This window comes from Cannabis sativa, chromosome 2, assembly GCF_029168945.1.
Source record: "Cannabis sativa cultivar Pink pepper isolate KNU-18-1 chromosome 2, ASM2916894v1, whole genome shotgun sequence".
Taxonomy (NCBI): Eukaryota; Viridiplantae; Streptophyta; class Magnoliopsida; order Rosales; family Cannabaceae; genus Cannabis; species Cannabis sativa.
In genome coordinates, this window is record NC_083602.1 from 52,300,612 (window position 1) to 52,358,777 (window position 58,166).

General features: G+C 32.8%; 4 protein-coding genes and 1 long non-coding RNA gene across 9 annotated transcripts; 3 read left to right on the plus strand and 2 right to left on the minus strand.

Moving 5' to 3' along the window:
* The first annotated feature begins 1,277 nt into the window (after positions 1-1,277).
* On the plus strand, positions 1,278-5,341 carry LOC115721412 (uncharacterized). 2 transcript variants are annotated; one of them, XM_030650701.2, is made up of 5 exons: positions 1,290-1,796; positions 1,880-2,170; positions 3,262-3,343; positions 4,506-4,664; positions 4,982-5,341. In XM_030650701.2, exons 1-5 carry the CDS (start codon positions 1,551-1,553, stop codon positions 5,047-5,049), a joined length of 846 nt encoding a protein of 281 aa, XP_030506561.2. In that variant the 5' UTR covers positions 1,290-1,550; the 3' UTR covers positions 5,050-5,341. The 2 variants fall into 2 exon arrangements, with proteins under 2 accessions (XP_030506562.2, XP_030506561.2); XM_030650702.2 differs by lacking the exons at positions 4,506-4,664; positions 4,982-5,341 and adding an exon at positions 3,508-3,595 and having other exon boundaries at positions 1,278-1,796.
* Positions 5,342-6,609: 1,268 nt separating this feature from the next.
* On the minus strand, positions 6,610-9,332 carry LOC115720480 (uncharacterized). 2 transcript variants are annotated; one of them, XR_009685907.1, is made up of 3 exons: positions 9,190-9,332; positions 9,001-9,076; positions 6,610-7,178 (listed from the first exon to the last, which is right to left on the minus strand). It is a non-coding gene; the product is annotated as an uncharacterized LOC115720480 (long non-coding RNA). The 2 variants fall into 2 exon arrangements; XR_009685906.1 differs by having other exon boundaries at positions 6,610-7,160; positions 9,190-9,328.
* A 12,971-nt stretch (positions 9,333-22,303) lies between these two features.
* On the minus strand, positions 22,304-23,576 carry LOC115718564 (NAD(P)H-quinone oxidoreductase subunit N, chloroplastic). Its single transcript, XM_030647366.2, has 4 exons — positions 22,956-23,576; positions 22,755-22,871; positions 22,582-22,667; positions 22,304-22,473 (listed from the first exon to the last, which is right to left on the minus strand). Exons 1-4 carry the CDS (start codon positions 23,565-23,567, stop codon positions 22,413-22,415), a joined length of 876 nt encoding a protein of 291 aa, XP_030503226.2. The 5' UTR covers positions 23,568-23,576; the 3' UTR covers positions 22,304-22,412.
* A 558-nt stretch (positions 23,577-24,134) lies between these two features.
* On the plus strand, positions 24,135-32,860 carry LOC115720123 (ABC transporter B family member 25, mitochondrial). Of its 3 annotated transcripts, none has more exons than XM_061110600.1 (21): positions 24,135-24,990; positions 25,080-25,331; positions 25,436-25,622; positions 25,798-25,859; positions 26,090-26,133; positions 26,395-26,497; positions 26,709-26,816; positions 27,045-27,128; positions 27,249-27,309; positions 27,931-28,076; positions 28,201-28,317; positions 28,625-28,710; positions 29,333-29,421; positions 29,527-29,582; positions 29,750-29,830; positions 29,945-30,010; positions 30,107-30,199; positions 30,545-30,609; positions 30,888-31,023; positions 31,218-31,378; positions 31,795-32,860. In XM_061110600.1, exons 1-20 carry the CDS (start codon positions 24,637-24,639, stop codon positions 31,359-31,361), a joined length of 2,334 nt encoding a protein of 777 aa, XP_060966583.1. In that variant the 5' UTR covers positions 24,135-24,636; the 3' UTR covers positions 31,362-31,378; positions 31,795-32,860. The 3 variants fall into 3 exon arrangements, with proteins under 3 accessions (XP_060966583.1, XP_060966584.1, XP_030505145.1); XM_061110601.1 differs by having other exon boundaries at positions 32,066-32,860; XM_030649285.2 differs by lacking the exon at positions 31,795-32,860 and having other exon boundaries at positions 31,218-31,698.
* LOC115720122 (uncharacterized) lies at positions 32,114-39,492 on the plus strand. The gene is made up of 10 exons (XM_030649283.2): positions 32,114-32,244; positions 32,958-33,258; positions 33,589-33,628; positions 33,728-33,809; positions 33,936-33,981; positions 34,085-34,183; positions 34,394-34,462; positions 34,569-34,761; positions 34,906-35,027; positions 35,290-39,492. Exons 2-10 carry the CDS (start codon positions 32,962-32,964, stop codon positions 39,319-39,321), a joined length of 4,980 nt encoding a protein of 1,659 aa, XP_030505143.1. The 5' UTR covers positions 32,114-32,244; positions 32,958-32,961; the 3' UTR covers positions 39,322-39,492.
* The last annotated feature ends 18,674 nt before the right edge of the window (positions 39,493-58,166 follow it).

The following is a 58,166-nucleotide window of genomic DNA, read 5'->3' on the forward strand; positions in this document are numbered from 1 at the left end:
AGTATCAATCGTAGACTCCTGAACAATGTTGGTCTTCAAAATTAACTCCTTATCCTGAACATTGAAGATATCAGAGATCACTTCCAAATCCCAACATCTTTCTCCTGGCACCATGAGATTGTTAACCTTCCACTGCTCCATACCATTAACGATAGTAGTGACCCACGGATGTGAAGCATCTTCTAACCAAGGATCAAACTGAACACTAATATTTGTACCAGGACCAACAACCCGTCGAGCGCCTTTCTTGATCAGCTCTTGTGTTTCGAAGATGCTTTTCCAAATAAAGCTAGGATTCAGACCAAAAGAAGAAGTCAAAAACGACCCATGGGAGTAATATCGAGCCTTATAAACCCGACTAACCAAAGAATGCTCATTCGAGACTAATCTCCAAGCTTGTTTTCCTAGCATAACTAAGTTGAAATCCCGCAAGTGACGAAAACCAAGCCCACCATGATGTTTATGCCGACACATATTCTTCCAACTAGACCAACTGACCCCACGTTTTTTATTAGAGCCCGAACTCCACCAATATTTACTCATCATTCCTTCTAACTTATTACAAGTTTCCACAGGTAACAAGAAGACAGACATAGCATAAGTAGGTTGGGCAACCGTTTTGATCAACACCTCTTTACCTGCTTTAGAAAGCAAAAGACCTTCCCAACTCAAAATTCGTTTCTGCATCTTATCCTTCAAAAAACTAAGTATGGCATTCTTATTACGGCCCATAACACAGGGGAGGCCGAGATACATACTATTGTCAGGAGCTTCATGCATGCGGAGCAGATTACACATATCTTGTCGAGAATAGTGTTTAAACTAAAAAATATATTTGATTTTGAATAGTTAACACACTGACCTGAAGCTTGTTCGAAAAGTTGAAGTAAAAGAAGAACGCTATGAGCCTCCCTAGCAATGGCTTTGCAATAAATGTAGCAATCGTCAGCAAACAACATATGAGAAACAACAGGAGCACCATTACACACACGACACCCATGAAGAACACCCCTGGCTTCAAATCTCTTTATAAGAACAGAAAGACCGTCAGCACACAACAGAAACAAATAAGGAGAGAGGGAATCATCTTGACGAAGACCCCTTAAATAATGCATTTCATATTGTGCTCTCTTAAATAATGGTACTTCACATCAATGGAACATAATAGGTTGTTGTGTACATTTACACATTAGACACTTCTTATAGTTAGTTGTTTGTTATGGTTACCTAATTGTGGTCCTATTTTATAGTGTTAGTGGTGTATGTTAAACTCTATATAAAGAGTCGTGCTTGTACGAAGATCAAGTATAGCAGAAGCAATAAAGTTGTTTCAAGTTTAATTTTTTCCGCTTCAGTCATGCATAATTCGGTAGTGACATAAATTCCCAGATAAATTTGCTAATTATTCTTTATAGTATATACCCAAAAAAAGAGAAAAGAAAAAAAAATCCATATAGTAACTAAATTCATTGTGTTTACAAATTTTACACTTTTATTGTTAATTTTACAAATTTCCCAAATCTCAACCAGATTGATTTCAAAACAGAGTGATGCAAATAATGACTGTTAGCGTTAATGGCGTCTGTACAACTAAAAACCATTCGAGTCTTGAACGTGGAGGAGTAAGACCAAGACGAAGACGATGCCTGCTTCGTAAAAGTGTCAAAATTGGTTTCAGTAGCGACTCAATTTTACGCAGTTGTGGCTCAACAACGACTCCTCTGCGTCCTCATATCAATAGTTTCCTCTCTGATTCGTCTTCTTCGTTTCACGTTCCCTATTCTCGATCAAAACCAGTTAGTCATTTTCTCTACTACTTCTAGACTTATTACTCTTTCTCTGCACTTCTTTGGTTTAACTAGAATTGTTCGACTGACAGGGCTCGGTTGTAGATGATGGGCGGTCGTTATATTCGACATCTTCGAGTTATAAAAAGAATGGGGCACCGTCCAGGTCAGTACCGAGGAGAATAATGGCTTCTCCTTCACAGCTGACAAATTGTGGAACAAGGGAGAGTGGAAGAGACCATGTTTATGTGGCTGCATTTCCTCTAAGAGCGGCCAAAGGACCACCCCAGCTTCTAATGTCCGCTGCTTACTCACTCAATCTATGGGATTTCCAACATTTTGTGGTTATAATCAAACCCCACTCACCGCCACCACATTCTCAGGTCTCTTTTTCTCCCAAGAGTCTCATTCAAATGGGTTTGTAAATATGATTATAATCATAATTCTTTGCAGTCTCACCTATATGGGTCTTTGATTTTTTGATAAGGTAGTTTTTTTACTTCATCAACCCCAACTTTTCTTATTATATTTTCATAGCTGAACTGTAAACTGATTCTTATTTTATGTTTATAATGTTCTGTATTCTGTAAATATGTATTTGGATTTTGATACTGCTGCCCTTTTCTAGCTTTTCCCTTTAAGATATAGGCTAATTAGTAATTTTGCCCTGAACTTTTAAGGTCATTAAAAATGCTCCGGAACTATTGAGATTGTTGGATGTAAGGACTTTTGTCCAATTTTAGTAAAAAAGTTTAACATGGATGAAAGTTTAGGGGGCATGATTTAGTATATTTCAAAGTTCGAGAGGTATGATTTGGTATATATCAAAATTTGGGAAACATGGTTTAGCACATAAACAATCACTGAAATAGTAAAATTGAATAAAATTAGACAGAAGTCCTTAAATTCAACAATCTTAATAGTTCAGGGGGCATTTTTAACGACCTTAAAAGTTCAGGGAGTATGATTTAGTACATATCAAAATTCAGGGACAAAAATCATAATTAGCCTAAGATATATATAAGGTTATTGTACTTTTCCAAGTTTTACAATAGCTTAAAAATGTACCCTTTGAGAACTCCTTTGAGAGAGTGTCTAGTGAAAAATGAAAAGATCTTTTCATAGAATTAAAAGACCTTATTTTCAAAAAAGCTAAGCATAAGCAAAATCATTATAAAATGGACAATGTGAAGTTGCTCAGGTTCATAATTTATAAAAGAAAACAATTGGTTTTGTATGTGAAATTGGGTGAAAGTTGTTTTGTATACTATCCCAATAAATTCACATATTATAGAGATAGAAACTGAAACTAGTTGTCTATACTGCATTTTTGGAATCCATTGGTATTTCATTCATTGTTACATGGTAGCAACTAATAAGATCGTAGGTTAGAATGTATCACTGAAGTGTGTGCGTGGGCCAAATTTCTTATTTTACAGTTGGAACTCCACTCTTTCTGAAACGTATTTTGCAGGTGCTGGTTTACGATTTTCAGCCCAAAGATCCGGAAAATATATTTGTGGCTCTTGAAGTTTTATCTGGTAGATCAATATCAGGTAAACATTTTTTCACTTTGTGCAATATATGACTGAGTGTCACATTGTTCACAATTGTACTTCATTTTTTATTTGTTGTTGGGAAACAATAAAAAAACCAAAAATGTGACAAAGCACCATGAGTGTTTTTCTAATGCTGTTGCTGCTGGATTACCATGCTTTAGTTTTGGTTCTGGTGCTGGATAGTCTTCTTGCCATGGGAAGTGAAAAATATCATTATTAAGTTAACTTAGTTCATTCACATACTCTAGTGCAGTGTAAATAGACAAATATTTTAAAATAACCATTGTAAGTGATCTTTAGGAGCAATTTTGCTATCCCTTGCCTATGTGTGATCTTAGAAGCAATTTTGGGACAATTTTTCTGAAATGATTTATTTGGGAAATCATTTCTGGGCTTGTATTGTCGCGGCTGACAAATAAGGAGGAGGTGCCGTAGAGCTTATTCTAGGGTGCGTCTCTCCCAGAATTTATTTTTATGGGTGGGATGACGACCTTGCTAGCTCGGATGTTTAAGTATTCTTGGGAGATACATCAATGAGCTGGCTGGATAGAGTCATCTGTAGATCTTTTTTGGGTGATCTCTTTTCCAAAAGCTAGTGTCAAAAACTGCCAATGTTAGGATCCCACTCATGGTTTAATGGTTGTGTTTATGTTTTTGAGAGAGTGAGGGGTAGAATTGTTTGGATTCCAAGGTCAGTCAATCTTGGGGTTCATGACCTTGCTGTGGGGCAGTAGAATTTTGTTGGAAGGGAATATTTGGTTTCCAGGAGAATACACCCAAATGTACTTAAAAGCTTAATTAAGAAGTTCTAAGGAAAAAAAAAAGGAAAGAATACACCCAAATTTTATATGAAAAACAAATAACTTGACTGAAGATCTCTATCTGTGTACGCAATCGTATCTTTACTACAATGTATAGTCATGGAATTTGGACTAATTTCCAATTTACAGTGACAAATGTTTCATGAGCTGAGAAAATCCTTCACTATACTTTGTTCTTGTCTCTAGACTAGATTGATGTTATGGCGGAAAGAAAACTAACATTATTCTCATGTCATATTTTTGAGGCCTTTAGATCTTTTATGGTTCACATGTGGAAACTGATTTTCTTTCATTAGTGTACTTGTCTCAACTTGATCTCTGTTATCTATTACTATTAGGAGTTGTTCTTATAAGGAATTTATCAAAACTACCAAGAAGCAACTGTTGGTTTGTTGGTTCTTCCAAAGTCAATGCTACAGATATGGCTTGCGAATTCAACAAGAACTGGGGAACCCATTTGAGGGTTGGCCATCATGATTGTCGGGATTATACGAACGGTAATGAATCTCTCTTGTCTCTTTCTCTGATTATTCAATCACAGTGCCTCTATTTTATTTTCTAATGAATTCCCCTTTTGGTAGAAAGAAAGTTCTACATATTTAAGGACTTAATAAGTGCACTCCAAAGATCATTAGATATAATAATTGGAGGAGAATCAACTCATTTATTTACTTTTGTTTATTTGCCCATACATTGTGATGCAGCCTACTCTAGATGCACTACTACTTCTGATATTGCCAACTTGTTGAAAGTTGACTAAAGTAGTTTATTGAACCTTATTTCTTTTATTTCTTTGTTTTCTCATACTTTATAGGATTGGTCGAGTACCTAACTGGAGAAAAACATGTTTTGGAGCGCTTGAAAAGAAGCAATAAGGGGTAATGCATCAGTCATAGTCATTCAGCTACGAGATTGATGCCAAACAAAGTTTTACCTTATTTCCACAACCATCTATAGGATACCACAGTAAGTTATACAGTGTCAAAAATCACAAATTTATCTTTTTGCAATTTTCCCTAAACTTGAGTGGAAGTGCTGTAAGTATTGGTCTTGTTCTCTGCTTTGACTGGGACATGGTCACCATATGTATAAATCCCTACACGTGATATACGTATATATGTATAAAAACTTAGTTGGATTATATAATTTTTCTACACCACCTAGATGATGGGCAGAGCAGTTAGTATATCATTTTGGTTGTTGTGAGAACCTGAATGCCCAATAATCAATCACTATATAGGCTCAAGTTAAAAAATGTTACCACCAAATAACTCACTACTCTCATCCTAAAGGGTCTGTTTGATTGGTCGGATTGTATTGAATAACAAGTAATATTATGTTTAAATAAAATTTTGTATTGTATTAATTATTACGACTATAACTTTTTATACAATATAACTCGTATTATTTAATACATAACAAATGATACGTATTAGCTTGTATTATAATATTTAGAAAAGGTCTAGGTTTGGAGATCAAGGCGTAGACCTTGATCTAAGACTCAAATCTCGAACTTAGACCCCAAACCCAGCCTTAGACTCGGACCTCGAACTCGAGACTCTTGACCCGGAACCCAAACTTGGACTCAAATTCGAACCCGAACTTCAGATCCCAGACCTCGGACTCGAGACCCTAGACCCGAACCCGAGTCCAGGGTTAAGGTATGAGGATGGGTGTTAGGGCCAGATCGAGGGTTGGGGTCGGGGTCGAGTTTATGATAAAGATAGTATAATTTTAAACAACTTATTAATATAAGTTAATATCAAATATAATCTTGTATTAAATAATACTAATACAATACTATTTACTGAGTTTTTCAAAAATTGATATAAAATATTATAAAACTTAAAGAAAATAAATAAAATATAGAGATTGAAACGATGATTTTTACGTGGTTCAAGTATTAACAAACTCTAGACTATGAGTTAATATTATTTGACTGGAAAAGCCTTCGAGTATTAGACTAGTATTCTTGCACTATTTATGAACCCCATTTTTAGTATTAGCTTGTAAGAAAATGAATTACTAACTCTTTGCATGAATGGATTTTGTTATATTTATAGGCTAGGATTTCCATTAATGGGTTAAATACAAGTAATATATTGATATTGAGCCAATTTTATGAGGCACAGCTCGTAAAGCAATGATTATTTGCTTGACGGTAGGTGAAAAATGTGTGTCATTTTTGCGTGTAATAAATGTTATATAATGATTTCTTGACAATCACCATATTTTTCTTTTATGGAATGCTTGACTTTTGGAGTTAACTTTAGAAATAAACTCCTAATGTGGTAGGATTTAGTATTAAATGATCACAGAATCAACCTTGACATTTAGAGGCCGATTAATTTTCTATTTGGAAGCATTGCTTAAATAAGTTTGGATGATTGCTTCGCTGGACTCTTCTTATCATCTGGACGAGATGCCTTACCAAAACCTTGATGACTGTGAATTGGGTCTTTATTAATTGATCTTGGATCTTAAAAGTACATGCGTTCCTTTTTCGAAAACAAAGATAACAAATACAATTCAACACAATACTATCCAGTACAATACAATATAGTTTACCAAACTAGATCTAATTTGTTCCACATTACGCTCTAGACAGACAACACAGAAAAGTAAAACACAGAAGTATTAGGATCCACATATATCCCAATCTCATCACCAACTCTGAGCTTTCTCCTAACCACAAAATGACTCAACCAACCAAGCTTAAACCCAAAAACATTGCCAGACTTAACTTTCCTCAAGGACAATTCATGATGAGTTAGAGTGTCTAAGTCCACCATCTTGATCTTCACATCTCCTCCTTCCTTAGCTTTATTAACTTTGTCATTGCTAATGTTACAAAAAATATATTCTGCTTCTATTCTTGTGAACTTGAACATTCGGTGTAGCGCCACATCATTCTCCCCTAAGACTTTTTTGATCTTCCATTGATATTTATCATTTTGAGATTGAGTTTCAGTCATTTGTGCATTTTTACTTAGCTGTGTGTCACACAAGAACTAAGTAATAATTAATGAAAATTGTTTTGGTTATATGAGCATATTCAATAGAGATACAAATAAGTGATAAAAAACTAAATTATAGCTCAATTTGCAAAAAGTTTACTCTTTAATGGTGTGCCAAAAAGTAATGAAAATTACCCACAATTTAAATATTGTATTTTGACACAATATTTACTATTCTAATCTAACTTTACGAAAGAAAAAAAATCTATTTATTATTTAAATTCAATTCAATGTATTTATTTTTAAAAATTGCATGTATTTATAATTTACAAATCAAAATGACATACTAAAAATATATTTATAACTCATATGGATAACACCTAAATGATTTATAAAAAATATGGGACATTTAATTTTAATGTATTTGAAATCATGTGCTTAGTTTTGTTTGTGTTGTTATTTTTCTAACAAAATAGAAAAATCTCACAATGATAAAAATAGAATAAAAAAATCTAAGATACCACTTAAACTTGTTTTGTGCATTCTTTTATAAATATATAGATTTAACTATAACACTCCGTTATGAAGTATATATATTATTATTTATTATTATTATTGTTGTTTTGCTTATTAAATTAATAATAAAGTTATTAAGTTTCATAGTTTTAATAAAAACATTAATTAGATATTGAATTTTACATAAACTTTTGTAATTTTGTACTAGAGTATAATGTTAAAAATTAATGCAAATTTATTATAAAATTATTTTTTGTGTCAAATATAATAAAATTTTTACATGGATAAGACAAAAAAAGAACATTTGTGAAGGATTTACTTATAGGTTTTTAATTAATGATTAGAAATATAATAATTTCAAATTTCAAATAGAGTTTTTGGCAATTAATTGAGATAAATTAATGACATTTTAAATTTGTTAACGATTCAATAATTTGGAGGGTTTTACTACTAAAATTTGAACTTAGAGAACTAAATACAAGTAAAATAATAGTTAAGATAGTTTAGCTGCCGTTGATTAAAAAAATAAATATTGGTCTACCAAATAAATATTTTATAAACTATTTTTTTTTGAATGAATTTTATAAATTATTTTAATTCATTTAAAAATAGAAAATTAATTTAAAATATTATATAATATAAACTAAAATAAAAAATGATTAAATAAAAAGAAACTCATCAGTAAAGATAAATGAACATAAAAATGAATTATCAAATATGACAGGTAGAATGTTTTGAAGAAAAAAAAACTCAGAAAATGCAAATAGGTATCTAATTTCCAATATTATGATACGATGATATGGAATAATTACATAAGACACTATTTTTTGTAAAATAATTACATTTTTACGTTTAAAGAATGTTTTCTTATATTTTTATGATTTTCCAAAAAATAACACGAAAACAGCATAAAATCAATAAGAAAACTACATAAAAGTAAAATGAAAATAACAACAAAAAATAATATACAGATAACAAAAAATTAACAATAAATTAACAAGATTACAACATTTACATATAAAAAGACCGAATTGTCTGTAAATAAAATTAAAAAAATCGTGCAAATATTTAAAATTTCGTGAAACCGTATATTTTTGTAATTTTTTTGTTGTTTTTATATTTTTGTGAAATAATTCCTATTATTAATGTGGGAGTGATTTGTGAATTTATTATATTACACATTTATTAATATAGCTATCAAGCTTTAACTACTTAGAGTTTTGATAATTGAATAAATTAAAATGTGTAAATAAAGTTTATCAAAACAAAAAAAAAATGATATTGACTGTATTTATAAATTTGTAATTATATCATGAATGAAATGTCAGAAACAATAAGAAGATAAAATATGAGATAATACCTATGTATAGTTAAAACCGATGAAGCAAGATCTTCATTCTTCTGTGTTGAGTAGCTTTGCAAGTCCAAATAAATATCTACCCATATGAACCATTTTATAAATCTCAAAATCTTTGTACCAATAAGCCAACAATATATACAATTATCTCAATTAAAAAAAAAAAAAAACAAGAAGAAGAACAAACCAGACCTCAAATTTTCGATAAACAGACAAAGAAAGAGGTTGATAATCTTCTTAGATAATAAATGATCTCAAGATTTTAAATAAATAGTTTGATGAAAATGCACATATAAAACGCTATTAATATATTAATATAGTAACTTATTCTCTAACTTTGAGCCTTTAATTGTGATTAGAAAAAATATATTCTGTCGATTTAATTAATTTATCAAAGTAAAACATGTACATTTTATGTGTAAAACGATCCAATGGTTTTGTTCCCATTGGTAGTTAATAATATCCTAATATAATTGCGTAAAACAGGATTGGATAGTTTGAAATGGTCATTAGGACCTTGGGGTTGGGGTAAGTTAATGAATAGGAGAGCATCTATAAGATGATCAAGAAAAAGGAGTTTTAATAGTTTTTGTTGTATTTTAAGAGAATTTTGTGTGTGTTTTAAACAAAAGAAAATGTGTTAACTTTCACATAAATATAATTCTTGCGTCTCTCCACAAAATGCAATCATTGACAACAATAATGTTGGAAAAGTTCTCGTTACAAGAGAAAATAGGAGAATTACAATCAAAATACTCAAAATACAAATAAAAGTATTTTATCAAGATTACAAGAAAACTAGAGAAGAAGATGAAGAATAACACACAAAAAGCTTGACCAAGCTCAAGGACCTTTGTCCTAAAAGTCATTTCCTCCCTCATATGGACACTTAAGGAAACTCTAGAAATGCTCTTAAGGATTTATCAAGTCTCATATGCTCAGCCTAGTGTCTAAGGATGAGCATATCCGCACAAGGTTCAAACCACAACAAATGGTTTCAACTACTTCTCTTACAAGTGAACATTATGGCCTTTATTCATAGAGTTTTCACTCTCATATAAACATGATTGACTACCATAAAGCCCTTAGATGTTACCAATCATAAATTGAGCGTTTATAGTGTCAACGGGGTGATTTGGAGGAGTTTTGGGCTGTTAGAAAGACTTACAAACGTTTGTACTTGTATGCTGAAAAAACAGTAACTAGTTACTGGTTACTATTTTTTTCAGCTTTAGCCAATTCTTCTCCAAAGTGTTCCAAATCCCTTCCACTTAATTTTGAACCATTTATACACCTTATAAATGAATAAATCAAGTCTCCAACACCTATATTTTTAATAGCTATCATTCATTCACATTCATAAACAATTAGTAACATATTTTACTAATTTCATTGTGAAAAAGAGATGAGAGTTACATATTCAAGTGATCCTCAATTTAAAGGATTTGCAACTCCTATTTTGTGACCATTCTACACATTTTGTAACTCCATAATATATGTTACAATTTGATAAAATTAATACTTTATCACACTTAATTATTTAATCTAAATATTATATTATATAAAATAATATAACAAAAGACACATCCATTCAAGCATTTGTCTAAAAAAAAATGCATTCACAATTAATTTACATCATTCATATATACTAGGTTGATGTTACATGAAATGGACATATAATTAATTTTTTTTAATTAAGTTTATGAGATGATGTTAAATGCAATATATATGTATATTTAATTTTTTTTAATTAAGTAATATATTTGTCTTATAGTAATATGGAACTATGGTATTTATAATTTATTATATTTTATATAAATTTTTAGATTTATATTTATGCAGCCACTTTTAATATAAAACCAGAAAACAAAATAGCGCTTTGCACGATTCTTTACAATGTTTATAAATTATATATATTTAATGAATTTTTATATTTATTTGGCTATGTAACAGAAATTTTAGTTTAACAGAGTCTTTTTAGTTTTCACATTAACTTTAACAGAATATCTCAATTACTTAACATAATATTTTTTATTAATTTTATAATATTATTATATGTATTTAAAAATAAAAATTATTTAGTATATTATATAAAAAAATTTAATTATATATATTTAAAATAAAAATTATATCTATATTTAAACCTTAATTTTACGATAATAATTTGTACACTTTATTATAATCACACTCTCCTAACTACAAATTATATATTGTATCTATTACCATCATTATTTTTTTTTTAAATATATGTTTAGACATAATATATAAAATATATTTTAAAAGTAATTAATTCTCTAATTAAATTCAAATTTTGTCAAAATATTTTCTAATATAATCCTAGAGAGATCAATATAGAATACGTATAATAATGAAATTCATTTTTTTATTGTATATATAAAATGCGTATATATATAATCACATTTAAAGAGCACACTATGTAGCCGCAATAGCTAAAAAAAATTCTGAAAGATCAAAATCTCAAACCCTATTTCAAAAATTAAAAAATAAAAATACATTACCTAATTAAAAAAAATTATATGTATTGCACTTAACATCACTTAATTAAACCTAATTAAAAAGAAAATTAAGTATACGTGCATTGCACATTGCACGTAACATCAATCTAATTATATTGAGATATATTTAAGTGCATCTTTAGTTTTTAGTTAAATTTTATCTAAAATAGGTAAAATATTAAAATATTCAATTTTCTTAATGCTACTCTAATCATGCTTTTTATTGATTATTTTAATAATATTTAGATAATTTGACATATAAATTAATTTAATAAATTAATGAAAGTAGCAATACTTTTATTAATATATCATTTAAAAAATTGTCAAAAAAGTAGGAAATTATACATTTAAAGAGTTTGTAATTCATTCTCTATTACAAAATTGATGGAGCTCATTTATCAAGACTTATTCTCTCTTTTAATTAAGAAGTGTGTTGGAGGTTATGGTTAGAGATATTTTTATATTTGACAAATATACTACAATAATGTAAGCACATGTATTGTTAAAATATTTTTAGCCTATTATTTATGTTATTTTTAGAGTTAATTTTCTTCTTTGTTGTCACTTTTTGGAATAGAATTATGTTTATTTTTTTTAGTTTTAAGTTTCGACACTTAGAATGTATAAATTGGTTAAATCTAAAAAAAAATGATCTATAAAATTGAAAAAATTATGTAAGTTGAAAATAAAACTGAAATTTCAAGCTTAAATTAAATTATGTCCAATCATATTTTGAAAAAAATTAAAAAATAAAAGTTCTAGATCTCTCCTTCAACTTTTTGGAACATCTTGAATCGTCTAATTCCGAGCAATATCGAGAGAGTTATGGCCAAAATATTATCAGTTATCGTAGTAGAATTTTTTTTTTTTTTAAAAAAAAATAAGAGATAGCGAAAAAAATAAAGATAACTTTTCAAGTAGAGTTGCGATTTTTATTTTTTAAAGTTTAAATTTTAAATCTTTTTAGTACATTTTAGATAACTTTGTTAGCCTATATAAACACATTATTATTAGTGTTTTTAGTACGTTTTTAGAGCTCAAAGAACTCATAAACTCTTAATTAGCAAGCAATTCAGGAGTACGAAAATTCGAAAGCAAAATCAATCGCGAAGGCTTTTTCAACGGGATTTTCAACATTTTTTTCTTCTTCTATCCTGAATTAATATGTGTGAATTTGCTACGATGAACACGAGTAGCTAAACAATTTATTAGGGGTTAGATGGATATTGTTTGATATTGATTTATGATTTTAATGTGACTTAATTTTCTCTCAATTTGTATGTATTCTATTTCATTCGTACTTAATTACTTTTAATTGCATAATCACCAATTAAATGTTTATGATTTTGATGCGTAATCTGAGAAGTGAGTATCAATTATGCTATAGTGAAATAGAAACAAATTTTAATATAGGACGAGAGTACCTATATGGTTTGGATAACTTATAGGGTTTCTGTGTTTAATTCCTTTTACATGTTTAATTTATCACGAGAGTAGAAAATTTACATGTAATTGAGATTTATATATCTGAGAAGACTATAAATTACTTGAGTAAACCTTCTATTGCATAGAATTTGGTAATAAGAATTGAATCATGTTAGACCATAATAGATGGATACAATGAAATTTATATCCCTAATTTCACATCTATTGTTAAATCTCTTATCTGTTTGTTTTATTTATTTTTGCTTAGTTTATTTAATTTTAAAATTTATCTATTTGATTTCCAAATAAAAACAAGAATTCAATTGACTGATACTTAGTTACAGTCCTCATGAGAACGATCTCACCCCCCCCCCCCAAAAAAAAAAAAAAAAAAAAAAAAAAGAGAACAAACCTTTCCACCGAGATAAATCTTTAATATTGCATAATACATTTTAATATTCAATGTAAGGATAATATAATAATTTAAGTAAAATAAAGTAATTTCTAAGAATCATCATTCTTTATAATTAAAAAAATAAATATATTTTTTTTAAAAAAATCTTATTGGTCACCTTCTTTAGCAAGTCACCAAATTGCCACCTCATTAGTTTTTAGTACCCATTAATGGATATTATCTATTGAGAAATTATTCATATATATATATTTATATGTGTAATTTAGATCAATTTTATGTTTTGCTTAGTATATTTTTTTTTTGAGTGTAGCGTAATGGTATTTTTACAATCAATTAATAGCTTAATAGCTTAAAGGTGCTGGGTTCGAACTCATGACCTCTCCTTTTTTCCCATCCCTCCTTCACCACTAAGCTAGCCTTAGTGGCTTTTTTGCTTAGTATGTTTAGAGTGCCTTTGATGACACTTTTTTTTTTTTTAAATAAAAAAGTAAAAATATTTTCCAAAAATATGTTTTATAAAACTGTTTTCACTTTCTAATTTTAAAATTTTTGAAAATAAATCACTTTCAAAAATTTTTTAAACATTTTTTTTTCTTAATTAATATTTTGAACTCCGACCCTAACCTGGACCTTGGGACACGGACTTTGGCCCCAACCCTAGTCCCGAACTTGGATCACGACCTGGCCCCAGACTCGAACCTGGACCTGACTTAAATAAAATCAAAAAATAAAAATAAAAATGAAAGTTATAGAACACACTTTTGTTTTCTGTTATTAAAATTAAAAAATAAAAATGGTTGTAAAATACATTTTTATTTTTTAAAAACAAAATTTTAAAAACACAAATTTTACTTTTATTTTTATGATTAAAAAATTAAAAAAAAAAACAAAATTGTTACCAAATGTCCCTGTAGGAAATTTAGCACTGATATATAAGGATTAACTTCTATAATTCGAGCTTAAAGATAATACTGAAACAAACAAATATTAAATCAAAACAAAAAAAATCAAGAACCAAAATTAGTATACACATATTAAACCAGAAAGATAAACACAAATGAATTTAGAGACCTTCTAACAACAACACACGAGAATTATACTGGTTTTGATCCTAAGTTCAATGTGAACTTGGTTATACTCCAGTTTGACAGTACTGCCACCAATTTTTATTGATAATGAGAATTAGAGATATCAATCTAAGGAACTACAAGAAAATAATCACAGTAAGTCATTCATGGTGTAATCCTTTATCACTCATTAACTCACTAACCCGAGCCAGCATAATCGACAATGTTGCTCAATATAATTTCCCAATTCCAACTCTTTCTCTCAGATATCTCTCTTAATTTCTCACTCTAACCTCTCTTTCTATTGTGTTGTGTCTTTCTATTATTCTCCTTAGAAATAAGAACAGTAGTCTTCTTTATATAGACCAAAATGGCCAAAATATATACTTGCTGTCATATTTGACAGTTAAGTTAGTTAATAACTAACTAACTAACTAACTAACTAACTAACTAATCGAATCTTGGTTGGGGGGTTTAATGAATAATACCACAGTCCCCTTAATAAGTAATGAGAGATCTTGGAAGTTTGGAAATGACTTCAAGAGATCTTGCTTAGTAGGAATGGCAATTTGGGCTTTTTTTGCGGGCTGGGCCCTCGGCCCGACGGGACAACTTTAGCTCGATTGATTCGGGTTTTTATCGGGCTCACGGCCCGACCCGGCCCGACACATATTATTTCGGGCCCTGCCCTACCCCACCCGATTTCAAATATTAAAAAAAAAACCATAAATCCCCAAAATAAACCATTCCCAATTTCTTTATTGTATCGACTAAATCCTTTAATCCCTAAAAGTCTGATTGTCCCCTCTCTTGATCGTCAAGCTTCTTCCAGTGGCGCCGACCACTGCACAGGGACGACACCCACCGTTAGTCTATCATCTCTTAGTCTCACAGCAGCTGAAGCAAGCCTCTCTCGACCTCTCTCTTTCACAGTCACAGTTGCAGCTAGAGCTCACACCAGAAGACCTAACAACAACAACGCTTCTTTTCACTTTTTTACAGGTGAAAGGACAATTTGAGCTTGACAGTTTTATTTTGAAGGGAAAGTTGCTACATGTGCGTTATTGTGCACATATTTTAAATCTAATTGTCAAAGATGGCTTATCTGTCATTGGTGATAGTGTTGACAAAATTCGAGGCAGTGCACATGAAAAATTTGAGAATACTGCTCGTCAACTTGGAGTACCATACACCAAAAAAATGTCACTTGATTAAGTAACGAGGTGGAATTCAACTTTTCTGATGCTTAGCACAGCTTTATCGTACAAGACAGTATTTGAACGTGCAAGGCTGCGTGAGTTGCATTTGATGTGTGTCCCTTCAGAAATTTATTGGCAAAATGCTCAACAATTGTGTGATAAGTTAGAGTTGTTTCATGAAGTGATAGAATTATTTTCTGGAACAAAGTACCCTACTGCCAATATTTTTTTTCTCATAAATATGTAAAATTAAGACAAATATTGAATCATGGATGTCATCAGATGCGCCTTTTATTAAGGACATGGCAACTCAAATGATGTCCAAGTTCCAGAAATATTGGAGAAAGATTCACGGGCTTATGTGTGTGGCGGTTGTTTTAGACCCGAGATACAAGTTCATGTTGTTCGAATATTATTTTCTTGTAATCTATGGAGATAAGCAATATGACACTGAAAATGTATCAATATCGTCTTCAACACGGCGATTGGATGCCCTTTCTAACTTTGACAGATTTGTTAGAGCTTCCTATCGAGTAGAGAATATGAAGTATGTACTGGATTTATATTTAGAGGAGAACTTAGTACCTAGGACTGAAGAGTTATTTAATACATGCAACTATTGGAAGGTGACGGGTCTCAAATATCCTTTGTTGAATATGATTGCCAAGGATGTATTTGTTGTGCCTGTTAGCATTGTTGCTTCAGAATCTACATTCAGCACTGGTGGTAGGCACGTGAGTCCACATAGATCGAGACTTCATCCTTCTACATTAGAAGTATTAGTATGTACACAAAATTGGTTGAAAATTGACAAAAAAAGTAGATATCATTTAACAATTGTAAATATATATTTATATTTATTTTTTCATTTCTTTATTAGAATTAATATTAGTTTTATTTTTTTTACAACAACAGTGAATGATGAAGATAATGATGTTGATCCAACAATGGTAATTAGTTAAGTTTTTGTAATTTATCAAATAAATTATTTGTTTTTATTTTTTTGCAAGAGCCTTACATAGTTGATTTTGATGATTAGAAAGTACATTATTTTTTATAGTATATGAGTGAGGACATGAATGAGAACAAAATGTAGTGTTTAGTATTTATGGTTGCTAATTATTATATTTGAGTTTATGATTGGTAGTTATTATTGATGTATTAAATATTGTCAGGAACAAAAGTCAATCTCAAACTTTCATCTATTATGCAGAATCACTGATTTTCATATAAAAAATAAAGAGATTTTTACCTAATTAATGAATTTTACTAACAAATGAATCTAACTATTTATCTTTAAAAAAAATACTTAACAACAATATCCTCCACAATGCAAAACTTAATAAATTGTTAAACATTTCTTCTACTTTTATTAGAATTTTTTTTACCTAATAAATTTTACTACCAAATGAATTAAATTATTTATCTAAAAAAACAATATGCAGAGATTATTTGTTTGCTCTCTAATTTTCTCATGAATTAAACAATTGTTTATTATGTAATTTAATATTAACTATAAAATGGTGGCAATATATATATATATATATATATATATATACTAGGTGAATGTTACGTGGCGAGCCACGTATTGTTAGTTTTATTTAAGGTTTTAATTTTTTTTTTTAGATTTTTGTAAGTAGAGTGATATAATTATTTAAGGTTTCTCTTTCTTTACATTGTAAATTTTTGAAATTTGAGGCCCCACAAAGCTAATTTATCTTTTTAAAACTTTAATAAACAGTTTTATACATGTTGGCACTTGGCACCAAATGATACAATGCTTTTAACCAAATCACATTATATGAAACTACTTGCATAGTAGATGTAATGTACAAGCTGCACTCTATTACTATTGAAAGACCATTAGCATTATGCATATTATCAATATCCCTAAGTGCGATTCAAAGATATTCGAGTACATAGAAAAATTAGTGTTTTGTGGAATGAGGTTCTTTCTATCTCTCTTGTAAGGGGATAATTTTTATTGTAACTTGTTCATCAAACGACCATTGCTTGGATGATATAGTTCCCTCCAATCCTAAAGAAAACTCTATCAACAAATGTGTTCCTTACGTGTTGGCTATCCCCTGAATCATAAAGGCAAGCAGAAACATCAAATTTAAGAATTTTTTTATTTTTACACTTCAAAATAGTTTTTTTTGTCTTTTGCATTTTTACGAAATTCTATATAAAACCCCCCATAACCACTCACGGAACAACTTAAATTGCAACTAAAATCCACATAAAAACTACCTCAAAAATTACGAAGCAACCCAATGCAGCAAATTAAAAAAAAGATAAAAAATAATATATGGAATAATTTTTCAAAAATTCATATGGCAAAATCATGTATAGATCATAATTTAGGAGCAAAAATCTTAAATAACCAATAACTTTCATTAACTTTCTAAATAAATATTCAATTCTTAAAATAATTACAAAAAGAAAAATTAGAAAAAGCAGCTCACATCAATAATGAAGCCTCATTTGCCAATGTTGTCTTTGTCTTTGCGGAGTTGTAACCTTTTTTATCTAAGATTTCATCATCTATGTCTCTATAAACCCAACTTGACAACTCATGTATGAAAATGGTTACAAATTTTATGATTTGGGGTTTCTTTTTTTTTTTTTTTCGTTTCTTAAAACTAACAACCCCGCCTAACCCTACGGGTATCGGGGAATTATAACAATTGTTACATAAGTACTCAGGAAAGACTCGAACCTTAGACTTCATGGACCTGAGTTTCTATGCTTAGGGAAGAGCTTTAGAAGCTTGATTAGCTCGTAAGTGCGCCTGTCAGACAGAACACGGGCATATATCAAGAAGGAATCAATCCATTACGCACGAACAACAAATTCTAACCATTAATCTTATGTTTGGTATGAAAGAAAGGAAATAGGCAGGAAACAAAATGTAAGAGAGAAAGAAAGTTTATTTCTTTCTTGTTGTTTAGTGGACATGAAAGAAAGAAAATTGATTTATTGATGTTTATAAAACTTTTCATTCCATTTTTCTCTCAAAGCTGGAGGAGAAAAATTTCGTAAACCTTTTAATATTTTTCTCCTCACTTTTCTCTTGTCTCCATTTTTCTTTCTCACCAAACACTACCTTTTTTTTTCCTTCACTTTTCTTCCATATACTTTCTTTCCTCTCATTTTTCCTCCCTACCAAACAAAGGATTAAAGCAAAGAAGGATTCAGCCTGTGTTGTTACCTTGTTTTTTAATGTCTTATTAGCGCCTTTGATCAATAAGAGCTTCACAACATCTGTTCTTCGTGCTTGAACAGCGAGATGTAACGATGTCCATCCATCCTAGTGAGTTCTCAAACACGAATGAAATCAAAATTTAACTTAATAAATCGTTTGAATAAGCACTGAAAAGTTGAGCAATAGCGAAGTATGAAGCTTACATTGTCACAGTGTTTATATCGACATTATACAAGAGGAGAATTTTTATTGCTTGACTCGAAGTTGTTCAGACAACATAATGCATCAATGTCGCTCCATCCTGTTTTACACAAACCATAACCGAAGTAAATAAATAAAAGAAAACATGAAAATGGGCACTATATATGAAAACTCAAGAAACGAAAATAGTGTACAATAGCTTCTCTAGTTGATAGTGGCCACGAAACCTTCACCCTTTCTTCCAAAAAAGATAAAGAACATTCAATATTCAAAGAAGAAACCAAAATACAAGTCGATTTTCTACAGTTGCGTTCTAGACAAACCTTACTAAAGATATCATTCACCGTCAAGACATGCAAACAATTGCGCAGAGAGGATTTTGAAAGTTGGGATTGTCGATTGAGGCCACCTGAGAAATTAGGAAAAAAGGAAACAAAGTTAATATCTACATCTAATCATAGTTGTCTCCCATTGTTCCACAGTAAATGTTTGGTATGAAACATTAAATTTGGGCAATATAGACGTTAGAGCATAGATGATGGATTTTTACTATTTTTACTTCGAAAAAGAATAAAATAGTGAAGAGAAATTTCCTTATTAAGTGTAGTCACCAAATTATCATTGTATGTGCCTATTAGATTTTAGTCAAGAATAAAAAAAAATCACAGAGACATGAAGGCTATGACTCACCATTTCCTGTAAAGTCTTGAAACTCCCATGAAATACATAAGCACAATGAGAAAAAAAGTTCTGATTTGATCAAAATATCTAATTTGCTTTAGTAATCTAACTGATTTGAAGACTTATTATTGTAAAACAAGGCTCAAGTATTTTAATAGTTTCAGCTGATCTTACAAACATCTAAAGGTCCATTTACATAGCCTTCTACAAGTAATGAATGAAAGGGAGAGCCTTGTGGCCCTTCACGATACATAACACGAAACTCTTCATTGTCCTGCTTTAACTGTAAAAATATGAACAAATTCATTCATTAATTGCCAAAGCATAAACTCAACAATTCACGAAAGTAAAAATGAGGCAAACTATTAAACTGAACAGCTTATGAACTGAACAATTCAGGCATTATAGTTCTCTCACTTCTCCAAATTATTGAATAGAATAAATGATAAAAAAGGAGTTAAATTATCTGAACTACAAGAGGAATGAATTAACGACGAAACCATAGGCGAGTAGATATCATACTTTCCATTACGGATGAGATCTTGTGTCATGAGTTTTTGATCCCTCAGTGCCAACCTCAGAGACACTCCTTAACATGTCAAGAAAATTCGACACTTCAGAGTCCTGCTTTTCTATTACCGCATCACTACATCCTGTAGAACTCAAAAAGGGCTGGTTATGGTGTTTGACAAATTCAACAAGTATGTTTCACTTTCATATTACTGGTTAGACCAATAAAACATAGCAAATGGTTATAATGTTATGAACCAAAAAAAAACCAACCTTCGGTTTCTTTCCCTGAAGATTGTAGGATTTGATTCTTTACAAGGCTCTTAAGAGATTCAGCATCTGTTAGCTTGGGAGATGATAGTGTTATCAGCCTCTCCCTATGTTAGTGATATTATGCCTTTTATCCATTTTTCCATAATGATTCCATTGCACTCAGATAAGATCTTTCATTCTTTAACGCTTAATGCTATTATGCTCTATAATGATTTATGGCAACACATATTCATAGACGTTTGCTTCTATTGTAGTTCATTGCTTCTACGATCATTTACGAAATTAAGAATAGGCATAAAAAGCACTGATGAAGATGAGTTTATTATATATTCACTATATCACAAACGAAAGGGTTTGCATCTTCCCTTAGAAGATAGTTCATAACAGCCTGTTTTTTCCCGAGTATTGCTTTGTGAATAGCAGTCCAACCATCCTACCAAGTAAGGAAATCGAAAGTTCTAATGAGGAAGAACAAGAATGCAGACACAAGAAAACATTTTGACAGTCATTCTATTCTACTTACCTTATCCACATCATTAACATCAGCACCGTGTTTCATTGCAGCATCGACAAAGTAAAATTCTCCGTGCGGCTAGAGTGAAGAGAGGTAACCATTTTTCCTGAAAAATATAAAGAAAGGTTTATCCTTTTAACAAATGGTTAATTTTTAAAATAAGAAAAGGGATTATCGATAGAATAATTGTCACGAAACATTGAAAACTTACACAGGTAGCATATTTCAGATCAGGTACCCGCTTATTTAGAAGAATTTTCTCCTCCTTTATAAACAACATGGTAATCGTTAACTTCCTTCGACGATTCCAATGATAAAGCATTCGATTGGGGTTCGTTTCATGAAGATATTTTTAGATGGACTGGTTGTTAGAGTTTTTCTAGGAGAGATTTTAGGGGTTTCAAAGGAAGATGGGATCTGATGGGTAATTTTGTTTATTAAATATATTTATTTAAAAAAAGATTGTTTAATTTTTTGGTTTAATTATTGGGTTTATTTATTTGTTAACGTTTAACGTTAACAGTTAAGTTAATCTAAATAAAAAAAGGAATCGTTAAACCAAGAATCGTTAAACCAAGAATTGCCGTTAGATAGGCACTTTTAATATATAAAGATATATATATTTTTTTTTAAAAAAAATACGGGTCAGGCCTAACCCAGCTCGATTATCTCGGGTCGGGCTTGACCCGCTAGGCCAAAAGAAAGAGTTGGGCCGGGCTGGGTTTGTGGCGGGTCAGGTCGGGCCCGACCCAATTGACATTCACACTGCTTAGTATGATAATATGATTTGCTTAGAGGTGTAGCTTCAAGAGATTAACGACTTCAACTTGTTGCAAAATATTTTACCAATACAACTTATCACTCAGATTTGTGCGCTCTCTGTTTTGACATTCTGTATTACTTATAGCTATTCTAGTTTGACTGATTTTTTGTCATATATCATCTTCTGTTCTGAGTTCCAGACATGGTGGAGGTTTGGAGTAATTATAGCTTCTCTAGTTTAGGAATTTTGGACTTAACCTTTGCTTATATCCAGTAAACATTGTCTTATGCATCAAACTTTTGGGGATGCTGTACAGTTCTTAGTACAACTTATTAGTACTTATGATGTTTCTTTAACCAAATCTAGTAGCCCCTCCAATATATAATATAAGGTATATTTACCATTATTATGTAGTAATCTCATTATAGTGAAGTCAAGTTATCTAAAGCTATTGTATATGCAATTTAGTCTTTGCAAAAATGTATGAAATTAGTTCTAGGAACAAGGGTATGCATTTTTTATGCAAAGCAGGACTAACAAATTTAATGGTCAAATTATTGATGAGAACTATGAATATACAATTTTGAAATGTATTTGAAATTCAAGAATGCTGTGTAGGCTTGCTTATTGTTGTTGTTCCAACTCAGTCCTCACTTTCAGTTAGTCCCGCAATTTCTTTGAGTGGCTTCCACATGAACTTACGCCTGCAACATATCAAAGCAGAAATTGCAGTGTTTGGTCAAAAACACCATTTTTTGATCACAAACTTATTCAGAAACAATAGCACAGATCATGTGATTTAGTCCACCAACCAGTTTCCACATTCTGCAATGACCCTAACTTTTGGTCGTAGAGATGGAAGCAATGCTAAAAATTGCAGTTCTGCCTTTGACAAAACCTGTGAATAATATGCCAAAATGAAAAAAGGGTAACCTTATATTAACTTGATTAAGATCATACACAGTTCCTTTTACGGTTTATTTACCTTGGCTTCAATAATCCACACCACCAATCCTTTGGCATCAGGAGGCAATGCTTCGAGTCTGTAATCAACCTCTGGTGGAAAATACCACCTTGCTATAGGTTGCTTCCCTAAATGAGCCTACAAACCAAGAGAGTACGTAGATGAATAAGAAATCCCAATTGACCATAATGACATATTTATATTTATAGCAATAAAACTCACTGGGCAAACAGGGTGAATCTTGGTAAGTGTGGTCTCTGGATCACCTAAGCCACGAGCTGAAAGGTCAAGAAAGTAGTAGCCTTTGTAAATGAGACGATTAAGGTATCTTCCTTCATAGCCTCCTTCATGAGGAGAGTAAATAGCTAAAGCCTTGTGTTCTTCCACGTCCGAAAGCCAACGCCCCAAATCGGGTTTCACCAAGTCTCCTCCAATGAAATCTCCTAATCCTATGCCACATCTCACCACTCCATTTCTCTTAACTTGTATATGAGTACCCTTTTGCCATCTCACTCCCCTGGCTACTGTCACCGCCGCAGTTAAGCGGTTTTTTTGGTTTGGGGTTCCTTGGAGATGGGCATAGAGAGGTGTCCCGCACTTGATGTTGGTTGTAGTTGCCATGTTTGAGATTTTGGATAAAAGTTTGTTTTTGAAAAAAATAACAAAAGATGGAAGATGGTGTTGTGGGTGTATGCATGTATGGTGTATAAACAAGATAAGAAAATGTGGACCCGATTTCAGACCATAGAAGATTCGAAGCCTTATATATAGTATGTGATATACACTTGAGAATCTATCACTTAATATGTTGCAAACGTGTGAAAGGAATGACATTCACTTTTAGTTACAGATTGAAATCAACCTATGTTGAGCCACACACCATATCATTTTTTGTCAAATTCTATTAAAAATGAATTATGATTCACGATATTAAATTACCCAAATAACAATAAATATGTTAGGGTGATTTTGGATACTATTAATATATTTGTTAATTTTCAAATAGTTCCCTTCCTAAAGTATAAAAAAAAAATAGCAAAATTAAGAAAAAATTCTCAAAATTGGTGTCCGAGTAAATTCTCTACATCACTTTGTTTCATTTTTATTTCCAAATTTTTCAGAAAAAAAATCTAATTTATTTTTAGTTGACAGGGAGGGAGTTTCTTATTTATTTCTTATGACATTTACAAAAATTTATACAAATAATTTAATTGAAAAAAAGAGTTTTTTAAATGTAAATTAAGATTTTATTAATTTGCTAAATCAGCCAAAAATAAAATTGTAATTTAATAGAAATATCTCACTCACTACAAACTAGATTTAAAAAAGAATATAACCTTTTAGTAAAATTATGAATAGTCATATTAGTAAATTCTTTAATGAAAAATAAAAAAACATTGTTTAAAAGTGAAAAAAAGAGTTAATAATATGTGATTTGGTTTTTCACCTACAAGGAATGAATGGGGATGATATGATTCTCATCAAATTGCCATCCCTAAATCAAAAATAGTCAACTGAAGTGAAGAGTGAAGGAGTTGTTCAACATTAATATACAACAAAACCAACGTGTTAATAATTACACAAAATTTGAAAATGAGGATGCATTTGGTCTATAAATTGGGTTGAGTGCATTAAATCTGGTAAATAATTAGCAGTCACAGAATGACAACCTATTAAGATTGATTTCATCACAGAAGCCGTTAAAGACCCAAAACAGAGTGTGATGCAAATAAAGACGTAAACTTTCTTCTCTCAAATTAGGGTTTTCCTCCCTTTTCTTCTTTTCCTTACTTGTTTTGATTCATTTTCAAAGATTGTAAATTGTTGGAGTGACTACTTCCCCAATTGTTGCCAATTTTGTATTTTTTTTTTCTTATTTTGGATCGAATACCAAGAATCGAAAATGTTGGGTGCTACGGCATCGAGATGTTATAGAGCTGGTGAGTTTCTGGTTCAGCAGAGCAGGGGTTTCACGGTTATGTCGAATCGTGTCTGTCGGAGCCGGATTTCCGATTCTTTAGGTGCTGTTAGCGTTAATGGCGTCTGTAGAAACCATTTGAGTATTGACTGTGGAGGAGTAGGGCGAAGACGATGCTTGCTTCGTGGAAGTGTCAAAATTGGTTTCAACGGCGAGTCAATTTTACGCAGTTGTGGCTCCACAACAGCTCCTCTGCGTAGTAAAGTCTTTCCTCGTATCAATGGCTTCCTCTCTGATTCGTCTTCTTCATTTTCCGTTCCTAATTCTAGATCGAAACCAGTTAGTCATTTTCTCTACAGCTGCTACTTCTAGAATTGTTACTCCTTTTCTGTTCTTCTTTGGTTTAACTAGAATTGTTCGAATGACAGGGCTCGGTTGTAGATGGGCGGTCGTTATATTCGACATCTTCGAGTGATAATAATGATAAAAAGAATGGGGCACCATCGAAGCCTGCTGAGGAACAGAGTAAAGCTACCAAAGTTGTGACCAAGGGACCTGCAGACCAGCAAATTGCTGACATCAAAATCCTCCGAACTCTTGCCGGTTATTTGTGGATGAAGGATAATCTCGAGTTCCGTTGGAGGGTCATTGCTGCCTTGGGGTTTTTGGTTGGCGCAAAGGTCAGTTATATGGTCAAGCTTTTCCTATGGTTAAAACTCCATTGTTCTGTTTTCTATCTAATGCGAATTGTGGCCTCTCTTATACTGTTATCTTTCAATTTCAGGTTATAAATGTTCAGGTGCCATTCCTCTTCAAGCTTGCTGTAGATTGGTTAACCACAGCAACTGGTAATGCTGGAGCTGTTGCTTCCTTTACCACAGCTAACCCGACTGCCTTAGCTCTTTTTGCAACCCCTGCATCGGTTTTAATTGGATATGGGATAGCACGAACAGGATCTTCAGCTTTCAACGGTACTACAAATGAAGTAATTGCTTGCTTGCTGCTACTATTGTTGAGGCTTTCACTTATTTTTAGGTCTAGCCATGCTTGCAAGTGTTATTGTATCTCCACACAGTTTTCATTTTTTGTGTTGTGTTGATTGTATTGTTCGATTCTTGAAACTAATTTTGAACTTTGTTGTGGCAGAACTGCGCACTGCTGTTTTTTCTAAGGTCGCTCTTCGAACAATTCGCTCGCTATCTAGGAAGGTATTTTTGTGCAGCTTTCCAACTTTGAAGATTCTTCACAACATTTTTCTCTTTTGTTTTTAAGGTTAAAATGAAGGTTTAAGGTGCCATCTTGATAAAAAAATCTAATACTGTCCATGACACTTTAGAAAACCAAGAACATAAAACATTAAATATTTCAAGCAAGTCCTTTGCCTGGCTCATATCCTATATTGTTCTGTTTGACATACATATTGGTATCTTCTTTGCAGGTCTTTTCTCATTTGCATGACCTTGACCTCCGGTATCATCTAAGGTATTTTGTTGCCTCCAAACTTATTTCTTTTAATGCTTATTTGTGTAGCTTGTGCTGTAAAACAACATACCTCCGAGGCCCAGAATTTTAAACAGAGAACTCCTTAAGAACAATGAAACAGTTTTGTAGTCACCATACATCTTTTTTAGTTTTCTTTTATTCTCTGTACTTAATTAAATAATAGAGCGTGCTCTCGTGGGCTAGATTAAACTCACTTCTTAGTTTGTTTAATTTTCTCCATTTTGGCAACTAAATTTGCAGTCGAGAAACAGGTGCACTGAATAGAATAATTGATCGTGGTAGCCGTGCTATAAATTTTATTCTCTCAGCCATGGTGTTCAATGTTGTGCCCACAATCTTAGAGGTATGCCTTTCTTTTTCTTTTCTTCCTGTTGAGCTATTTGCATGCATAGAAAGACTAGATTCGTAATTTGGGTAATGGGTTTGGACAACTAATAAAATAAGGTCTTCAACTTTGGTATTTTTGTTTTAAGAAAATAACAATAACATGTTCAGCCTGAATTTGGATTTTTCTTACTTGAAAGGTTTGACAGATGTAACATGTATACTTTCAGATATCCATGGTTTCAGGTATTCTAGCTTACAAATTTGGAGCATCTTTTGCGTGGATCACATCACTCTCAGTTGTTGCTTATGTGGTGTTTACATTATCTGTGACACAGGTACTATATCATCTACCAGTTCTTTCATTCACTCATCTAAGTAAATTTTAATTTAGGAATCTACTGATGCATCTTTTTTGCTATTCATATGTATATATTTTTCTTATGTCGTGTTTAAATTGTTTTATTCAACTCCTTCAGGCTTCAGCTCTATATGTTCAACTGTAGCCTAATTGTCTTCTGGAGTTACTTTATCATTAATCTCACATGAAGTCCTTATTTTTACAGTGGAGGACTAAGTTTAGGAAGGCGATGAATAAGGCTGATAATGATGCAAGTACAAGGGCAATAGACTCACTTATTAATTATGAGGTGAGGTCGTGATGTACCTTATTTTGTCTTTTGTCTTTGTTCTATATGTGTTACTTGATGCTGTTTAATTTTTTGCGTGGTTTCATCTGATGTCACTTTTTTTCTTCCTTTTTTATGCAGACTGTCAAATATTTTAACAATGAAGCTTTTGAAGCTGATAAATATGATGAGTACTTAAAGAGTAAGTTCATGTGTTCTCTTGTCTCATTCAAATTCAATTCTGAAGAAACCAGATTTATTAAATTGCAAGATTTGAGAGAATTATATTTCTATTAGATGTTGAATTTGCAGTATGACTTATTTTGGTTGTAGAATCTAGATGTTGATGACCTTTTATGACTTGTTTTATAGTTATAATTGATTAAGAAACAAAATAACAAGTGCCTTACATGTGTTAAGGTGTGTTTGCATATATTTCCCGTACAGTACAAGGTGACATTGAATTTTTATGTAAGTGGAATTCAAAAGAGAATTTAAAACTTGACCGCTTAATATTTATTATTACATGTCAATTAGTGTTGTGCTTTAACACTTGTATGTTTTTGTTTTCTTCGTGGACGTATGAATGGAATCTTTAAAGGGCACTGAAATATTTACCCCTGCATTTCATTGTGTGGCGCTTCTCCTATTGCTGTGTCTTTGCACTTACTCTTTGGAGTCTTGTAAGAACTGTGTATTTTTTCTGTAGATATGGGAAGATCTAGCATACCTATTGTCTTAGCTTGTAAGAGCTGCTTTTGCTGCTTGTTTGATGACTTTGTTTTTTTTGAAGGGGATTGACTTTCTTTCTTTCTTTATACAGAGTATGAAGATGCTGCTTTGAAAACACAACGCAGTCTTGCCTTTTTAAACTTCGGCCAAAATATAATATTTAGCACGGCTCTGTCAACAGCTATGGTGTTGTGCTCAAATGGCATTATGAATGGTAGCATGACAGTTGGTGATTTGGTAAGTTGTCTTTATGATGGCTTTTTTTTTTTAATATCATTTTTTTTAATGTAAAACTTGATTTCCAGTTTTGATTTATGATGGTAACACTCACATAAAATTATGGATGATAATTCAAACATAGGTCATGGTGAATGGACTTCTCTTCCAGTTGTCACTTCCACTCAATTTCCTTGGTAGTGTTTATCGTGAGACTATACAAAGTCTTGTTGACATGAAATCTATGTTTCAGTTACTAGAGGTAATTTCGGGAGATATTCTTCAATTTTAGTTTCTCTGCTTGCCCACCAGAATTTTATTAGTATGTCTTTGTCAATTTATTTGACTTGCCATCAATGTCTAATTATTGCACTTAAATTGTATTTGAGATTAACACTTCATGACATGTACCCCTTTAATCTGTTAATTTATAATGGAAAGTAAAGCTTGGAGATGGATATTTTATTAAGATAAATGAAATATATGTTGCTGCTTATTGAGTGTTTTCAGATAAGACGTGCAGTCTTTTCTTCTGACTTATAGTTTGTTCTTTCCAACTTTATTTTCAGGAACGGGCAGACATCAGAGATAAAGAAGATGCTAAACCTCTGAAATTGAGTGGCGGAAGCATTCAATTTGGGAATGTTCATTTCAGGTGTTAAATGCGATTCTTTATCAATTTTATGATAACAAACCTAAAATATAAAATGTTATTATTAAATGAGCATCGAACATCTTAGTGCTTCTTAGTACTACTATTGGGTGGTCAATGCAATTTTAAACAGCATTAGTTGGGTTAGTCATTTTGTACTTTGGCATTACGTAGCGTAGTTTACAGAACAACTATAGATGATCTTGTGGTTCTAGTTTGTCTGAAAACTTTTTTGGGATCTAATGATGGCCGGTTAAGTATGAGAAAATTGATACAGAGAAGGGATCTATAGAGGTTTTTTGTACTTCTTTTTTCTGTCAACTTTTTTTAATTTTTTTTATTCAGGGAAAAAAACATGAACGATATTCAAATTGTGCACATTTGTGAGACATTTAAGTATAGGGAAAAAACTGTATTTATTCCATCATTTATAGACAAATGTAGTGGAAATAAAGAGTTATAGTTGAGTGGAAATACAAATGCAGTTTAATTTTTTCGTTATTTATATATTTATTTAATTTTATGTTTTGGAGAGTTATGTACATGTTTACATGTTGTGGCTTTGTTTGCTATTTGACATAATGCTGATGATGTACCCTCATTTCCCCTCTCGCTCTCAAAACAGCTACTTAACTGAGAGAAAGATTCTTGATGATATATCTTTTAGCGTACCAGCAGGAAAGAGTGTGGCTATTGTTGGAACTAGTGGGAGTGGTAAGGCTAGTGTTGAGGAATCTTTGCCTTTACAGGCTATCCACTCTTACATTATGTTATCAAGTGTTTGCATCATAATTAATGTATTAAGCTGGATACTTGCAGGGAAGTCAACTATTTTAAGATTGCTCTTCAGGTTTTTTGACACCCATTCTGGAAGTGTAAGGACTCTTTCTGGCCTCTACAGTTGCTTACTGTTATCACTAGAGAATTTTAATTAGCGGTCTATTTGCAGTGTCTTATATTGCTGTGCTTTTACTTTTATTATAAACTTGCTGTTTGACTATTATTTTTCAGTTGTATTTATATTATGACTTTTGTTGGACAGATAAAGATAGATGATCAAGACATTAGGGATGTAACACTAGCGAGTCTAAGGAAGTCAATTGGTGTTGTGCCTCAAGATACGGTATAGTCAATTAGTACTTCTCTCGCTCTAGGATTTTCCTTGTATGATGAATTTTATCTGTGGAATCTTACTAGTTACAAAGTTATAAACCAAGTAACAATGTTTCATGCTCAGGTACTTTTCAATGATACAATATTTCATAATATTCGTTATGGTCGCATGTCAGCATCAGATGAGGAGGTTTATTTCTACTTTTTGTCCCTTCATTATTTACATTGTTATGAATTCAATTGGATGAGACCATAAGTCTTATCCTAAATAACTATTTTCTAACAGGTGCATGACGCTGCTCGACGTGCCGCTATACATGATACTATCATGAATTTTCCCGAGAAGTATTCTACTGTTGTAGGGGAACGAGGGCTCAAGGTTAGACTTTTGTGTAGTGTATATTTGACTGACTAGTTATAGTGTTATCAACACTCTTTAGGGCAAGGGTGGGGTGTGGGAAGAAAGTTAATATGTACCAGTTGAAATTTTCTACAATGACATTAAGTTTTGAATACTTTTTAAACTAAAACTCAAAAGAGAGTTATTAGAGATGCATTAAATAATTTGGTCTTGGTGAGCTGACTTATGCATACCCTCCAGAGCAAGATCAGTATATTAAATGTATCTTTAAAGTTCCCTTAAAATATTTTGACCAAAATTTTCTCGATGGAGTGGACAAACAATAGTATCAAATTTTTGACAATTTTGTGTTTTTCTGTACAGTTAAGTGGTGGAGAGAAGCAACGTGTGGCCTTAGCTCGTGCATTTTTGAAAGCACCTCCAATTCTGTAATATTTTTATCTCCATCTTCAACTAATTCTGCTTTTATATATAAATACGCATATTTTCCAAAGAATTGATCTTTCTTTTAGTTGTTGAACCAATACATTATTGTCTCACATGTTAGGGTAAAAATTTGCAACACATGTACACAATTCTCATAGAGAATGCAATTTAAATTTTTTCTCTTGTAAATTATGGTCTTTTTCAGGAGAAAATGAAAAGAGCATTTTAACTAATTCATAGCATGCTGTATATGATTTTTCCTTTTATTTGGTATCTTTAGGCTGTGTGATGAAGCTACAAGTGCACTGGATAGCACAACAGAGGCAGAAATATTAACTGCATTGAAGTCCTTAGCAACTAATCGAACATCGATCTTCATAGCTCACAGACTGACCACTGCAATGCAGTGTGATGAGGTTCTATTTTTTTCCCTCCCAAAAGTGTCACTTATGGTCTGAAGTTCACTGGCTCAATAAAGTTTCTCAAACTTGCTCTTTTTATCTATGCTTAATGCATTATAAATTATAACTACAAATGTTTGGGATTATATATATATGATGTCCGATATCCAGCATTGCTCATTCTCCGTATCTCCTTGCTGATAATGCAGATAGTAGTTATTGAGAATGGAAAGGTGGTTGAACAAGGACCACATGATGTTCTGTTATCTAAGGCCGGAAGATATGCACAGCTCTGGGGACAACAAAATAACACGGTGGATGTGCTTGATTCTGCAGTCAAATTGAGGGCATGATGGCTACTTCTCTCCAAGTACTGTCTCTATTCAGAACAAGAATGAAAATGGAATTTATAACAGATGAATTTTGCTACCTTTTTCGTCTCAGTGGTTATATTTAAGTTGATAGATACAGAAGTTGCACTCTAGGTGAAAAAAACACTTGTTTTAAGCCTGTTAAACTTAGCATAGGGTTCCCAATCCCATACCAGTTGAATTGATAGATTGGTTTAAAAGGAAAAAACTATGTATACCTTTACCAACAATGTAAATGAGTGATGATTTTGGCTTTGAATGCATCCATAACTCAAAAGCATATTTCAAATAATGGCATATCTTGAGTAGGATTTTCTGATCCTGTGATTTATTTTTTTCCTTTTTTTTTTCTTAAATGTGGTTACGAAAATAATTTGAGCCTACCTAAGTAATTTTGTAGTATTGATAATGACAGTATCAGATGCGTTGGCGTTTTGTAATACGTGGCACATCAATTTAATGTCAAACCAAATGGGAAGTTACCGGTACTTTTCGCCGGAGAAATCGAACATTGTACAGTTGTCAAATTAAATGTTGCATGTAACGCTAACTCCGCCACCGACATAAGGGCTTACCATTTGTATTTAAAGGCTTATTTGAGTGAATTCTTGAGCGTGCCTTGAATGTTTATGATATCCCCTTAAAAAGAAGAGAGAAGATTTTGTTTTTCTACCAATTCATCACAGGTCTACCATTGAAGGGGTGAGCGATTTCCATTTCGCAGTTTTGGAGTAGATAAAGTCTAGTCATTTTTCCTATTCCGCATTCTCTTGTTCATGGCGATCCACTATTCACCAACAAGATAATCGGCCAAACAGGTTTTTCCTCTATCGTTTGGCTGGTCAATCGTGTTTCTGCAGAATCTGTAAGCTGCACTCTTTTATTCCTTAGCAGATTAAGTTTTATTTAGTTTAATTATAATAATAATAATCTGATCTTGTTTCTCCTTTACTTTTCTTCATGAAATAATTGTAACTTTGTACCAATTTGTGAGAAGGAAAATGAAATTATAAAAAAATACAAAAAACCCTGCAGAAACCACTAACATGTTTTAACATCATTGTTATACTGATGAAGAGACATGTCATATGGTGCTGTCATTCACATCAGCCCCCAAATTCTGCCCCATTTTGGCTGTTGTTTATGGTATATTATGAGTTTAGAAGAAAGACTTTATTTTCTGTCTTATATCAGATATTACCATTATTTTCATTTTTTTAAAAAAATACAAAGCATGAATTTCCAACCATGATAGATTAGCCATTGTGCTATAAACAAAAGCATGCTAGATGATCGATAAATTAGAAGGCGAAATTGAGGGGGTTGCAGCTCAAAAATTGTATGCGTACTGAACAGAAGTAACTTTTGTCTGTTTTTTCTTTTTCTCAATTGTCAACAACCAGAAGTTCATTTTGTCAAAAGGACTGGATTTCTTACTTTCTCAACTTCAGTTTTGTTTCTTCTTTTTTTCCCCCTATTTTGAACATACTGTGGCACAGGTAATTGCTGGTTTTAATCCAGTATGTAACATGGAATTATTTTTTATGTAGTAGTATTAAAATGTTAGTATAAATACAGAAAAATGTCTAAGGAAGGAGAAGTAGAAGTTGTAGGGCAGAGAAGAAAAAGTGCCAGAATATTGGCTTTAGAGGAAGAGAAGAGGAAGGAAAACCTGAAACGTAGCTTAAGTGTAGCCATCAGTAACAATCTCAGCAAAGCAGGCTATACTGGGAATGGTTCCCCTAAGAATGAGCAACATCATGATCTTGCACCCTCAAGCAGAGCAATGCCTGCCCCTCCTCCACTCAGGCGTGGCCGCAAGCAGAAACGACTTGAAGACCTTGTCTTGCCTTCCTTTGCCAAAAGTCTGCTTCAACAGGTTCATTTAATGCTTACTTAATGTGTGTGTTTTTGAAAGCTTACTGCTTGGCAAAATTGTAATTTTTGCTGTGAATTTTGATTGAATAGTTCAATGCAGCATGATTTTAGTCAAAACAGTCCTACTATTCTTTTCCATAAAAAAAGGCCCTGATGTTGCATTTCCTTTTTCCTTGTATACTGAGAGCCAATTGGAGAATTGTTATATTTGCCTCTTATAAGGAAGAGGTTAAGGGAGAGGAACAACATAAGTTGACTGAATACATTTATGACTTTCCCTGTTTATTGTGGATTTAATATCTTCTGCTTCATCATTTTACTTTTTATGTAGGGTGAAGAAAACATACATGGAGATTCTTTAACCAGACATGGTAACTTTGTTATTCTGTAGACCTATGGATTATTGACTACAGTTTTTAAGACCTTACCTATTATAAATTTACCAATGTAATGTTGTTTATAATACCTAGATCAACAAGCAAATGGATTGCCATCCGTGCAATGGATACCAGAAAAACGCATACTTGAGCTTATCCTTGATATACTGCAAAGGTGAATATTTTGTTATGGTAAACTTTCCTCATTATTAATAGAACAGAAAATGAGTCAAACGTAAGCACATATACTGCTCAAATTACTTATTGAAAAGTTCCTAATCATATGATAATCTTACTGTAGGAGGGATACACATAAAATATTTGCTCAGCCTGTTGACCCCAATGAGGTCAGTCCTATCACTTCAATTTCTAGCTACTTGGTTTGTAAATGTTTAGGCCATTGAGTTTTTAATTATTTTCTCAATTACAACTTGCTTCTTGCCATTAAAGGTGGACAACTACTACACCATTATCAAAGAACCGATGGATTTTAGTACCATGAGGACTAAACTTCAGGAAGGGCATTACACAAGCTTGGAAAAATTTGAGGTTATGCTCTTAAAACTAAGAATTATTCATAGTCCTATCACATTTTTCATCTTGTTTGTAACGTCTCTTGGTATGAAGTTTTACAATAATATTCATACATGTTTCTCTCGCTGCAATTATAGTACCACCGTATTGATGAATATTTCGAGGCCTCAGTGAATTTATAAAGTTCTTAGTATTAACTGATTAGCGATTTCTGTCAATCAACAGCATGATGTGCTTCTGATCACCAGCAATGCAATGCATTTTAATTCTTCAACTACAATATACTATAAGGAGGTAGGCTATTTTATATTCAGCCTTGTGTTTCACCAGTATTAAACTTGTAAAACGAGGTCTTATGTATCTTTCAGTACTAAGGATGTATAGATATTGAGTTTTTCAGGCTCGTGGTGTACAAGATGTAGCCCAAGTAATATTTCAATGTCTGAGAACTGATCCACAGAAACTCGAGTCACGATTAATCTGTGCAACAAGATCAGGAGGCCCTGGAAAAAGACCCTTAATAAGTGAAATCAGAGGCCGACGTGCAAAAGTTCCTAGGCTTGGTGGCTTCAAAATTGGTCCTTCATCTCTTGGTAATTCCCATATCCCTTTAATGCCTATCACCTCTCCATAGAAGGAACACATAATAGAGGTTCCTTCATCTTTGTGTATCTATACAGCATGTGTGGATTGAAAAGAAAGAATAATTTGGTTTCTCTTATATCTTCCCTGAACAGGACTAAGAGATTGCCGGAACTATGGCACCTTTTCTGAAAGAGAAAGACCTTTGATCCCATTTTGCAGAGACTCTGATTTAGGAGTCTCATCTGTCTATGATGCTTACAAACCACTGATTCATGTAAGTACTTGGCTAAACCAAACGGACTTATAGTATTTGTAACATACCTTTCGTACTAATATGCTCTCTCATTTTCATTTCCATATCATGGTTCCATACTTCACCTCATTCACTCCTTGTCTCAACTGCTTCTATTGCTAATATTATAATTTTAATTTGCAGTCAAAACTTTCTTTTTCTTTTTTGTTGCATGGCATTAATTGTCATATCATGCTGCTATATAACAACATGCCTTCTTATATCTCTATTTTTATGTTTGTAGATTGGTAAAAATAAGAAATTTGGATACAAAGAAAGGCTTTTAATGTTTGTCAAAAACTTGGGACCAACAGCTCAGAAGGTTGCCGCCAGAAAGCTGATGCAATGTGTGCCAAATTACCAAGCTCCAATCTCAAATCGACAACAGACCACTCAAAGGATTCTGCTCCCATCACCAACACCATCTCTCCCACTGAGAATTCCTTCTCAAAGTCCTAATATTGCCTCCGCAGTCTCTACCTTAGCTGTTATCTCAAATAATGTTCCTTCTCGTGGAAAAAACAGCACTTTCAATCTCAACCTTCAGGCTTCTCCTGTAGACCAAGAAATTGTTGACAGCTCTTATGGTGACAATAAAGTCCATGAGCCAGCTGATAATGGAAGATTAAAGATAGATAGTCTACTTATGCCTCCCCCGAAGGAAAAGAGTCCCAATCATCGAGATGTGTTTGGAAAAAAATCATTTATCTCCAATAATAAGAATGCTGAAAATGGAGGAAGAGCTTTTAAGGCTCATTTGAATGGCTCAGTGATAGCTAAAACAAGTGACTTTAATGGGATAATGGGAAACTTCCCAAAAACTTTTCTCCGGGAAAAGGTAGTTGGTCAACAAAACAATAACGGTAAAACGTCATTCATATTTGATAATAGCACATCCAACAGAGGAGGACAGATGGGAAAAGTGGTAGAAGAAAAAAGTGACTTGAATGATAAAAGGGATGGTTTTCCCGAGATTTATTTCCAGGAATATGTAACTAGTCAGCTGGAGAATAATATTCAAGAGCCATTCATGTTGGATGATGACGTTGCTTCCGACAAAGAAGTACATACCAAGTATCTGTTGAAAGACAAAATGGTAGCTGAAACAACCAACTTCAATGAGAAAGTGGAAACTTTGCCTGGGAGTTTTGTCGTGCAAGATGTTTCTGGTCAACAAGAGAATACTAGTATAATGTCATTTTTATTGGATACTGAAAATGCAGCCAAAAGAGGGAGCGAAAATCAGCATCCTTTGAAGGGAAAGAGGGTAGCTGAAACAAGTGACTTCAATGAGAAAGCAGGAAATTTTCCTAAAGATTTTCAGAAGGGAAATGTAGCTGGTCAACTGGAAACAAAAGGCACAATGTCATTCTTAATTGATAATAACATTACAGCCAGCAGAGGGAGAGATATCCAGCATGTTATGAAGGACATAATGGTAAGTGAAACAAGTGACCGTAATGAGAGGATAAGAAATATTTCTGGGAATTTTCTGCAGGAAAATGTAGCTGGTCAAAAAGAGAATAGTATTCATATGCCATTCATGTTGCTTAATAGCATTGCATCCAGTGGAGGAAGAGATTATCAGTATTCCTTTGAAGAAAAAACAGCAGGTGATACAAGTGCCTTCAATGAAAAAAAGGGAAATTTTCCCTGGGAAAGTATAGCTGATCGACCAGAAGTAGTGGAAGCAAGTGCCTTCAGTGAAAAAGTGGGGAATTTCTCCTTTGCAAGTGTAGCTGATCGGCTGGAGGACAGTATACTAATGCCATTCATGCTGGATAATAACATTTCAGCCAATGGAAACAAAGATGACAGTGATTGGTTTAAAGAGAAAACAGTAGCAGAAGCAAGTGCCTTCAGTGAGAAAATGGGAAATTTTTCTTGGGAAAGTGTAGCTGATCGACGAGAGAATAATATACAAAAGCCATTCATGCCATATGAGAACAATGTAGCCAACCAAAACAAAGATGACAGAACTTGGTTGAAAGGAAAAGCAGTAGTGGAAGCAAGTGCCTTCAGTGAGAAAAAGAGAAATTTTTCCTGGGAAAGTGTAGCTGATCGACGAGAGAATATACAAATGCTGTCCATGCTGGATAATAACAATGCAACCTATAAAGATGACAATGATAGGTTGAAAGGAAAAACGGTAATGGAAACAAGGGCCTTCAGTGAGAAAGTGGCTAACTTTTCCTGGGATAGTGTAGCTGATCGACGAGAGAGTAGTATACAAATGCCTTCCATGATGGATAATAGCATTGCTGCCAACAGAAACAGAGATGACAGTGATTGGTTGAAAGGAAAAGCAGTAGCAGAAGCAAGTAACTTGAGTGAGAAAGTGGGAATTTTTACCTGGGAAAGTGTAGCTGATCAACAAGAGAATAGTATTCGAATGCCATTCATGTTGGATAGTAACATTGCAGCCAGTGGAAACAAAGATGGCATTAATTGGTTGAAAGGAAAAACAGTAGTGGAAGCAAGTGCCTCCAGGGAGAAAGTGGACATTTTTTCTGAGGAAGGTGTAGCTGATCGACGAGAGAATAGTTTACAAATGTCATTCATGCCGGATAATAACATTTCAGCCAACGGAAACAAAGATGACATTTTTTGGTTGAAAGGCAAAACAGTAGCGGAAACAAGTGCCTTCAGTGAGAAAGTGGGAAGTTTTTCCTGGGAAAGTGTAGCTGATCGACGAGAGAATAGTATACGAATTCCATTTGTGCTGGATAATAACATTGCAACCAACAGAAATAAAGATGGCGGTGATTGGTTGAAAGGAAAAACAGTAGCAGAAGCAAGTGCCTGCAGTGAGAAAGTGGGAAATTTTACCTGGGAAAGTGTAGCTGATCGGCGAGAGAATAGTATACAAATGCCATTCATACTGGATGATAATATTGCAGCGAACAGAAACAAAGATAACAGTGATTGGTTGAAAGGAAAAGCAGTAGCAGAAACAAGTGCCTTCAGTGAGAAAGTTGGAAATTTTTCTTGGGAAAATGTAGCTGATCGACCAGAGAAAAGTATTCAAGTATTTTTCAATGGAAAGATTGAAAAATTTCCCTGGAAAAATGTAGTTGGCCAACGGGAAAATACTAGTCAAATCCCATTTATTAACGATGCAGCCAATGGAGAGAATGATGACAGTTCTTGTTTGAAAGGAAAAACTGTAGCAGAAACAAGTGCCTTCGCTGAGAACGTGGCAAATTTTCTCTGCGAAAGTGGGACTGGTCAACAGGAGAATACCAGTCAAGTGCCATTCGTCTGTGATAAATATACTGCATCTAATGGAGGTAAAGATACGGAGCATCGTTTGCTGGGAAAAATGGTTGCAGAAATAAGTGCCTTCAATGAGAAAAGAGGAATTTGTCCTGGGAATTTTCTCAAGGAGAATGTAGCTAGTCAACAGGAGAATTCTAGTCAAATACCATTCACATTGGATAACAGCATTGCAGTCAATGGAGGAGGAAATACCAAATACCCTATGATGGGCAAATCAGTAGCTAAGACGAGTGACTTAAATGACAAAATGGAAAAAAACTCTGGCAATTTTCTCAGAGAAAATGCAGCTGGTCAACATGAGAATACTAGTCAAAACAAATGCCGGTTAGCTTCACATTTTCGGGTTATCCCAGTTTATGATGATGGTGGTCCATACACTCCTAATTTTAGCACAAAAACTAAGTTCAGGACTGTAGATATGCTGGCAGAAGGTAACAATATTATGAATCATAATAACAAGCTGCAGAAAGGGAAACAAGTAGAAGTAGTTCAACAGACTTCATTGGATAGTGTTGATCAAGTCTCCACTGATGAATGGAAGTCAAGGCTTAATGATTTTGTTGATAGAAGCAATTACCTGTCCCCAACTCTTATGTTTAGTAATTCTAAAGGAGTGAAGTTTCTGTACCCTTCACCTGCATCTTCTGATACTACTGATCAGCTTAATACATTGGACCAATTAGATGGGCTTGATAATTTGCAAGACCCAATGATGGGCCAAAACTATGGTGGGAATTATGCTCAGGCGTTGGAGGGAGGCACAGTCAGCAGTTTTCCAATGATGTTTGATAATGATGATAATTCATTGAACCAGTGGAACTACACTCCTATGAGTTTGCAGGCTCCTGCTTTGTCTTCATGTCAGTTGGGGATACTAAAGCCATTATGCAATGAAGGTAGCAATATCCTCCATGAAAGAGTTGACGATGACCCGGATCCACAACTACTGTACTTGAACGACACTGATCAGCCACCTGATTTGGATCTTCAGCTCTGATGAGATTATCTATTTAAACTACTTCTGCTCATGCTAAGGGAACCTTTTTATTTTACTGTTTTTTATTTGTCAATTTTTAAGGTTGAGACTTGAAGTTTTTCATGAAAGAGTATCATCTTTTTTCGTTTATTGGAACTTGAAGTTTTTGATATAACATCTTTCGTTAAACTACTATAATGTTTTGGTACATATTTTAGGTGTACTTATTACACATGTTTTATATGTGTGCTTGTGCACATACATAGGATACATGAGGGCATTTTGAATGCACATCGCCGAAAAAAATCTTTCCATAAAATACAGTGCGTATTTAAATTTAGCTCTTACTTTTGGCTTACTCACAAACTTCTAAATAGTGTTTGGACTTTAGATTTTTTTTTTTTGAAATAAAGTGTAAACTTTTATTCATGTAAATCAGCTAACAGAATAGCTTGCAAATCAGTAAGGACAAGCCCCCCACTATAACTACGATCTGATGAGAAACAAGCAGAACGAGCCAAAAAATTGGCCGCCTTGTTTGCAGATCGTTTAACAAAAACACAAGAAGTTGAAAATAAATCTTAACAAAGAAACTTTCGCCACAATAGAACCAAAGGAGGAAGGCATATTCAAGGTGCTAGAAAGACAATTAATAAGAATTTGACAATTGGATTCCACAACAATCTTAGGAAAACAACTCAAGACTTCTTTCAACCCCACAACCTCGGCACAAACTGGTTCCACCCACCCTAGTTTTCGAATAGCAATAACAAAGAGTAAAGTGCCAAAATAATCTCTTGCAACCCATCCGATACCAAAAAAATTTGTTAAAGTGAAGACGGATACATCAACATTGATCTTAATCGTATCTTCCTCGGGAACACTCCAACGCTCTTCAACTACTCTGTTATCAACAGAGGTAGCACTTTGAGACCGAGCGTTAGCTAACTTCCAATGATTAAAATAAGCATAAGTCGATGATACCACATCCGCAGCAACCGGTTCCTTATTGTTCGTTTGGACTTTAGATTTAGTTTCACATTTTCATGACTTTGCTCCCTTGATTTTCAATGCCTTTTCCTCATGTTATGGTATAGTTTCTGATTATTGGTATTAACTTATATCTCATAGTAGCATTTTTAGCGCTAGTTAAACGTGAAGTATAGTTCTTTTATTTTTTATTTGAAAAGAAGCGTAATTATATTGATGGAAAGGTTTTGTGGCCATTACAAACAATATTATCTAGTATTAGGAAGTCTCAATCCTACTAGTTACATTCATTTTGATTAAAATTCACTTAGTCAAATTGTGAGCAATTAAATTAAAAGATCTAGAAACATTTGAATAGTTACATCCCAAAATAGTGTTCATAAGACTCCTATAGTGAGCTACATTATTATTAATTTCCCACCTCGAGTTTAATCTCTTGATAGCTTCAATAACTATGTCAAACAATATGTAGCTTCCCCACTAAGAGCATAACAAAAGGCAATCGTTTGGTACCAGCCTTAAGCACCTTCCCTGAGTTGAGATATTGATACAATGAATCACTTGCTTTTCATTCATAAAAAATAAGAGTATTTATACAAAGAGATTTTGATTAACTTTAACAAGACTTTGTTGGAGCTCTGAATAGGAAACTAACTAAAAGAAAAGCTAACTGACAGTGACAAATATGTAACTAGCTTCCAATTAATCCAACTTACTCATGTTAGTTTCCAACGTGTGTCTAGCAACCCCCCCTCAAGTGGTAGTAAGAGTAAGCTAAATGCAACTTGTGACAAAGAAACTCAAGTCTAGGAGATGAAATAGGCTTAGTTAGAAGATTAGCAGGTTGTTCATCTAATGGTACATATCTGACTTTAAGATTTTTGTCAACAGTGTCAGTGAGATGTTGAACATAATGAGCATCGATTTCTATGTACTTTGTGCAGGAATGGAAGACTAGATTGAGGGAAATGCTTGAGCACCTTAATTGTCACACCACAAAAATTGGTGTCACATGATAAACTCGAATCCTAATTTTTGTGAGTAGTGAGTGAAGCTAAACTAACTCAGTAGTAGCTGAGGCTAGTGCATGATAATCTGATTTTGTGTTAGAATGGGCCGCTGCTTGCTCCTTTCTGGATTGTTCCAATGACACTTTTATACACTCTGGATTGTCACTTTGATATCAGAGTTAGAAAAGTAGAAGCAAATTTGATAAAAAAAAAATATCTAATAAGAACCATAAGCTCACAGATCTCAACATAATGTATATAGATTAAATCTAGACTAATGAATAGAAAGATTATACCTCTTGTAGCCTATTAGGGGATCCTCGCTATCTTTTAGTATTATTATCAAACATCCAATCCAAGAATTTTGCTGAAGAGATCACTCGACAATCTTCCAAGCCAGCCTCAACACTCAGGAATAGAATGTGCTTTAGATTCTATAAGATAAATATAATTATGTATCACAGTATATTCTCAACTCACGAGGTACTGTGATGAGATAGGATTGATTACAAACTCACACCACACTTAAATGTGTGTGGCGTGTGAGACTAAGGAGAGAGGAAGAAAGAGAACTTTATTTTTCAATCATATTTTCTCTCTGCTTGTTTAGGGTTGTTAGTTTATAATGATATATAACATATATATATATATATTATTATAAATAAACTCTTTAATGAGTTCTTTTTAAAATAAAAGAAAATATCTAATTTGATTTAAATTCATAAATCAAATTCAAATATGAATACCTTATAACTGATTAACAGAATTTAGTTAAATCTTTTTATTTTATTATTATCTTTTTAATTAAATAGATTATCCAGTAATATAATTAATTCAATAATTAAAAGATAATTAATTAATTTAATTTTAATTATTTTAACCAATAAAAATAATCAAATAAAATTAACATGAGCTTTATATGTCACCCTACACGTGCAGACTAGGCTTATACGTGTGGGTCATATTTTAAGATGTAAAATTAATTTTTCCATTTTACCATAAATAAGATTATTTTATTTATTATGCCAATAAATAATAGTTAATTAATTCTCATTAATCTCTTATTTCACAAAGATTAAAATAAATATATTTTAACTAATTAACTAATATTTGAGAGTAATATTATATTTAACTAATTAATATAGTTTTATCTAATAATACTAAATAGTTAAATAATATTTAAGTATACAATTCATAATTATTATAATTATTCAAAACAATAATTTTTATAAATTACTATTTTGCCCTTAATAATTTTTTTTTTTAGAAATTAATTCTCACACAAATTTACTCATCAAATAAAATCCTCCCCTGTACAGTGTTGTATAGAGGTGACTCAGGGACCATAGAACTATATTTTGAAGCTCCAATAAATACTTGATAATTATCAATCTCATGAATAAAATAATCTGATTTATTAATTCCATTATTACTCCACTATAAATATGGAGTTAGTTAAAGACTATGATTGTGAAATCTTTTATCATTTTGGGAAGGCCAACGTAGTGGCTGATGCTCTAAGTAGGAAGGGTCCTGGACAAGTATCTAATCTATTTATGATTTCACCTCAGTTGGTAGATGACATGGTCAGATTAGGTATTGAGTTTGTTGTGGGCAAACTTAATAATCTGACATTGTAATCTGATTTGCTAGACAAAATTAGAACTGCCCAATTAACGAATTCAGAGTTAGTGAAAGCCCGAAGAGAGGTTCTAGTTGGTCAAGCTAAGGATTTTACAATATCAGATAGTGGATTATTACTTTATAAAACTCGAGTCTGTGTTTCGAGTAGTCTAGACTTGAGGAAAAAAATTCTCGAGGAAGCTCATACCACTCCCTATTCATTACATCATGGCACTACCAAAATGTATAGACTTAAAACCTTTCTATTGATGGTGTGGGATAAAGAAGGACGTGGTGAAATATGTATCTCGATGCTTGACTTGCCAACAGATTAAGGTTGAACATCAAAGACCTGCAGGATTGTTTCGACCTTTGACTCTTACTGAGTGGAAGTGGGAGGATATCAACATGGATTTTGTGGTTGGGTTACCCAGATGCACGAGAACGTTTGATTCTATTTGGGTTGTGGTGGATCGATTTACTAAGTCCGCATATTTTCTACCAGTGAAAATAACATTTACAGTGGATCAGTATGCATACCTATATGTTAAAAAAATAGTGAGATTACATGGGGCTTTAAAGTCTATTATATCAGATAGAGATTCAAAGTTCACTTCTAAGTTCTGGCAAAGTCTTCAGCGAGCCATGGGTACCAAGCTGAAGTTTAGTACAAATTTTCATCCTCAGACAGATGGTCAATCTAAGAGGACAATTCAGATACTGGAAGATATGTTACGAGCCTCTGTGTTAGATTTTGAAGGCTCCTAGAGTAAGTAATTACCACTGATAGAGTTTTCATACAAAAATAACTATTAGAGTACTATAGGGATGGCTCCCTATGAGATGTTGTATGGTAGACAGTGTAGGTCTCCAATTTACTGGGATGAAATGGGAGAGAGGAAATACCTAGGACTGGAATCAGTACAACAGACCAATGAGGCAACAAAATGATCAAGGCCAGAATGCTTGCCTCTCAGAGTAAGCAAAAGAGCTATGCAGATCTGAAACGCAGAAATGTAGAGTTTCATGTTAGAGATCATGTATTCCTACGAGTATCTCCAATAAAGGGGATTAAACGTTTCGGGAAGAAGGACAAATTATGCCCTAGGTTTACAGGGCCTTTCGAGATTCTTGAGAAGGTTGGACTGGTAGCATATCGTCTATCGACTCACAGTTATTGTTTGCATGTGTAGGTAAGGGCAAAGCTAAGATTGAACAGCTGTGAGTTTGAGTGTGAAGATTGTACATGTCGGGGTAGTTAGGCCTAGAGCGTACGATCTTTGGGACAGCATGCTATATTTTCAATGGTCGCGAGGCGATAACTTTTATAATTAATATGTTGTATTTTGATTGTAACTTTTAAAATACGGGATCCTGACTTTTGTAAAGTTTATTGTATATTAAGAAAAGGTTAATTAAGAAAAGTTTTAATTAAACACGATTTTTAATAAAACATGTTGATTAGCAACAAGTTGCACAGTAAATTTTAAATCACGATAACACGCCTAAGTTAGTAGGGTGTTACAGGAGTGCTTATATTCATCTAGATAGTCTCGCCCGGATTGACTCTTCCAGATTGTCCGTACTGAAAGCGCCTTTCTAAAACTGACGTGGAATATGTTGGTGGTGCTAAGTTGGAGAATTTAAGGCAACATTAAGTAGCGACGATAGAATCAGAGATTATTTTAGCAACTATCCAAATCTATATTCAGTTATGACCTTTGTAATCCAGGGATCGGACCATTGAAAGCTTTAGAGAAAATTGTGATTGTGTAAGGTTAAAGTGAGAGAGTCTAAACTAGAGAGAGAAAGTTCATCTTGTAATCTCTGTAAAAGTTTGAAAGGATTATTGTAATGGTGTAAACACTGATATCAATAAAGATATGGGTATTGATGTTCCAATCGAGATGTAGAGCATTACACAAGGCTTGAACTCGTTAAACCTGGTGTTATTTTCTCCTTGATTAACTGCTTTAATCTATTATCTAGTTTTGGTGATTCTTTGATAGTATTATTCTTGATTGTGTGTTTGTTGGTCCAGTATTCTTGCACCGTAAAGTCATTCATTGATTCCCAACATTTTTCATAAAATCTGCTTTTACGTTCTACTCTGATTTAGACCATAAAAACTAACACAAATGCCACCCCCTCTTTCTTCAAAATCTAGCTAGAGCCTAGTTATGATTAAAAGAATTTTAGGATTGATCAGTAACAAGTTTGTTTATTTGATCTTTTATCCACCTTGCCTCAAATTGAAATAGTCTCTTGATTCTAAACTCAAGACCCCAAAAATAAATAGAGTGGTCTATGATTCGAGTTGCTAGTATGGAGAGATTTTAAAACCACTCAAGTGAATAATCAAAACCATCCTTCATTTACCAGCCCTTTATCAACCGTTGTTTTATATGGTGATCTCCTTCTTTGTGGTTCTCCCACATAAAACAATCCCCTTTCACCAGTAATTCTATAAGGCCATCGAGAAAATGATCTTTTTCTATTGACCCACTCTCTTAAAAGCATCGAGAACAAAACACACATCACCTAAGATCTTCCAAGGCCCTCCAAATTGCTCGCCTTGGAGGGTCTTGGAAGGTAGGTGAGCGATTTGTATGGCCTTGGATGATCTTAGGTGATGTAAATTTTTTTCTTACTACTTCTGAGAGAGTGGGGTCAACAGGAAAAGATCAATTTATCGATGGCCTTGTAGAATTACCTGCGAAAGGGGATTGTTTTACGTGGGAAAACCACAAAGAAGGTGATCACCATATAAAACCTAGGGGTGTTCGCGGTGCGGGTGGTGCGGTTTTTGACTATTTTTTCAAACCAACCCGCACATGCGGTTTTTCAAATTTCCCAAACCGCACCCGCACCGCAAATTAAAAACCCGCAAAAACTGCACCGCAAAAAATAGTGTGGTGCGGTGCGGTTTTTATGGTTTATGCGGTTTGGACTATCACTAAATAATTAAACTATCACAAATACAACAAACTTTGAGCAAAACTTGTCAAAATACCATAAGGCTTGAAAATAAATATGAAAAAAAAATTTAAGTGTCAACAATACAATAATTAGTAGACTTTAAGTTTTTTTTTTTTTTGAAAGAATAGTAGACTTTAAGTTGAATATTCACATATTGGACCTAAATAAATATAAAAATTGGTATTTTTATAATATGTCGTGAGGTGCGGTTTGAACCACATATTAACAATTCAAAACCGCAAACCGCACCGCACCGCGCGGTTTAGGAAAAATTCAAACCGCGACCGCACCGCAAAGAATTTCAAACTGTATTTTTTTTGCAGTGTGGTGCGGTGCGGGCAGTTTGAACGGTTTGGGCGGTTTGATGAACACCCCTAATAAAACCGACGCTTGATAAAGGGATGGTAAATGAAGGATGGTTTTGATTGTATCGATTATGTCTGCAAGTGTGAACAATGTGAGTGTTATGCCCTAGTTTCATGAGCACTTCTTACAGAGATAACCATAATGAGTAGTCCTTAGCCTTTTGCATTATGGAGAATTGACCAGGTGGAATCCCTTCCAATAGGAAAAGGATAGTGAAATAGAAGAAACTTGAAGACCCGAATCTGCAATGAATGGCTACACACAAGCAGCGAAGGAGGAAAGCACTAGGTCACAAAGAAAAAAAGAGGCGAAACACTCAAAACAAAGGAGGGTCCTTGGTCCAAGGAATTGGGCGATGAAGACTGCAACATGCGGTTAGAGAAACGGCTAGATACCTAGATAAAAGTATGGTCGAGTGGGTGTTTTAAACTTAGTTGCAATTTGGTGACATATTAACGTACATGTAAGTTTGTCCTTCATTCTTGATGTAGTGGAATTATTAGATTAAAAAATAGTATACATATATATATATTATTAACTTTTTAAATGTATTTTAAGTAATTTTTATAATAATTATTAAAGTAAAATTAATTTTGTACCAATATAATATGGTCCCAAATAATAATAGTGTGACCAATTTGAAAAAATAGATGCTCTAATAATAATGTTGCTTCTTTGGAGAAGCTCTTATTTTGGTCAGCTATATTTACTGATAAGATATAGTATATATGTTATATGATAAATTTTATTGGTTCTTTGTTATGTGCAGAGAATAAAACTAATCAAGGCTATAGACTTTCAAGGATTTGTTAGGGATGAAAGATTCGACCGCATTTAAAGAATATAATACCATGACAAGTACATAAATTATAGGTGGGAATAAATTTAATTATTAAGTTGTTGTTGAAGATGAACATATTACTTTTTATTAAATAGTTAATATGTTATAGAAGATGTTAAATAGTTAATATGAATAATATCTTTGCTTACAGTGGATGATAATTAATTTTGCTATTTATTTAATGTTTAAATGTTTGTATATGTGAATATTTAAAAAATAATGTTTGTATGTGTGAATGTCCAGTAATAAAATATTTTCACATAGTACTGAGTGGTGTTATAAGTAAATGATGTCTAAATGAATAATTTTCTTAATTTTAAATATATTCTATATTAATTTATTTTATTATTAAAAAAATTAATATTAATTTATTATATTTCAAAAAATAAAAATAAAAGGCTAATTAGCAATTTTTCTCCCTAAACTTTGGCATGTACTAAATCATGCTCCTTGAACTTTTTTGGCCGTTAATAATTCTCCCTGGACTATTAAGATTGTTAGATTTAAGGACTTTTATCTAATTTTAGTAAAAAATTCTAACATGGATGAAAGTTCAGGGGGCATGATTTAGTACATATCAAAATTTGAAGGACATGATTTGGTAGATATCAAAGTCTGGGGAGCATGGTTTAGTACATAAACAATCACTGAAACAGTAAAATTGAATGAAATTAGACAAAAGTCTTTAAATCTAACAATCTCAATAGTTTAGGAGAATTTTTAACGGCCAAAAAAGTTTAGAGGACATGATTTGATATATGTCAAAGTTTGGGGGGGAAAATTGCTAATTAGCCAAAATAAAAAGCATAGACGTGGATTGGTCCGCCACTAATATTATTGTCAATTTACGAATCTGACACTATTATTAGCAGTGATTGTATTAGTATACTGCTAATATTAGTTATATATTAGTGACTAAGTATTATTGGTAGAGTAATAGCGGCGGGCTCCTCCACATGGCATTACTCTTTAGGGGTGGACTAATAAGTGCTCCACTCCTAATAACATTCAATTTAATGAATCAGCTAGTTTTACATATTAATCAATATTCAATTTAAGAATTAGATTAAATTATATGTGATTGGATCATGTGAATGGAATTAAATAAACTATATTTATGAACACCCCTATAAAAGACCAATCCAATCCAATAATTCCTTGAATCATAGCTAAAATATTGGACAAGTTCCATTAAATACCCCTAATACATACATACACAATATACTTCGTTTGAGCAATTTTCACTATTTATAAAGTTACAGCTATTATAAATTATGTAGTGGTGAATTAATTAACACCACATCTGCCTAGTATGATTAAAATTCTCTTATTCTCTTGTTTTTCCCATTATTTTCTTTTTCAAGAATGAGGCAAACGAAAAGGTAAGGTAAAGATGATTATTTTTCTTCATTATAAAAAAAATAAACAAAACAAGTGAGTGAGGAGAAGAATTGAAATTTGCAAGAAAGAAAACATGAAAAGACTCAGTGTGTAAAAGGGAGAGATCTAATGAGAGAGGGTGCAAGCTAAGCTAGACAGAAAGCACGTAATCCCAGTCAAAATCCACCTCACCTCAACAACATATTCATTTCATTTTATGATACATACAGACATATATACATCAAGGAAATTAAATATTGCTATTAGATATCAGTAGTGCCTAGTACTTTCTCGAGATGTCGCATTGCGATTAGCTAGCGATATTCCCTAAAAATTATTATATTAAATTATATGAGACTCGATACTTAATTGGACCAATAGCGATATTGACACATAGAAGGATGTTAGACAACACTAGTGCCCTTTAGCATTTCTCAAAAAATTAATGTTATTAATTACACTATGACACACTCCATTTGCCGATTAATTAATTTAATTAGGCAACTTATTCTTCATTGTCCAAAGCAGATTCTTAACAAACCAGTCATATGTTAATGTGATGAACCATATAATTATTCCTTTTTTTTTTTGGTTATTAAATTTGATTTGCCCAAGATATAAATGTAACATTATTTAGTGGGGTTAGATTTGATTGTACGGGGGACCAGTTCTTTTGCTTTACACTGACCTAGGTTAGGTTAATTGAGAGAGTTGATATTATTAGGTATGAGTCTAGGACCACATAATAAAAATATGGATTATATATACACAATTATATAAGATTGACCACTGTTTCACTCTGATTCTTACTCACTTGTCACTCTCAAGTCATAACATCACAATTCTTTCCTCCCTCCTGGCCTTGCCCTATTATATTATCTTATTATTAATTTACTTAATAAAGACGTGGAAATTGGAATCTTTTTTCTTTTTTTCTTTTCTGATGATAGAAATCTGAAAGAGAATATCAGATCTTGTTTGTATTCTATCCTACGTAATCTTCATATCACCAACTTGAAGTGGGGTAGCAGATCAATATTTAATGCACACAAATTAACACAAATTAATTTTATGTGTATATAAATAAATAAGCTGCTGATTTATGAAAAAAAATATTATAAGCTCACTCAGGTAGTGGATTTTCTTTAAATAAGCTTGGGTTACTTTTAGATTGATTTGTCTATACCCGTTTATTAAACGTATTGTCTTCAGGTTAACACGATATAATGATTAGTTTAAAATTAATTATAAACTTTATAACAAATATAAATTAGTGATAAATGTGTTGAAAAATAAATATGTCATTAAGGGCTCGTTTAGTATGTTATATTGTAATGTATTGTTTTGTGTTGTATTAGTATTATTTAATACAATATTATGTTTGACTTATATTAATAGATTGTGTAAAGCTATAATATATTTTCAATACACTCGACCCCAACACCAACTAGGGGTCTGGGTCCATGTCTCGAGTCCGAGTCGTGAGTCTAGGTCGTGGGTCCCGAATCTCGGGTTCGAGTCCGAAGTCTGGGTCTCAGTTCAGGTTCGAGTTCGAGTATGAGTCCAGGTTTGAGTCCAAGTCTTGGGTCGCAGTTGTCGGGTCCAAGTCTAGGTCCCAAGTCCAGGTCTGGGTCCCGATCCAAGTCCCGGGTCCTAGGTTTGGATCTTGGGTGTTGAGTCCGGGTGTCGGTCCCGGGTCTCGAGTTCGGGTCTAGGTCCGAATCTAGGTATGGGTCTAGATATGGATTTGGGTTTAGGTCCCAGGTCCGAGTCCTGGGTTTGGGTCTCGGGTCCGAGTCCTAGGTTTGGGTCTCGGGCCCGGGTTCGAGTCCGGGTTCGGGTTCGGGTCCTAGTCCCGGTCTCGGTCCCCGTCCCCGTCTTGGTCCCCGTCCCGATCCGGGTCCGGGTTTGGGTCTTGGGTCCGGGTCTCGAGTCCAGGTCTTGGGGTTGGGTCTAAGCCTGGGTTTAGGTCTGGGTTCGGGTCTGGGATTTAGGTCCTCTATAAATGATTTAGTTCAAGTAGAGACAAATTTATCGTTGTACCCTTCAATGTATTTTATCCTTAAAATACTTAGTTTCCTATAAATGATATTTCAGTAAACTAATATAATTACTGAAATAAGAACTCTTCCATTTATGTCTATTAAGCCAAGTTCGAATGAAATCATCATTGCACTTCTATATCAATGCAAAAGTTATAGAATCTGTATCTATGATTAGCGCTCCCACTCAATTGTACTACCATGCTCCCAAGATGTAAGTATTGGGCCAATCTAATTGGTTAGCTTTAACGAACAAGTCAAACAACACAAATAACACAGTTGAAGCAGAACCTAACTATCTCAGGATTAAGATCTATTAATCTAAGATCAACTAAGTGATATTGACTTAGAAAAATATTACATTAAATTCTTGATATCTTATCTAAGTTTAATATCGGTACAGTTTGATGTATGCTCCATGCATCCCATACTAGTATACTTTACCAATACCTTGGAAAGGACATGCCACTTATCAAAGGTGTAAGTAAAATTTATCGTTGATTATCACGCCAGTATAAATCCAGTGCACTGATAAATCATGCCACAAAACTTTGAAGCATATAATTACAATTATTTTCCACTGTGATGACATCACTGTAATTGTAAATTACTATATATGTTATGGACTTTTATCGGAAATTGTATATTAAACTATAATCATGAAAATAATATGTTAACTCAAATGACTTCTAATCTTCTATTGATAGCAATTTGATTATATTAAAATGAGTTTTATTTATTTAGGGTATATATAAAATCCCAACAATGCATTCATCACTGCAACAAAAATGCTAAAAAATTGAACTAAAGACTTACTCAGAAGTTGTTTCAGAGTAAGAAGCAAAATATTGGGACAAGGCCATATGGATGATGAGATGGGGTCACTAAAGAAGAATAAGACTTGGATAGTAGTTCAAATACAAAAGGGAAAAATATTAATTGGCTGCAAATAGATCTATAAACACAAATCAGGTTTTAGAGTTGGGGAAAGGCCAAGGGTTAAGGCTAGACTTGAGGCAAAAGTTTTAGCCAACAAGAAAAGGAATTGATTTTAATGAATTTTTTGCACATGTTGTGAAATACAAGAAAATAAGGATTATGTTGTCTTCGGTTCAGTATGACTTAGAATTGGAGCAGATGGATGTCACAACTACATTCTTGCATGGAGACCTAGAAGAAACAATATACATGAAACAACCTGAAAGTTACTAGGAAAGATAGACCAGGATCAAGTTTGTCTCTTGAAGAAATTTTTGTATGGGTTGAAACAGGCCCCACAACAATGGAATAAAATGTTCAATGCCTTTATCACTCAACATGGGTTCAAAAGAAGCAATATGTATGACACATATTTATACTACAAAGGCAATGAAATGTTACAGGATGAATATCTCCTACTTTATGTATAGATGAGCAAGGAAAAGTCAAAGGTTGATGGAAGGAAAAAAATTATGAAATAATAATTTGACATAAAGGATCTAGGGGCTGCTAGCAAAATTCTAATAATCAATATTCAAAGGAACATGAGTAAAAACTAGCGACTACCTAGAAAAAGGTGATTGATAAGTTTCAAATGAGTGGTTCTAATAAGGCAACAATGCCTTTGTTAAGCTAATGTTAAATATCAAATAAACAATGCCTAAACACTGATAAGGACAAGAAATAGATGAAGGAGAAGTGCCATACTCAAATGTTATGGGGTCTGTGATGTATGCGAGGATTTGTACAATACTAGACCTAGCATATGCAATAATTGTATTGAGTGGGAAGTCTAGGAAAACTTCACTTGGTTGCAATAAAGTGGCTACTCAGGTACATTAATGTCACAACTTAGCTTGGATTTTGTTTTAAGAAGAATCAAGACAAGATTCAGATGGAAGGCTTTGTAGATGCAGATTTTTTGAGAGACAAAGATTCAAGAAAATCAACTACATCTTACACATTTCTTGTTTTTGGTAATTGTGTAAGCTAGAAATCTCAAATACAACATGTGGTTGCTCTATATCATCCATTGAATCTAAGTATATAGTTGTAACGAAAGAACAAAAAAGGAGAACTATGGATACAAGGTGCACTAGAAAAAAATGAACTTGTTCAAGGAAAAGGAAAATGTCTATACAAACAGTCAAAATGCACTATACTTGTGCAGTAAACTTATGTTTCATGATCGAACAAAACACATTGAAATTAAATAGCATTTCATAAGAGAAAAAATAACTCAAGAACAGATGAACACTGAGAAGGTATAAAGTCGAAAATTCAAATGATATGGGTACAAAAATAGTTCCACTTAGCAAATTCCAACACTTACTAGAACTGCTAAGTATTGAGGAAGGTTAAGACAGTTAAAGATCTAAACAACGATTTGAGAAAGGTTTCTTTCACATGGTTTTATTTAGTACTAAGGTAGAATTTGTTGAAAATAAGTCCTAACTAAAATCATCACATTAAAATGACATGAAAAACTTAGACCAATGGGACAATGACACTTTAGCATTGACTTAGACATTCAGTTAAGTTAGTTCGTTAACCAATTTTAATTTGTAAATGCTTACCAACTTGTGGTAGCCTATATAGAGTCCTAGTCTTTTATCACTTCGTACACAGAAAACAGAGAGAGAAAAAGAGAAGGGAGATTAATGTATGGTGAGGTTAGATTACTTAGTTTGAGAAAGGGAAATCTGAGAGTTTTGAGGAACCAAATCGAGAATCTAAGTGAAGAAGAAGATCATTCTTCAAGGTGATTCCAAGGGTGTTCATCTCTGGTTTAAGACTCATTCCAAGGGGAGTTAAACATCTTCTTAATTCTCAAATTCTTTAATTGTCCATTGTTTTGTAATATTTGTCATTGCCATAGTAAAGGGAATTCAAAAAAAATTAGGCTCTCCAAATTTGTGAAGGAAGTTTTAACCTCTCTAAATTTGTGTGTTGTTTAAATTCTATCATTTTGCAAAATTTCTTGCAAATCAATTATTGTTGATTTCAGGTTTGGTTATTTGTGTTTTATGCTTGCTGAAATTGTTGTTGAACTCATCACCACATGATTATATATTGATAGGCCTTATTTAGGGTGCATTATTAGATATATTCTATCTTTTTGTAATTAGTTTAGTGATTTTTTTTTACTTATTGTCTTCAAATTGCTAATAGTGTGGCTCATTTTTTAGCAAGACTTATTCTGTTTTTTAAAGGATTATTTTGTGTGGTGGAATTAGGCTACCTTTGTATTATTAGCTCATGGCATGCAGACTCTTATTGAGGCCCATTTTCCTCTTGAGATTTGTCTCATTAGGTTTACTCAAGATTTTAAGATCGTTCTCTCAAAATATATATATTAAAATTATCTAAATCTCAAAAAAAATAAAAAAATAAAAAAAAAATAGAACACAAAAAATGTACCCGTAGAAACATACCCTATTATGTATCAGTATCACATAGAACATACTTATAATATATGTGCATAATTAACACATATAATAATTAGCTGTTATTTATTATTATTATTATTATTATTTTGCTGGTTTTTTTTTTTTTTGGTATATATAGTGAAGGCATTCTTAAAAGGGGTGACCAAATTTCCAGTGTGCTCTGGACTCCACCGAACAATGGGACCCTTGTGCTGGTAAAAGAAGCACAGCTCTGAACATATAATATATATATATAGAGAGAGAGAGAGAGAGAGAGAGAGAGAGAGAGAGTGAAAGATGAGATTAGTCAATTAATGTTTCAATGCAATGTGTACATATACATAAAGAAATAAAATATGAGCATGTGTAATAACCATACACACCATTATTAATTTATATATTCCAAAATAGAGAAATTTGCATGTGAAAGACTAAAAGTTATATTTTGAGATGCTATACTATACAAAACTCTAAAGTAGACATCTTAATAGGACTAGGAATATTTACTGAATAATTTAACAAATTGGGATGATAAATAGTAGTTCCTCATTTGAAAGATGGAATTGTTTTCTACTCCTAGTCCTTGGATAAACCTAGTAGAGTCGAGAATTTCTAAATATAAATTAGCTTGGAAAAGCCAGGAGTTATGAACAAATGAGCTTAATTTGAGTCGATCAAGAACATTCAATAACTTGTGTATAACAGTACTTGAAGAGCAAAAGCTACTGTACATAAAGTATAAAGTAAAAAGGAAAGAAAAAAACAAACATTAATTAATAAATAGTTTCATACTAAACAATGTTTGTGCGCTGAAGAGATCAGATCTAAAGGTTAAAAAGAATGTGGTTAATTATAATATATATTATATACAATAATACTCAAACATTAATATATAAGCAAAAGTAGTTTTTCACATAAACAAACTGCGAATTACCTCTCTTCTTCTTCTTCTTCTTCTTCTTCTTTTTATATTAGAAACAGATGACAAAACAACAAACACTAGAAAACAACTTACAAACAGACCAACCTAAGAACAAAAGAAAAGCCATCAATCTTGGATGGGTACAAACTATTTTAAAACAACTCAAATTTATATAATAATAATAATAATCATCATGGATCTCTTTTAGCTAGGTGTTTCTCCGAATAGAATTCACGTGCTATAAACAGTATAATTAGATATGTAAATTATGTTATTACTTTAAATATTATTGAGATATAATTGTTCAACGTGCCAGTATATATTGTACGAATTAATAATAATTAGTATCAAATTTAGATGCCAGAATTGCACCGAGGAGAAATACCAAAGGATATAATGGGTTATTTGCGGCAAAACCCCTTTAAGTGGACATGTTTTTACAACTAACCCCCTAATCTAAAATTTTGGTGGTAAAACTACCTAAACCACTAGTCCGTTAGCAGTTAACCCTTTCCATCCATTTTTGGCTGTTAACTGCCATGGTGGAATGTCCACGTGTACACAGTGTACACGTGGCACAATTTTATTGGTCCACGTAAATAAATTTTTAAAAAAATAAAAAAATTAATTATTTTAGAAATAAAAAATTAAAAAATTTATTTTTCTTTAAAAATTTAAAAATTTAAAATTAAAAAAACAATTTTTTTTTTAAATAAAAAAAAAAACCCTAATTCTCCTTTTCTCTTCCGCCCTTCTTCTTCTTCTTCTTCTTCCTCTATCTTTTTCTCTTCTTCTTCAGCCGTTCTCCGACCACCCCCAGGCCAAACCATCCTCTTCTTCTTCAGCCGTTCTCCGACTCGTCACCAGTCTCTTCTCTCTCTCTCTCTCTCTGTTTTTTCATCTCATAGCACCGACCACCACTACCACCCATGGCAACTCACCACCATCGCAGCCCAGTACCACCATCTCAACCTAGCACCACCATCGCATGAACCCAACGAAGACCCAAAAACCCCGACACACTCTCTCCGCACCCCTCTCCTTAGATCTGTCTCTTTCTCCCTCACTACTCTCGGCTCAACGTCGATCGGCGTGGTATGTTCGAGGGAGATTTGGGAAGGAGGTGGTGGTGGTGTCGTGCGAAGAACAATGGTGGTAGATCTGGTCTGAGGCTGAGTGAACAACGAAAAAGAAAGAAACAGAAGAAAAAGGGAAAAAAAAAAAAAAACTGGACAGTGGTGATAGCTTGGATGGTGGTGTAATGTTGGTGGTGTAATGGTAGTGATGGTGTGCATTTGTTTCGACAGTGGTGGTGATGGTGGGCAGTTATGAGGGTCGGTGGTGGTGGTAGTCACCAGTTGTGGTGGATGGTGATGGTGGCTTCGATGGAGATGGCGGCTAGGGTAGGGCAATGAGAGACAGAACGAGAAGAAGAGAAAGAGGGAATTAGAGAATTAGGGTTTTTTTAATTTTTATTTTTTTAATTTTTTTTTTAATTTTTAAAGAAAAAGATTTTTTTTATTTTTTTTATTTTTTATTTTTAAAATAATTAATTTTTTTATTTTTTAAAAAATTTATTTACGTGGACCAATAAAATTGTGCCACGTGTACAATGTGTACACGTGGACATTCCACCATGGCAGTTAACAGCCAAAAATGGATAGAAAGGGTTAACTGCTAACGGACTAGTGGTTTAGGTAGTTTTACCACCAAAATTTTAGATTAGGGGGTTAGTTGTAAAAACATGTCCACTTAAAGGGGTTTTGCCGCAAATAACCCGGATATAATTAATTACAGATCGTTACTTGTAAACCTTTGAAAGGTTTACATAATTGTGTAGATTATAAATACTTGGGGGGGATTGGTAGGAACATATATGTAAGATTCAAGATCAGTAATTGTTTTGAGATAGTATTTAATGCAAACTTTTTTTTACTAAATCGATCATCAAATTTTATTAATAGTAATTAACTAAAATAATAGTTTATTACAATTCAATTGGGATATATGTTTCTTGTTGGAAACTTGATTAGGATTATAATTTAAAAAAACAAATTAAATAATCAGTCGCCTAATTCTTAGATCCTAAAAAAAAAAATTAAAATAAAATCAGATAAAAAAAATTACAGTATCACAGTTTACCTTAAGATGCAACAATAAAAATTGTTACAGTAAATTTAACCTCGTAATTTGAGCACTCAGCTATATGTAAGGAACGTAACTACACTACTAAAAACTCTTTCAATCGCAAAAAAAAATTGTTACTCTCAACCACTAAGAGTAATGTAATGGTAAGTCATTGAAGAACAAAAAATAACTAACAATGAAACAAAACAAAACCATGTCAAATTAACAAAACTAAAACACTCAAAGTCATATCACAGTTAAGACAAGATTAAAACACTCAAAACCGTATCACAGTTAAGACAAGACTAAAACATTCAAAAACATAACATATCAATGTTAGGCAAGACTAATTGCACTATCAAAAATGGAATGGCACTAGTAAAACACAAACGGGACTTAAAATGAAAGAAGACCCAAAAAAAAAAAAAGCAACCATATATGATAACTATTTAAGAATGAAAAATCCTAAATTTTCTCTGAAATTTGAATTATTTAATCAATACAAACCTCAACTATTCTTACTCACCTCAAAATAATAAGAATATGGAGTAACAAAAATTTTAAATTAATAATTATTATAAAAAAGAATATGTACCTCATAGTTGTGTTGTAGTACCTAAAATAGCAATGATCCTGCACCGAATCAAACACTTAACAAACTAAGCAATCTGTTGGGACAATCTCCTACGTCCGATGAAGATCTAATTACGGATATATGCCATCTCAGCAATGCTTGTACACAAAGGAGAAAACGACAATGCCAGCTCAGCATGCAAATATTTACAACACTACACAAACTGACATCAATCACACCTATATATATTTTATTTTTTATATATACAAAACTACGGAACTGACAAACATGACAGCACAGAGCTCATACCCAAATCAACCTGTTTGGAGAAAATAATGGAGGAATAATATTATACATAAGTACATTATATTTTTTAAAAAAAGAAGTAATAACGTATATATATATGCCCATTACTTAAAAGATAATAAATAATATTTGTTAATATACTTTACTTGTACTTTCCATCTCGCCAAGCCCAAGGAACTCATTATTTTAACTTACTTCACCCTTTTACACACGCACATATATAGATCACACAACACACACTACTTAATTATATATGAACATATAACACAACTTTGGTACTTGATTTTGTAATTTTTTTT

Bases quoted from the DNA above. Each gene is read 5' to 3' on its own strand.
- LOC115721412 (XM_030650701.2), top strand. From the start codon at position 1,551: ATGCAAATAATGACTGTTAGCGTTAATGGCGTCTGTACAACTAAAAAC. The intron at 1,797-1,879 runs GTTAGTCATTTT...TTCGACTGACAG, and splicing joins CCTATTCTCGATCAAAACCA to GGCTCGGTTGTAGATGATGG. The intron at 2,171-3,261 runs GTCTCTTTTTCT...CGTATTTTGCAG, and splicing joins CACCGCCACCACATTCTCAG to GTGCTGGTTTACGATTTTCA.
- LOC115718564 (XM_030647366.2), bottom strand. From the start codon at position 23,567: ATGTCATTCCTTTCACACGTTTGCAACATATTAAGTGATAGATTCTCA. The intron at 22,872-22,955 runs GTGAGTTTTATT...CTTGGTTTGTAG, and splicing joins AGATTCACCCTGTTTGCCCA to GCTCATTTAGGGAAGCAACC. The intron at 22,474-22,581 runs GTTGGTGGACTA...GATATGTTGCAG, and splicing joins ATTGCAGAATGTGGAAACTG to GCGTAAGTTCATGTGGAAGC.
- LOC115720123 (XM_061110600.1), top strand. From the start codon at position 24,637: ATGTTGGGTGCTACGGCATCGAGATGTTATAGAGCTGGTGAGTTTCTG. The intron at 25,860-26,089 runs GTATTTTTGTGC...TCTTCTTTGCAG, and splicing joins TTCGCTCGCTATCTAGGAAG to GTCTTTTCTCATTTGCATGA. The intron at 28,318-28,624 runs GTAATTTCGGGA...CTTTATTTTCAG, and splicing joins CTATGTTTCAGTTACTAGAG to GAACGGGCAGACATCAGAGA.
- LOC115720122 (XM_030649283.2), top strand. From the start codon at position 32,962: ATGTCTAAGGAAGGAGAAGTAGAAGTTGTAGGGCAGAGAAGAAAAAGT. The intron at 33,629-33,727 runs GTAACTTTGTTA...TATAATACCTAG, and splicing joins AGATTCTTTAACCAGACATG to ATCAACAAGCAAATGGATTG. The intron at 33,982-34,084 runs GTCAGTCCTATC...TTGCCATTAAAG, and splicing joins AGCCTGTTGACCCCAATGAG to GTGGACAACTACTACACCAT.